At 45.2% G+C, this 71,873-nt stretch overlaps 2 protein-coding genes across 3 annotated transcripts in view; both read left to right on the top strand.

The window, feature by feature from the left end:
• The first annotated feature begins 17,039 nt into the window (after nt 1–17,039).
• LOC144274648 (uncharacterized) lies at nt 17,040–37,537 on the top strand. 2 transcript variants are annotated; one of them, XM_077833633.1, is made up of 7 exons: nt 17,040–17,298; nt 27,647–27,788; nt 28,637–28,960; nt 30,813–31,127; nt 31,917–32,027; nt 34,418–34,477; nt 35,912–37,537. In XM_077833633.1, the coding sequence occupies exons 2-7, from the start codon at nt 27,719–27,721 to the stop codon at nt 35,950–35,952; spliced, it is 921 nt and encodes a 306-aa protein (XP_077689759.1). In that variant the 5' UTR covers nt 17,040–17,298; nt 27,647–27,718; the 3' UTR covers nt 35,953–37,537. The 2 variants fall into 2 exon arrangements, with proteins under 2 accessions (XP_077689759.1, XP_077689760.1); XM_077833634.1 differs by lacking the exon at nt 34,418–34,477.
• Nucleotides 37,538–61,676: 24,139 nt separating this feature from the next.
• CD7 (CD7 molecule) overlaps nt 61,677–71,873 on the top strand; it is a 14,132-nt gene continuing 3,935 nt past the window's right edge. Inside the window, exons 1-2 of the mRNA XM_077833619.1 lie at nt 61,677–61,799; nt 69,270–69,608. Of these exons, the coding sequence (XP_077689745.1) occupies nt 61,727–61,799; nt 69,270–69,608 (412 nt within the window). The 5' untranslated portion in view covers nt 61,677–61,726. The remainder of the gene's footprint in view (nt 61,800–69,269; nt 69,609–71,873) is intronic.

Genomic DNA, 71,873 nt, shown 5'->3' with positions numbered 1-71,873 from the left:
AGATCATTTATGAAGATATTGAACAAAACCGGCCCCAGGACCGACCCCTGGTGCACTCCACTTGACACCGGCTGCCAACTAGACATGGAGCCATTGATCACTACCCGTTGAGCCCGACAATCTAGCCAACTTTCTACCCACCTTATAGTGCGTTCATCCAGCCCATACTTCTTTAACTTGCTGACAAGAATACTGTGGGAGACCATGTCAAAAGCTTTGCTAAAGTCAAGAAACAATACATCCACTGCTTTCCCTTCATCCACAGAACCAGTAATCTCATCATAGAAGGCGATTAGATTAGTCAGGCATGACCTTCCCTTGGTGAATCCATGCTTCCAGCCAGCAACCCTTTCCTCTCCTGGTTCGTTGCTCAGGGTATCTCCCAGCTGGGACTGTGAAGCCTTTGCTGGGGATGAACTCATAAAGGGCCATGGCACCTTCTAGCATTGCCAGGGCCTCCCTTGGGGAATCTCTGAAAAATTAGTAACTTAGAAGACTGTCTAACTTTTCCTTAACAGAAGAGATGATTGTGGGCAGCGGGGGAAGGGAGCACATGGTTTCCATTTACTTGAAATCACAGGATTTAAGTTAAGAAAGTGAAACATTAGGCTGAATGTTAGGAATGTTTTATGATAATATTGTGGACCAAACACCACCACCAAACTCCTTCTCCTGCTGGTCCACTTGTGTTCACCAGTTGCAGCCTAATAGCCATGCATCTCACAGGGGTAGGTCACCTTTGTCCATGGAACAGCTGCAATAGCTAGGCCATATGAGCTGGGGCACACATCCAGGGGAAGAAGAATGGACTCCAAAGCTTGGAGGAGAGGTGCAGCAGGCGAGGGGAAGGGTAGAAGGAAGGGCTCCACAGCAGAGACAGAGCTGTGGAGGAGGGGTATGTACATCCTGGGGGTGTGTGAGGACTCTGGGAACTAGAAGAGGTGGCTGGGGCGAGGAGAAAGATGCACTGATCATTCAGTTCCTGACCCTGTCACAAGCTCACTGCACGATCTTGATCTTGAGAGAGTCACTTAATCCCTCCGTAGTTCATTTTCCTGTCTGTGAAATGGGGATAATTGATATTCCCTTTCTCCCCACCTTGGTCTCTCCAGTCTATTTTAAGTGTAAGCTCTTGGGAGCAGGTGCTGTCTCCCATGCTCATGAGTTTGATCTACATATTGAATAATATGGCCTACCATGACTAAGGAATTGGTTGGCACCATTGCTAATGTGGTGACATGGAAGACCCTGGCAATTATAGACCAGTGTGTCTAAGCTCAATGCAGGGAAAGTACAGAAGACCCCAACTAAAGTTCGAATAACATGGGGCTTGGGTAAGCAGAACTGTATTAAGTCAAAGCAGTCTGGGGGCTGCTGTGGGAAGAATATGCCTCGCTAACCTGGGATAGCCTCTTTTATCAGTGTTACCCGTAGGCATGACGTGCTTGGATTTTCCAAAGGCTGACAAGATAGCAGAATTTTGCACAAAATGGAAATTCCAGTTCCTGCACAGCTCTAGGTTATATAGCTTAACAACATTTTCCTAGTTAATGTAACTCTGGATTTTATCATTATCCATATAAATGTCTTTTTTTTTTGTATCCCACTAAGATCGTGGCCTCAATTATATACTTGAGTCAATGAGTTCCACAGGTTAATAATTCTTTTTGCATAAAAAAAGTTACAACCGCACTGTGTTGCTTTTCAAGTACATTGAATGTTACTTTGTTCTTGTAATATGAGAAAGTAAATCAAAGTGTACATGCATGACTTAGTAACCCTGATTGTTTCCCATGTGTATGAACAGTCCAAATTTTTCCATCCATTGAAGCCAGTGGACTTTCACTAGGGAGGACTCTTTTAGTTTAATTAAAACTTTGAAAGAAGATTTAAAATTCTCAGTATGCAAAATGACAACTGAAATTCTTAGATACCCGGAGTGCTGACTTATAAAATTTCTAGTCTGCCCAGCAATATCTTGGGTTAGTTAGTTATTTTTTCTAATTGGTTCCTGTGTGCATTACTAAACCCTAGAGCGCCAGTCTCTGCTGAAACTTGTAAACACAGACAGAGTGACTTTGACCTTTGGAAGCTTGTGTTTACTACTGCCGCTTTATGGGTTTTAAAAAAAATCACATGGACTGACTTACTGGAAACACTTTTTATATCCCTTTGTTTATTAGTCACAGATAGCTTGTTATAATAAGCCAGGCTAATACGAATGATCACGTTCCAGATAAATGTGCTTTCGCTTTTAGGATGGCAAACAGATTAGATCTTCCTTTTTTGCAGTTTTAAAGCTCCTTTCACTCAGAAAGATACCAAAGGGCTTCATGAACTAGGTGTACACTGGTTTCAGAGTAGCAGCCGTGTTAGTCTGTATTCGCAAAAAGAAAAGGGGTACTTGTGGCACCTTAGAGACTAACAAATTTATTTGAGCATAAGCTTTCGTGAGCTACAGCTCACTTCATCGGATGCCAATGAAGTGAGCTGTAGCTCACGAAAGCTTATGCTCAAATAAATTTGTTAGCCTCTAAGGTGCCACAAGTCCTACTCCTTTTCTTTTTAGGTGTACACACAATACCAATGAAGTGCAGCCATCTTGGGGGAGGAAGAGGGTAGCAGCTAGGTAGCTAACTGACATGCAGCACATTGTACAGTATCAGAAGAAGGCCAAGGGCACTAGGGGAAACAGTGTGATAGGGCAGTGAATGTCCATTCAGACGAGATGGGATGTTGGTTAGTTGGGTTTCATCTAAACATCCCCCATCGCCACCACCCCATACAAAGAGTAAATCACATGAAATTTAATTTATCTATTTCTGAAGGCTGAAAACCCGAAAACCCAGAACATGACCAAGGCAAATGGCATTCAAGCATCTTCAGAAGGAAGGGCTCTCCACTTCCTGTACAGCAGTGATGTCCAACCAAGAAAACTGTCCAGCATTTTCCTGGTGGCTCCCATTCTGTGTTTCCAGTCTTGCTCTGAAGCACTTTTGCTTACCCACTTTCTGAGGAGTCCTCCTCAAATGCTCCCCATAAGCTATTCCACTAATTTCTGTGATGCCTCCTTTGAAGCAAAAAGGAGGCATGTGAAGAGGACCAATAGCAGATGGCTGAGTGAAGGCCTGATACAAAAAGTTGGGCTGAACCTCTTACTAGACGGTATAACAACTATTACAGACAGTAAGTAACCTCTCTACTGCCACCACCACTAAAATAAGTCCATTTAATGGATATTCACTGTCTAAAATGATTGTGAGTTCTCCAGTATGATCCTTCTGTCACTTTCTTTACCGTTCTTAAAATGAATTAAGCACGGCTGTCCTTAGGCATACGCAGCATACGCTGCTGCGTAGGGCACCAGAAAATTTGAGGCAGGACCAGGGATGGCGTTTTTTGGGTGGGCAGCCAGGGCGGGTGCCCAGGGTGGCATGGCAAAGAGGGTGCTATGTGCTGGCCTGGCCCAATGCTCCATGCGTGCCGCAGCCAAGCAGCCGCTGCAGTGCTGGTTCCTCTCCAGCCCAGCCCCTCCCTCTGGCTGCTCTCGGCCGGCGGGCCCAGGGCTGCCTTCTCCCTACCCATGACCCCTGCCCACTTGCTCCTCTTGGCCAGCTGGCTGCCGGCTCCTGACAGTGACGGGGGTGGAGAGGAGCTCTCAGCCTCTGCAGCTCCACTCTGGCCCCATCTCCTCCCGCAGAGGCTAGTACCACTTGGTGGTGCGAGGGGGTGGGGGGAAGGCTCGGTGGCAGGCCCGGGGGTTTCTGGTTGCCGTGCTGCGGACAGCTGGGCTCCCCCGTGACACAGCCCCCGCCTCCTCCCTGTGCTCTTAGGTTCCTACCGGGCCTGGGGCAGTGCTGGTGGGAGGGTGCTGAGCATGCAGCTCCCTCTCTCGCCCCGTGCACCCATCCCGGCCCCGCCATTATTCAAATGCGGAGGCCAGGGAGCATGGGGTTCCCGGACCATGCGGGGCAGGAGGCAGCACCATCATCCAGTGGATGGACACCCCGACCAGTGGGTGCTCCTTGTTCCAGATAAAACACCTTGACCTGGGCCCCAGGGAGTAACTGGAGACCAGTTCCCCCTGCCCCATCCCCCCCACCAGCACCCCTGGGGGAGACCAGTTCCCCCTACCCTATCCCCCTACACCAGCACCCCTGGGGAGACCCATCACCAGCAGGGCAGCTCGGTATCCTTTGCTACCTCGTCCACGCCCCCCGGGCTGTGAGCCCAGGCTGCAGCAGCATCTGCCCTGTACGAAGCTCAGTACGTGTCAGCAATGGGGCGGTGGAGACATAGTCCATCAGCATTATAGCGTCCTTAATTTGTTTAAACTGGTTTTAATAAAGTGCATGTGACAAGTTTTCCATTACTATAAGCTTATGTTTGTGTTGCTAAGAGCAAGTTGGGCATAGGGGTACCAGCATAGGCAGGGCCGTCCCTAGCCATTTGGGTGCTGGGGGGCGGGGGGGGCTGCATAGGGCCCCAGGCCTCTGGGGGGGAGCACCTGCTTCCCTTCCTCCTCCCCCTCCCTCCCCCCGCCAGGGTCTGGGCTGCACTCAAGGCCTGCGGGGCCCGGGAGGCAGGAGCTGTGGGGAGCCACTTTGGGGGGCCCCACAGGCCCAGAATGACCCGGGGGATTAGCGGAGATTATCAGATTCTTAAAAAAAGAGAACTTTATTATAAAGAAAAAAAAATAAAAGAAGCATCTTTGTAAAATCAGGATGGAAGGTAAATTTACAGGGTAATCAGATTCAAAACACAGAGGGTTCTCCTCTAGGCAAAACTTTAAAATTACAAAAATGAGGGATAAACGTCCCTCTTAGCACAGGGAAAATTCACAAGCTAAAACAAAAGATAAACTAACGCATTCTCTTGCTATACTTACAATTTGTAATTTTAGAGGCTTATTTCAGGTATGGTTTAGGAGAGGTTTTTCTTTTCTGCCTGGTCCCTCTCTTTGTCCCTAGAGAACACAAAGAAAAACCTTCCCCCACAGGTTTGAAAGTATCTTTTTCCCTTATTGGTCCTTTTGGTCAGGTGCCAACCAGGTTATCTGAGCTTCTTAACCCTTTAGCTGTATGTTTATAACACCTACACAGCTGCGTATTCTGCGTATGCCTAGGGACGGCCCTGAGCATAAGGCCCAATAAATCCTAAAGACGGCCCTGGAATTAAGTTGTAATAAGCAAGGCAAATATAAACCGCAAACATCATGTTAAGTAGAAATGGACAATGAGGAACAAAGATAGAGTCCAGATGCAGAACTGAATTTCTCCAAATTTGGTAAAGTTTGGATCTGCCCTTTTGCTTTTGACTCATCTCTAATATTAAGGATGCGTTATCCAAGCTAGTAATCTCTACATTAAGGAAATGTCTTTTGCAACTGCAGAGGGAATTGTGCAAAGGAGTCCTGTCTGCTCGGATCCAGATGGGCAGACCACTTTGCTAGTTAAAGTTGGTTGGAGTCCAGCCACACCGAACTTGGGGCCCTGATCAAAGACGAGAGGCTCTTAGAAACTACTGCAATATAAACAAATAATAATAATTAGACCTCCAACCTTGTTGACACCACTGCCGCTGAACCTAAACCAATGCCCTAGTTTAGTCAAGGCCACACAGAACTGTCTTGCAAACTGCTAAATCTGTGGAGGGAAGATTGGATCCAAAACTTGAAGCCTTTGCCCCTGGGTTCCTCAAGAGGTTGAATGACTGAAAGAGGTGTTTAAGGTGCAACTGATAATGGCATGTTGTAAAAGCTGAACTTGATAGCTCTAAAAATCCCCTGCCATGATGGTTCAAGAAAACATTGCTCTATGCAGAGAACTAGAAATCATTCCAAGAGTAAAGATCTCAGGATTCTTGGCACGGAAGAACCTGAGCCAGGGAATAGGACACAGAACTTTAAGGTAGCTCTTGGAAATCAAATTTGAGTCCCTTTGGGATGGCATACACTTCCTGTGTTCCAAGCGGAGCATCCAAAGCCTTTCACGGGTGCAAAGTTCCTCATTACAGACATTTTTATAGCGTCTGGTTTTATAAGTTGCACAGAAGAAAGGGAAAGAGAGGTTTTACACACAATTAAAGGACACAGTAGAAGTACTGGCTGAAAGTAGCTAAGAATAAGACTTATTTTATTCTATTCTACACACTGCGCTCTGTTCTTATACCACACTCATCCCCCTAGTATCTGAGCACTTTTTAGTAGTGCATTAAGCCACATGGCTATACATCTGTGCACGTGTTGTTGTCTCTCATCCTCTCCCTGCGGAGGTGTGTGCAGTGGAATGTCTTGTTTTGGAAGGAGTTTTTTGTTTGTTGTTTGACTGATTGTTTTTAATGTACACTATTGCATAGGATCATGATGCAGAAGGCATGTCGTTGACCTCACCCCTTCCAGAAGGTGGTGAGGTTTGGGATGATCCTTATTTCCTGGGGGAGTTCCTGGGGGAGTTCATTCCACAGTTTTGGACTGGTCCCTGAGAAACGTCTATCTCCGGCACATACAAACTTTTTCCCCTTATTGTTGAGAATTATACCGTGCTTGAGAAGCAAAGCTGTTGACCATGGTCTTTATCCTGCAGCTCTAGGCAGTCTTTTAGATATCCTGGGTGCGGGCTGCGGAGCTCCTCATAGATAAGGACTGAGACCTTGAACCTGATTGGATAGTCTATGGGAAGCTGGTGTAGGGAGCGGAGGACATATTTCATGTGCTCATGGTAGCCTATGTTGCTGAGGAGACAGGTTGCAGTGTTGTATACTAGATGGAGTTTCCTAAGTGCTGAAGGCTTCATGCCCAGGTATATCCCATTGTTGTAATCCAGACAAGTGGTGACAAAGGCATGAATAATTGAAGCCAAGACTCTGTCTGCCAGGAGGGGATGATAGAAAGCGCTACCCATGGCTCCAGCTGCGTGAGAGCTTAGTGTCACCAAGGAACCCAAGAGTACTGCTAAACTATGGACTGATTTGACCAATCATGTGTGTACTTTCCATCAAAGAAGACTGTGGCTGTGAACTCTTCTGAGTACTTTCCTTTGCCCACAAGCATTGTGCCCTGGAGAATGGACAGGGTTCAAACCGACACATCTCTATGGTACCAAAGATGACAAGCTATAGTGCTCACTCAAGCACTCCATTTGTTCCCAGAGTAAGTGCAGCCTAGGCAGCAGCAGTGCAGCCTTTCCCCACAGTCAAACCCCGTGTGGACGGACCATACCTTGGGGTGAGAGTGTAGCTCAGGCAATGTCTCTTCAGTCCTTGACTGCTCTGCTGAGACTGCCAACAATGGGGCCAATTCCAGCCAATAGGGGTAGGTTTGTGGCTGTGGACAGCTGCCCTCTGGGAACTGGCCTGACACCTCCAAATTCATTCTCAACAGGCAACAGAACAGCTTTCCGAAGGGAACAGTTTCCAGTTAATAATCTTCTGGGCTGGATTTGACCCTGAGATCCAGGATCTCCGTCTGTCACCGGCCGCTGGACCATTTAGACCCCTGTAGATGGCTAATTGTTGTTTTTCTTTCTCTCCTACATATGTGGGATAGAAACAGAGCTTGGGGAGAGGATGAGAGCTCAAATACTCAGGGCTAGTTCTCCTGGTGCAGTGTGGCTCCATTGAGCTGGACCAGCAGCAGGATTCTGGCTGCAGAGCTGGTTTATCCAGCCCTAAGAGATTCATCCTGGCAAAGAGATTCCTAAAACTCCCCCTTCATGCTGGGGCAATAAGGAACACAGCCAGCAGAAAGGGGGCATGGCAGGGATGTCTTTACATGTCTGTAATCCCTGCAGTTTTGGCCACTTATTGCTCTTTGCCTTTGCATACACTGGAATTGCCCTTACATTACTCTAGGCTGGTGCAGAGGTCTGGCTTAGGAGCAAGAATATAAAGATTACCCTTATGACCTCTTTGTCTGTGCAGGAGAAAGAACTTTCTTGGGGGCCGGTCTGAGTCTGTGGAATGAATGTTCCCAGGAACTAAGGACCATTACGAACCTCCCCACCATCCACTCCAAGTGCAAATGCAGGTGCATTTCTTTGACCTTGTTGTCTCTAACATAAACATATAGCAACCTGTATAATAAAAACACTCCATTGCACACACCTCTCTCGCTGAGGAGAACAAATAACACATGACAAATGTGTAGTCAAATTGCTCAATGCACTATTGGCAGGTTGTTCAGATACCATGGTGCCGAGCGCAATACAGGAACTTGAATAGAATAGCATATACCTTCCCCTCCCAAGCTGCTTTCTCATCTATATTACCCAGAAAGGAAGTAGAGTAATTTGGAATAGAAATTTTTATTAAATGCTGTGACCCTGATGCCTGGAGGAACCATGCTGAGATAGCTCAATTCTAATAATTAGATTGACCAAGCCAGCAACAAAGCAGCTTCTACAATACCTTCCTGAAAAGAGAAAAGAAGTACTTGTGGCACCTTAGAGACTAACCAATTTATTTGAGCATAAACTTTCGTGAGCTACAGCTCACTTCATCGAATGTAGCTCACGAAAGCTTATGCTCAAATAAATTGGTTAGTCTCTAAGGTGCCACAAGTACTCCTTTTCTTTTTGCGAATACAGACTAACACGGCTGTTACTCTAATACCTTACTGGTAACCCAGAAGCCCAAAAGTACATTTTCCCTTCAGCAATCCAGCCCTGGGCTCCCACCCAGACAGCCAAGTCAAATATGGTGAGGATTACTTGAAATCTTGTTCACCATATGTAAAGTTCTACCAATCCCAAGACACCGGACACATTACCCACCAGGTCAGTGAATATTTCAGACTTTACCAAATACACACTTACAGCCAATTCTTATTAAAAAGGTCTGAACTACAGTCCTCTTGATTTTCAACTACCAATTTCTTCATCCACATGGGATCAGATGCCCTGGAGCTCACTACATAATTACACAACGATGCATCCGATGAAGTGAGCTGTAGCTCACGAAAGCTTGTGCTCAAATAAATTGGTTAGTCTCTAAGGTGCCACAAGTACTCCCTTTCTTCTTACAACGTATCCAAAGTGTCTAGGGATGAGAATTTGTCTGCCACCCCCCTTCAGAGATCAACAGCACAGCTGTTCTGCCTGGGAGATTCAGCTACCCAGTCTTCTCTCTGAACCTGAGACACAAACCGTTCACTTACAATGTCAGTATGAAGACATTCCTGTTTTGACAACATTGTCACCCCAAACTGCTGGCCAAGCACAGCCTCTTGGTTGTGGGACAGTTCAAACTCCCTAACAATTTGCAGTCCATCTGAAACTCCTTTGAGCTATCCACACTGGATCTTTCTAAAGCAAGTTCAGTATGTCCATGTCCATCTGAAAGTCTTTGGCCACTAGGAATCAATACACTTCTCTCCCTAGTGAAATTGCTCTCAGTAGAGAAACTAGTTTCAGAGTAACAGCCATGTTAGTCTGTATTCGCAAAAAGAAAAGGAGTACTTGTGGCACCTTAGAGACTAACCAATTTATCTGAGCATAAGCTTTCGTGAGCTACAGCTCACTTCATCAGATGCATACTGTGGAAAGTGTAGAAGATCTTTTTATACACACAAAGCATGAAAAAATACCTCCTCCCACCCCACTGTCCTGCTGGTAATAGCTTATCTAAAGTGATCACTCTCCTTACAATGTGTATGATAATCAAGTTGGACCATCTCCAGCACAAATCCAGGTGTTCTCACCCCCCCGCCCCCCCCCCCCCCACAAACCCATTTTGATCACTTTAGATAAGCTATTACCAGCAGGAGAGTGGGGTGGGAGGAGGTATTTTTTCATGCTTTGTGTGTACAAAAAGATCTTCTACACTTTCCACAGTATGCATCCGATGAAGTGAGCTGTAGCTCACGAAAGCTTATGCTCAAATAAATTGGTTAGTCGCTAAGGTGCCACAAGTACTCCTTTTCTTTTTACTAGAGAAACTGTTTACTATAGATAATGGCCTATCAAGAGCTAGTGGGTGCAATTCCCTGCTGCACTTGTTCGGGACAACAATTGACTGACGCACTTCAAAGACTTCACTAAGAAATTCCTTCCTCTCTGAATGATCCTGAACACCAACAGGTTCTTTCTGAGCACCAGTTGCTGTTCAGGACTCTTCAGTGAGGAAGGAATTTCTTTGAAGTGTGTCAGTCAGTTGTTGTGCCTAATGAGTGCAGAGGGGGATTGAACCCATTAGCAGGCCCTTATCTATAGTAAAAACAGTTTCTCTACTGAGAGCAAAAAAGAAAAGGAGTACTTGTGGCACCTTAGAGACTAACAAATTTATAAGCTTATGCTCAAATAAATTTGTTAGTCTCTAAGGTGCCACAAGTACTCCTGTTCTTTTTGCGGATACAGATTAACACAGCTGCTACTCTGAAACCTATCTACTGAGAGCATGGCTACACTTGCAGATGTAGAGCGCTTTGAGTTAAACCAGCCTTTGTAGAGCGCAGTAGGGAAAGTGCTGCAGTCTGTCCACACTGACAGCTTCAAGCGCACTGGCATGGCCACATTTGCGGCACTTGCAGCGGCATTGGGTGCGGTGCATTATGGGCAGCTATCCCAGCATGCAAGTGACTGCAACGTGCTTTTCAAATGGGGGTGGGGGGGTGGAGTGTGACAGGGAGAGTGCTGTGTGTATGTGCAGGGAGAGAGAGTGGGTTTTCGGGGGGCTGAGAGCATGTCAGCATGCTGTCTTGTAAATTCAGACAGCAGCAGACCCCCCTCGCCCACCCCGCCTCTCTCTCACACACACAGCATTCCACACTAAGGGTTGCTTTGTCTCGGAGCAGATAAGCAGCCGAATGTCAGAATCGGAGCTTTCAAAGGGCATATCCACATTCCTACAGTGATTCAAAAACAATGACAAGAGTGGCCACTTGACTTAAGGGGATTATGGGACATTTCCGGAGGCCGATCAGGGCACAGTAATGCAACACCTCATTCACACTGGCACCGCAGCGCTCCAGTGGGGGCGCAGCAAACGTTATTCCACTCGCCAAGGTGGAGTACCAGCAGCGCTGTAGCTGCGGAGTCAGAGCGCTCTACATGCCTTGCCAGTGTGGACGGGTACTGAGCTAGTGCGCCCGGGGCTCCTTTATTGCGCTGTGACTCACAAATGTAGCCAAGCCCTGAGAGATTTCAGTGGTAGCTGTGTTAATCTGTATCAGCAAAAAAACAAGGAGTCCTTGTGGCACCTTAGAGAGTAACAAATTTATTTGGGCACAAGATTTCATCAGATGTATGAAGTAAAAGATACAGGAGCAGGTATAAATACATGAAAGGATGTGGGTTGCTTTACCAAGTGTTAGGTCAGTCTAATGAGATAAATCAATTAACAGCAGGATACCAAGGGAGGAGAAATAACTTTTGAAGTGGTAAGAGAGTGGCCCATTACAGAGAGTTGACAAGAAGGTGTGTGTAACAGTAGGGAGAAATTAGTATAACAGACCTAAGTGGCAGTTCTTCAATAAAAAAACTTCAAAACCAGACTCCAACGTGAAGCTGCAGAACTGGAATTAATTTGCAAACTAGATACCATCAGATTAGGCCTGAATAAAGACTTGGAGTGGTTGGGTCATTAGAAAACCTAAACTTAATTTCCCCAATACTAATTTCTCCCTATTGTTACTCACACCTTTTTGTCAACTGTCTGTAATGGGCCATTCTCTTACCACTTCAAAAGTTATTTCTCCGTTTATGTTTTAGGGCTTATTGGGCTGTGTTAGTAGGAGCATTGCTAGTAGATTGAGGGAAGTGTTTATTCCCCTCTATTTGGCACTGGTGAGGCCACACCTGGAGTATTGCGTCCAGTTTTGGGCCCCCCACTACAGAAGGGATGTGGACAAATTGGAGAGGGTCCAGCGGAGGGCAACGAAAATGATTATGGGGCTGGGGCACATGATTTACGAGGAGAGGCTGAGGGAACTGGGGTTGTTTAGACTGCAGAAGAGAAGAGATTGGGGATTTGATAGCAGCCTTCAACTACCTGAAGTGGGGTTCCAAAGAGGATGGAGCTAGGCCGTTCTCAGTGGTGGCAGATGACAGAACAAGGAGCAATGGTCTCAAGTTGCAGTGTGGGAGGTCTAGGTTGGATATTAGGAAACACTATTTGACTAGGAGGGTGGTGAAGCACTGGAATGGGTTACCGAGGGAGGTGGTGGAATCTCCATCCTTAGAGGTTTTTAAGGCCCAGCTTGACAAAGCCTTGGCTGGGATGATTTAGTTGTTGTTGATCCTGCTTTCAGCAGGGGATTGGACTAGATGACCTCCTGAGGTCTCTTCCAACCCTAATATTCTAACATATCAGAGAGCCAGAGGGTTGTTAGAGAGGAAGACGTAACAGGGCTTTTCCTTCTTTGATGTCTATGGTTCTGTGAGTTAAGGAGCAAAACTTTGGATACCCTGCTCTTTAATGTCCCTCTTCTACTCATTGGGTTTGGTTGTGTTGCTTTTCTTAACCGGCCAAATTAAGGGCTGTTTTAGGAGACATGAAACCTGCTTGTTCTACATGATGCTAGATTATATGTAATCAGCATTTCCAAGAGAGCTCGGCATACTGGGTATTAAGCATTCTGCACTCTCTGGCCCATGATTAGGTGCATAAATGGGAGCTGAACTCTGCTGAAAAATCTGCCTCTGAGCGTTAGAGTCTGGTTGGCCCTTAGGTAGGTGCACTATGTGGTGGGGTGGGGAGAGGAAGGGGACAAGAAGCCTCCCTTCACTATGGCTCTACATCCTCTGTACTCAGGGGACCTCAGGGTGGGTACTGATAGGCTCCCCCAGGGAACATGGGGCTTCAGGCGGGGGAGTCATAGTTCTACTGTCTCTGGGAATCGGAGAGTGAAGCTGGCTGTTCACACCAGAGAATGTGAGGTGTGCTGGTTGCTCACAAAGGAAAGGGAACTTCCAAAAACCCAAACAAAGCTACACTTCTGTGTCAACTTCCTCACACTTTTCTAAAGTGTGTCTTTGTGTTTCTGAGAAACCTGGCATTGTAGAAACAGCAATGAATTTCTAGTGCTCCCTTTTCCTGTTGCTTTCATGACTAATTCAGCCAGTGCTGCTGTGTCTGCAGCCTCAAGTTCCTCACATGGCAGAACAGAATGGGCCCAGAGAAAGGAGGAACATTGAACCTTGAGTTTTACAGGGGCTCAGATTTGCTTGTCCCATCTCTAGTTTTCAGATGATTAATCCGTTTATGGAATTACTCCCCTGAATAGAAATCTCTTAGGGGATGGGAAACTCCTTGAAATTCTAATGTGATTGCGACAAAGCCTTTGGAAAAGTCTTTACATTTCACTGGTTGGCTTTACTTTATTGATTGGATTGCAGGATTTGATAGATGCTGGACGAGTGTGCTTTATACACATGCTGTGTACTTCTGCTTCCTCTTCCCCGACCCATTACATGTCTCCATAAAGGACTGATGCCTGGCACTTAGCTTAGGAAGCGGCCTGAACTGAGGATTTGGCAAGAAAATTCTCAGCAATTGAGGCCCTTAGTATGCCTTAGGGTTTAAAATCTGAATTACAATAATTAGTAAATCTGAATGGGGTTCAACCCAATTCTCCATTTGGGGGGTAACCAATGCATGAAGAATATCTAGAGAGAAACATGGAAATAAGGCATAAGATTGCATCATCAGCAGGATATAGGTCATTCCAGAAGCCAAGTTCTTCCATCAGTTCTGCAGTAGGGTGAATGTTTATTTCTTTAAATCTGTAGAAATGCTAGCAAAGACACCTATCTATCTGGTCTAAGCTTTCTTCACATACCTAGGAAATATATCCTACAGGCAGCAGTATAATTTTAAGAGAACCACCAACCACTAATGAGCACTGTAAATAGTGAAATCCCCCACCTTTGTGATTAGCACCTCGAAATACCGGGGGGTGGGGCGGAAAAGGAGTCTCACTGGGGGAGATGATCAGATGGAAAGGAAGTGATTAAGGAAGCAAAGACTAGTAACCAGTCCCGTGTTTCATTTCATGTGCTTCATGGAAGCTCTTGCCATACAAGAGCAGGAAGGGATGGGGAGAAAGACACAACTCAAGCTGTAGAAGCACAAGGTGTTGGATGAAAATGTTTATACCAGAAGGGATCCTACTTCAGGAGACAAAAATGGCAAACAAGCCAGGTTTAAATGAGGGGTGGGAGGAAGCCTGGGAGAGCTCCCAGCCCTAAAACTTGAGAGAAGATAGTCAAAGAGAAATGCACCCCTCTGATCTTAGGAGTGCAATCCCCTCTGTCCTTGAGCCTGAGTTTGCAAGTTGCATTTGCAGTCCTTACTCACACACATAATTCCATTGACATCACTGGGAGGGCTCATGTGGATGTGTTCCAGGAAAAGGCAACCCGCTGGATGACCTGATAGTGCTGCTTGAGTGTCTGTTCACTTCCATATTAAATATCCAGTTGCTTTAAAATGTGCCAGCCGGTATTCATCCCCCATGCTGGTGCAGAGCATGGTTTTCATCTCTGTCAAGAAACAGGGTGAAGTCTCCCTCCACCCACAGAGCACTGTGTCATGCGTGCTTTCTCTGTGGCAAGGGACACGGGAGTGGGAGCGGCAGTGGGCCTGGGTCATGGCCAGGGGTGAAAGTAACTTAAAGGACTTACGGGTACTCCAGAGTCCTGAGCAGGGGGCATGGCCTCAACCAGAAGAGTTGTGACCTCAACTGGAAGAGGCGGGGCCTTTAAATACCCAGGCCCTTTAAATCAAGATTTAAAGGCCCCAGGGCTCCGGCTGCAGCTGGGAGACCCCGGGCCTTTAAATCACCCCCGGAGCTACCAGCTGCAGAGGCAGCTGGGAGCTGTGGGGCTCAGGGGCGATTTAAAGGGCCCTGGGCGCCGCTACCACAGTGGAGCTCCAGGCCCTTTAAATCACCGCCAGAGCCCTGCTGCTGCTACCCCGGGGCTCCAGCAGTGGGGCTCAGGTGGTGCTTTAAAGGGCCCAGGGGTTCCGGCCACTCCGTGCAGCCCCGGGGGTGCTTTAAAGGGCCCGGGGCTCCCCGCAGTGGCCAGAGCCCCAGGCCCTTTAAATCACCGCGTCAGCCCTGCCTCCGCTACCCCAGGGGCTCTGGCAGTGGGGTTCGGGTGGCGCTTTAAAAGGCCCAGGGCTCCAGCTACTGTGGGGAGCCCAGGGCCCTTTAAAGCACAATCCTGGGGAAGCCGGTCCAGTCCGGCGTACTGGCTCTTGCCGGGATGCCGTGCCATACCAGACCAGACTGGCTTACTTTCACCTCTGGCCATGGCAGATAGACTTGGGAAAACCCCTGCAGTGGCTACCTGGCTGCTCCATATACCTTGGATACAGGGTGAGGTGGGGAGGATTCCATCCTCTCAACCCCATGCATAGGCCCCTGGACAAAACCTATTTATCTGGGCATTGTGTAGGAGGATAAGAACTTGCTCCTGTGTGGCCAAAGATTCACAGAGTCAGGAGTGGAACCCAGGACTCCCACATCTCCTGTTCTAGACCAAACTCGCCAGCCTCCCTGTTCCATGCAAGGTTTATTCATCCCCAAACTTCCCAAGCAGCGACTCCCATGTATTGGAGTCTGAGCTTGGGATTTCTTTTTCAATCCTCTGCCTTCTGCTGGTGGATACACAACCATGTTGAGTCAGTGTCTGTCTCAGGGGCCCACTTGGGAATCCTAGTACTATGTGCTAGGAATTAGCAACCTTGGGCCAGATCCTCCAATGTATTTAGGCTCCTAAATCAATGAAATCAGTGCAGGTTATGCAACTAAATACCTTTGAGGCTCTGGGCCCATTTGCCTGAGAACATGACAGTACAATAACGGACTTTGAAACATGGCAGAATCTTTCTAATGGAATCCACCATTATTACTTAAATCTACCACTCGCTGCCACTCTTCCGTCTCCACGGCACATTGATTAGAGTTCAGAAATGGCTTTCCGGGATTTCTTGTTCTCTCGGTCTCTTGCTGTACATAAACGTGGCAGTGCAAACAGCAGGCACGAGAGCAGGGTAACATGTGTTTTGAGTCTACGCTTTGCACGAATCCCTCATCGCATTCCCATTCCCTGCATGCTGCCTCGGAAGGTGTCTTTGGTCTGGGACGCAGCAGAGGTCCACAGGAAACATTTGGCTTCACACCATGTGCTGGCAGCCTAAAGCACTGCCGGAGAGACTGCTGTGCCTGAGCCTACACTGGTTTGTTGTTTGTCTTTCTAGAACCTGATACATGCCCCTCTCGCTCACTGATGTCAGTAGTAGTTAATGCTTAGCTTTTCCTCCAGGGATCTCAAAGCACTTTACAAACACTGGGGATGATTCTGCTTGGGTCCCTGAGCATTCCACCTGAGTAAGGAACGCAGTCTCCCAATGCCTTTGTGAACCATTTTAGAGATGGGTAAACCGAGGCATGCAAAGGCCACATGACAGAGTGTGAGGCAATAAGGAATAGAACCCAGGAGTCCTTGCTCAAACTCATTGAGCTGCACTTCCCCCCTCAAGAGGACATTGCAGAATAACGCTACATACACTGTTTCCAAAGAAACAATAACAATACTTGTATAGATAGTGCTGCTGATCAGTAGATCTCAAATCGTCCTGCCGTGGCTGGTGAGCATCATTTTACAAACAGAGAACCTGAGACTCAGGGAAGTTCACTAGACTTACCCAGAGTCACACAGCCAATCAGTGGCAGAGCTAGAAAGAAGCCCCAAGGAATAGGGGTCCTAGTCTGAGGTCCAGTCCACCCTATTGTTATTCCCCCACTGCATAAAGTTATGGCATTAGCCGAGCACCCATTTAAGAACCAGCTCTACAAATACAGATAATGTGCTTAATTAAGACACAGTCATTTCTTCCTTTTTGCCGCAGTTGTGTCCTTTCCACAACTCGATAGCCACTGGCATAGCCTCACCTTTTCTTGACCTGTAGAATGATTTCTAATTCCTCTACCTGTCTCCAGCACTGAAAGATAGTAACACTTCATATTTAACAAGGTAAAAGTGCTGGCTACAAGAATGAAAATGAAAGTGAAAGTTCCTTGGTGTTATGATGGGAAATCCAGTGCTTTCATTTCATTTTGTACCATGAGCTCAGGGATAAACACGAAGCAGGAAAATTCCCACTTCTATTCACCTGCCAGGCTATGAAAACAACCCCATGGGCCGAAGCATCTGCAGAATAAATTGGAGTGGGAAAGCTTATAGTTTACAGCTGAAGTCCTTTTCTTGCAAGATTGCCAGCTGCTGGAAGTGACTTTACTAGGGAACAAAGCAGTCAGGGATCGAAAACTTATTCTGGATGCTTGTCAGCTTTCAGGTACTGTACTAGGTTATTCTTTTTCAGGCTCTGAACAGGTGACGGCCAGATTGTTTTTTTCCATTACAAAGCTTGCTGGTTTCCAGTTTAAACAGTCAGTTAGGAATTTGTATTGAAAATCTAAGTCATCAGCTGAGCAACTCATGCTTTTAGAACATATCCTGTAGAAGGAAGTTCCTCGTTGCTTCTGTTTTATGCATGTTGCTTAGGATATGCAAACAATTCTCTGCAATTTTGAATATTTCCCCAAATGTTTTAATCCCACAAAGATTGCTTTTGCTTGCCACGAGATGAGACTAAGGCTATGTATTCATTGCAAAATATTTGTACGTTGTTTTGTAGTTTCTCTTGCATGTCGAGTTAGATATCACAATGTAGTTTTACCTCTGTGTAATTAGTTGAGGTCAAACACCCCTGACCTGGGATTTACATCAACTAACTACGTGGAGGTAAAAATTATAGTCTGCAGTAGGAGTTTACATTCAGATTGCTAACCATGTAAAAACACACCACCTTGTTTTGCAGCAAAGACACAACCTGTGAAACAGGTGTGCTAGAAATGTTCTGCATTTGAGTGCTGCTCAGCAAAACTTTTGCATGATTCTCTCCTGTCTTCGCACCATTTATACCTGTGCAAAGTGGGTAAAAAAATGTTACCCTATCAAAATGGTCCCATCTGACAGCCACTTTGCACAGGTATGAATAACCATACAAGGGGCAAAACAGTGGACAGTCAGGTCCTGAATCACTGTAACACATGCAGAATTTTAATCCTCAGGTGACAGAGTAACAGCTGTGTTAGTCTGTATTCGCAAAAAGAAAAGGAGTACTTGTGGCACCTTAGAGACTAACCAATTTATTTGAGCATAAGCTTTCGTGAGCTACAGGTCACTTCATCGGATGCATACTGTGGAAAGTGTAGATCTTTTTATACACACAAAGGATGAAAAAGTATTTTCATGCTTTGTGTGTATTTTTTCATATTTTTTCATACTTTGTGTGTATAAAAAGATCTTCTACACTTTCCACAGTATGCATCCGATGAAGTGAGCTGTAGCTCACGAAAGCTTATGCTCAAATAAATTGGTTAGTCTCTAAGGTGCCACAAGTACTCCTTTTCTTTTTGTGAATCCTCAGGTGAGTGTCCCATCACACTGATGCTATTTGTCATATCCTGTTAGCGGGTTTTTTTGGGGAGGGGATGACCCCTTTCCCCAAAGTGGTTATTTTGTAGATGTTTTGCAAAGGAATGGTTTTTAATAGCTTGCCATAACTTTACAATTAAAATTCTTGCAACTCTTGATTTTGATAAGTAGAAGGCACTGAAAGTTACATTACAGCATGGATTTATACTGAGATTTGTTGTGACTGCAGCAGGGCTGGAAGCAAACCAGTAACAATTTAGTTTGCAGGGATGTATTGACTTGAAATTAACTTTCCACACAGCCTCATCTCTTTTCATTTAAAATCCCTTTAAAAGCTGTAAGCAGTAAACAACTCTTGAGTATTATCCAGCGGTTTGAGCAAATGTGCTTTAAAATATTCAGCTTATTTTGCATTCTTTTCCACGGAGTCTAATACAGCTTCCCCACAGAATCCCCATGCCCCAGTTAATTGCTGATTTCTCTTTTTTGTTTGCCTCAGAGCCGTGTTGTCCTTTCTCGTCATCTTGCATGTTTTCTTTTAGGGTGGTAGCGCTTATTTTGTAGTGTGACTGACAGGGAAAAGTGTTTTCCCCAGTTGAGTTAATGGGTCCCAATTCATTTCAGATGTAACTCAGCAGGAATGACCCTTAACGTGAATATAAATCCAGCTAGGATTGCCAGAACGAAACTGCAGACCCAGCATGGCAATTCAAGGAAGGCTTTTCTGGGGCTGTTTTTTTTTTGTTGGCTTGACTTCCTTGTTGTCGTCAATAGCTCACATTTTGTTTAGTTTCAGAGTAACAGCCGTGTTAGTCTGTATTTGCAAAAAGAAAAGGAGTACTTGTGGCACCTTAGAGACTAATCAATTTATTTGAGCATAAGCTTTCGTGAGCTACAGCTCACTTCATGAGCATAAGCTTTCGTGAGCTACAGCTCACTTCATCGGATGATGAAGTGAGCTGTAGCTCATGAAAGCTTATGCTCAAATAAATTGGTTAGTCTCTAAGGTGCCACAAGTACTCCTTTTCATTTTGTTTAGTGTTTTCCACTTGTCCTACGGTGTTTATGGATTGAGTCTCACAGCTAGCAGGTACTGAGGCTGGAGTGTGAGGAATTCAACAATCCCTGAATTCTTCAGCAAGTCTGATTCTGCCACTACTGAAGGGGGTCTGAAATTTGGAGCAAGTTACCTTTTAAAAGGCTGATAGCAGCCTTCATATTTAACTGGTGAACTGCTGGGGTCTCTGTCAACCCCCAGGAAAGCAGAGATCTCCAGGTCCACATCACCTATCCATTTGTTGTAGCAGACACCAAAAAGGTCATGGGATGAACACCTGGTGTGCATGTGCAGTGGGGGTTGTGAAATGCAGATGCATTTACCTAGTGTAGGGGGGGGGATCAGGAGCCTGTTAATTGTCTATCACCCTCCTAAACACCATCTCCCCTTTGTCATAAGGACATAAGAACGGCCATACTGGGTCAGAGCAAAGATCCATCTAGCCTAGTATCCTGTCTTCTGACAGTGATCAATGCCAGGTTCCCCAGAGGAAATGAACAGAACAGGAAATCATCAAGTGATCCATCCCCTGTCGCCCGTTCCCAGCTTCTGGCAAACAGAGGCTAGGGACACTATCCCTGCCTAATAGCCATTGATGGACTTATCCTCCATTAACTTTTTCTAGTTCTTTTTTGAACCCTGTTAGTGCCTTGGCCTTCACAACATCCTCTGGCAAGGAGTTCCACAGGTTGACTGTGCTCTTCCTTTTGTTTGTTTTAAACCTGCTGCCTACTAATTTCATTTGGTGACCCTTAGTTCTTGTGTTATGAGAAGGCGTAATTAACACTTCCTTATTTACTTTCTCCACACCTGTCATGATTTATAGACCTCTATCATATCTCCCCTTAGTCATCTCTTTTCCAACCTGAAAAGTCCCAGTCTTATTAATCTCTCTTCATATGGAAGCTGTTCCATATCCCTAATCATTTTTGTTGCCCCTTTCTGTACCTTTTCTAAATCCAGTATATCTTTTTTGGGATGGGGCAACCATATCTGCACGCAGTATTCAAGATGTGGGCATACCATGGATTTATATAGAGGCAATAGGATATTTTCTGACTTATCATCTATCCCTTTATTAATGATTCCCAACATTCTGTTTGCTTTTTAGCCTGCCGCTGCACATTGAATGGACATCTTGTCCTCCATGCCCCTTTGTACAGATGGACACAAATGAGTCACTGATGTAACTCTACTGACATAAGAGGGTTACACCAGGAATGAATTTAGCCCTCTGCTTGTCACTCACAGTACTTAGAACTGGTTCCCCGGCCTTGTTCGAGCAAGCCTCCATGATTTAAGGTGGGAGGAAGTGAGGTTTAGTCATCAGAGTAGCAGTGTAAGATTGGGGACTCCTGAGCTGAAATCCTGGTTCCATGGATGCTAATGGGAATTTTGCTATTAATTTCAATAGGAACCATTATTTCACCTCTGCTTTATATTCTTCCCTTTGCCATAGAATCACCTTATGATCCTGAGCAATGCCCATGGCCTCTTTGTGCCTCAGTTTATCTGTCTGTAGAACAACTGGGCTGTGAGAATTATCTGCATAATATTTGGCAAGCACTTTCGAATCCTTAGTTTTATTTTTACTGAGCCAAACTGTGCAGTCCTAAGTGTTCACTCAAGAAAAATCCCCCTGCCTTCACTGGGTGCTTTGCCAGAGTAAGGGTTGACCCTTGATTAACGTTGTATCAACATTGTATATTCCCAGTATTAAAAGACTGATCTCTGGGCCACTAGGTTAATCTATTTATTTCTGTCTTAATAAACACAGGGCTTGTGTATAGCAAATGAAATGCAAAACACAAAAGCAAAATCAGGGAAAAACGAGAGACACAAAAAGGTTGCAGCTGATGAACAAAATTCATGCACTCATAACCCTTTCCTATCTGAGCTCTGAGCTTTCTAGTTAGGGCCAGAGAGTCTGATTCATTATCTGCCAAACTCCCTTCCTTCTTTGGTTAATTCCCCCCCTTTCCCACCCCTCATTTTCGATATTTGCTCTTGTTCTTCTGCGAAAGGCAGTTCACAGGGGGCCAAACCCATCACATTAATTTCAGCGGAGCTACCCAAGGGCTGAATTTAGCCCAGGGTATAGGTAGCCTTGCCAGAAGTGAGGCTTATCAGAAAAAGCCTCCCTAGTTTTCCAGCCCAAATCTGGAAACACAAGAAATGTGTGTGTGGTTCAGCGAAGGACATCATACAGAATATGAGATATCTCACTTATCTGTCCTATTACACTGCAAGGTTTTAGTCAATTAAAAACCCAAAACAGGATAGGCTTTGGCTAAGCAAAACATGCTGTGGCAAAGAACAAGGGTTCATGGGATTTAGGAATTCAGTTCATGCAGGAGGAAACCTTACTAATAGACTTTAAGGTCAGAAGGGACCATCATGATCTTCTAGTCTGACCTGCACATCGCAGCCCACAGAACCTCACCCCACCCACCCACACACTCCTGTAATAGACCCTTAACCTCTGGTTGAGTTACTGAATTCCTCAAATCATGGTTTAAAGACTTTAAGTTACAAAGAAGCCACCATTTATATTAGTTTAAACCTGCAAGTGACCTGTGCCCCATGCTGCAGAGGATGGTGAAAACTCCCCAGTGTTTTTGCCAATCTAACCTGGGTGAAAATTCCTTCATGACCCCAAATATGGAGATCAGTTAGATCCTGAGTATGTCCGGCAGCTACCTGGGAAAGAATTCTCTGTAGTAACTCAGAGCCCTCTCCATCCCTCATCATACCATCCCCTCCATTCACTTCTCAAGCTCAGTCTTGAAGCCAGTTAGGATTTTTGCACTCTCCCTCCGCCCACTGCTCTCCTTGGGAGGGTGCTCCAGAACTTCACTCCTCTGATGGTTCGAAACCTTCATCTAATTTCAAGTCTAAACTTGTTGATGGCCAGTTTACATCCATTTGTTTTTGTGTCCCCATCGGTGCTTAACTTAAATAAGTCCTCTCCCTCCCTGGTATTTATCCCTCTGATAAATTTACAGAGAGCAATCCTCTCTCCCCTCAGCCTTCTTTTGGTTAAGCTAAACAAGCCAAGCTCTTTGAGTATCTTCTCATAAGGCAGGTTCTCCATTTCTCAGATCATCCTAGTAGCCCCTCTTGGCACCTGTTCCCATCTGAATTCATCTTTCTTAAATATGGGAGACCAGAATTGCACACGGTATTCTAGGTGAGGTCTCAAAGTGCCTTGTATAACGGTACTAACACTTCGATGTCTCTATTGGAAATACCTCTCTGGATGTGCCAAGGTCGGTGATAAAAATGTTAAATAAGACTGGTACTAAGGAACTCCCTGAGGAACTCCACTAGTAACCTCCCTCCAGCCTGACAGTTCACCTTTCAGTATGACCCACTGTAGTCTCTCCTTTTATCAGTCCCTTATCCACCTTTCAGTTCTCATATTAATCCCCATCTTCTCCAATTTAACTAATAACTTCCCAAGTGGAATGGTGTCAAATGCCTTCCTAAAATCCAGGTAGATTAGATCTACTGCATTTCTTTTGTCTAAAAAATCAGTTACCTTCTGAGAGAAGGAGATCAGATTCGTCTGGCATGATCCACCTTTTGTAAAACTATGTTGTTTTTTATTCCAATTACTGTTTACCTTTATGTCCTTAACTACTTTCTCTTTCAAAATTTGTTCCAAGACCAGGCATACTATTGAGGTCAAACGAATAGGCCTGTAGTTTCCTGGATCACGTTTTTTTCCCTTTCACTACACTGCATGCCTGAACCATGTTGCTAACTGTGTCAGGCAGTAACCGTAGTGGAACCACCAACCAGTGACTTTTTACAGTGTAGCTGGGGTCTTACATGTGTCTTTATTCAAGTTACAACACTTTGCATTCAATACTAACCACCCTTAATATCGATGCTCTTTAATGATATGCACCTACCTCTGTGTTAACATCTTTCAGCCATAGGCAGGTAGAAGCTGTTCTCCAGCCCCCTGCATGGTAGTTTTTAATTCTCTACCATACATTAAAAGGTCCCATGTTAGTGACTCTGGCTTATCTTTTTTTTTAAAATCCATTTTTATTGACAAATGGACACGAAAGTACAGAGCATCTTGTTAATGTCCTGCTGACTGGAATAGCTTCACCTCTAGAGCCTCCTGAGATACGATTAAACATCTAGGATCAGTTCCTCATCAGGTGTCAATTGACATCGTGCCATTGAAGTCAGAGCTACACTGATTTACACGTGACACTACTGACTTCAGCGTTGGCTTGTAGCCCTAAATTCATCCTGGCATAAGCAGGTGCCGCGCCCCCTGAAGTTGATGTAAGTTGCACCCACTTACAACAGGGGCAAATTCCGCCCATGGATTCCGCCAAACCTCCTTGTGACCTTGGTGAAGAATTCAAAGGTGACTTATGGTTCCATCTCTCTCTCTCGGCTTCCCACCCCCAACTGCCATTGGTGTCCCTGTCAGCCGGCAATGCTCAGCCCTGATCTCACAGAATCAGGCCAGTTGAGTAGAGATGTGCAAACTGCTTCTTAGACAGTGAAAAACAGCTGGAAGCTCAGCCTTGTTCCCAAACCTCTGCCAGTGGTCAGAGGAGTCTGGAGTGCAGCTCAGAGCTGTGGGGCCTGGGCTGGCGAATGATAAATTTTCAGTTTCCCTTGGAGAGTAAAGTGCCATGAAATAAATTATGGGGCCCTAATCTTCCCTTCCCCTTCATCAGTTAGACACAGGTGTTACCTCCATTGACTTTACAGAGTTCCTCCAAGCTTGCACCGGGGTAAAGCTGGGAAATGAGGCCCTAGCTATGAAGGGCCTAGTCCTGAGCAGCCCCAACTCTCATTGACGTCAACGGGAGTTAAGGACCCTGCGGAAGGTGCTCATCCCAGGACAGAGTTGTAAGAGTGGCTAAGTTCTGCAGCTGGGAACAGAAACAACTTGAAGAACACAGGCACAGCTGATAAGGCTAAAGGCAAAGTTAAACATCACACTTCACTGATACTGATGAAGCAGAAAGTTCAGTCTAGTGAAATGATCTCCCCAAACAGCTATTGGCAATTCTAGCTGACTGCTCTGATTTATATCACAGTCTGATTGTTTTATTTGTAGGTATCTGGTATTTCACAACATGTTACCATAAGGGCTGGTCGGAAAATGAGGGCCACTACAGGTAGCCATCACTTCAAGGCATAGGTGCAAACACTGGGGGCTGAGTGTGACATGTCACTCCCCCATTGTGCTGTTCTGGTGATGGCCCCTTTAGTGCTGCTACAGGACTCATTAATTCATATTCCTGGTTCCCTCCTCCTCATTTTTATCGAGCTATCTATTTCAAGGACAAGTAGATCTGGGCATTAATGAAAAGTTTAGTTAAGTGCGTGCCTGATTCTACTGGTCTGCATAAAACGCCCCACGTGAAACCCTTGTAGAACTGTCCAAATATTTCATACACATTTTGTGAAATCCACACAAAATATACAGAACAGGCCACAATGTCCGTACAGGGTGGTATACGGCTCACAGATCAACGTCAGAGCTGGGAAAAATTGGTAAACGTTGGTCTCTGAAAATCCATGTACAATTTTTCATTAGTTCATTTTTGCAGGATGCCCTTTGCCTCTGGTTTCAGCCAGAATGAAGGTACATTGGTACATTGAAGGTCTGTAGGCAAAAAAGCTGGTGCTGCAGATCAGTGTTGAGATGCTTTGGCAGAGCTGCGTGTGGGCCTAGGAATGGAACAACAGCCTTGCTGCAAGCCAGGGCTGAGGTGCGCTGGCAAAGCTGTGTGCAGGTTTAGCGGCAGAATAAGTTGATGTTGCAAGATGGGATTGAGGTGCATTAATTAAGCCTGTGGGAGAAGTTTGCCCAGCATCAGCTTCATATGCTAAGTCGGACTTAGTCTTTCCTGAGCACTACATTCAAATCCGTGATTTTCATCAATGTGATAGGGAGGACACTGAAAGTGTTCCCAGAGATAAGAATCTATCCCGAAGGGTTTGAGCCATGCAGGAAAGAATGGACAATGTACAGACCTATGCAGAATTAGAAATAAGAGCAAGAAGTAGCCAAGGGTAAGAAAGAGGCAGATCCAAGGTACAAATTCTCCAGTACAGTGCTGGAGAGTAGCAGAAAAAACACAGCCTGCAATGAGGGTAGTTGTACAGTGACAGAATGAAAACAAAGATAAAGATTACACAAGGGCCCAAGATAAACAACAAGAAGTACGTACATAGGTCATGAAGGAGACAACTCATCTCAAGGCCCAGTATCCTGCAAAAACACTTAAGCACATAAGCAACCTCACTTATGGGAGTAGTCCTATTGAAGTCAATGAGTAAAGTTGCAAGTCCTGTGTTTAAGGGTTTGCAGGAACAGGTCCTAGGATCACACCTCTTTACTCCTCTCTCCTGGCTCTAGGCTGGATTCTCTGATTAATTATTAGTTGGTGTTTTTGCTGTAAGCTTCCCTGTTCAGGGTGTTTCTATCAGAGCGGTGATAATTTCCTTGCAACAAAACTTGACATAGACAGTCTCTGCGATTTTTTTCATTCTTGTAAATCTGGTACATGTAAACTGAAATGGACCATAATTTCCAGACACCTTTGAATGCCTCAAAAATTATGGCTTTTTTTCAGGCCAAACTAAGAGGCCACTCCAGACATGTAGGCTAATCATTCTGGCAAACCTGTGAGTAAGAAAAAGACAGATGGGTAGTGTAGAATTGAAAAAGAAAAAGTGGACTGTGCCCAGGCGGTAAGATTTCACACACAAAGAATTGTTGATTTCCATTGGATTTAATGGCACTGTTCATTGGGGTGTGACATCAGCCAACTTGATTTTTTTTAAATTTGACTCGAATTAGACTAGCTTCTGTTAGCCCACCTTTGAAATAGTACGTCCAGAAAAGTTTGCTTAAATTCCTTTAAAGACGTTATAAGGACATTTCTGTTCCCTGGTTGATTCTTGTAAGGATCTTTATGAATAATTCCTTAACTGAGCTCAGTGAAGTTCAGCATCTGCTTAATTTTTTACACGATCATGGCCAATTGACTGTTTAGGGGAAACGGTGAAATTGAGTATGTACAAAATAAATACACTGAAATTAGAGAGAAAAATATTTTTTTAACTTTGTTCAGTGATAATAACCTTGTAAGAATAGGTTTCAGAGTAGCAGCCGTGTTAGTCTGTATTCACAAAAAGAAAAGGAGGACTTGTGGCATCTTAGAGACTAACCAATTTATTTGAGCATAAGCTTTCGTGAGCTACAGCTCACTTCATCGGATGCCACAAGTACTACTCCTTTTCTTTTTAGGTGTACACACAATACCAATGAAGTGCAGCCATCTTGGGGGCGGAAGAGGGTAGCAGCTAGGTAGCTAACTGACATGCAGCACATTGTACAGTATCAGAAGAAGGCCAAGGGCACTAGGGGAAACAGTGTGATAGGGCAGTGAATGTCCATTCAGAAGGGATGGGATGTTGGTTCGTTGGGTTTCATCTAAACATCCCCCATCACCACCACCCCATACAAAGAGTAAATCACATAGCACGATAGGGTTGGTAGCAATCCCTACATTTAGGATGCCTAACGCTTTCTGATATAAATGACTCTTGCGACTGTTTTTTTGAGATGCTCCCATGCCTCCCTTGTTTGCAGTAGGCCTTTGATATGTGGGGAGAGGGAAACCCCTCAGACTGGAGACGGCCTTCCCTACCCCACACCATGAAATTCCATTCAAGTTTTGCTGAGATGTACACTTTTGAAAATCACCATGTTCATACTCTTGCTTGCATTCTTCTGTGCCCAAGCCATTAGGCTAGGGTGGGCTCTGGGAGTGGTCACAAGGGTCAGGGACAGTCTAAGCCAGGGTCACACAGTGTCAGAATCAGCAACAGAACCTAAGTGTCCCCACAGCCAACCACTTCCTTGACTAGATCGTGCTGCCTCCCTATACTGCACAGGCATCATCCAAAGGCATTTGCTTTACAATGTACATTTGATGTACAATGGGTTCTTCTTTCGGCAAAAGGCCTGTGATGAGGGGTCGTTTTGTTGCTGGTGGAAAGGAGATTAAACAGGATGAGAAGGGGATGGGAATTCTCAAGGCTGTAAATTAAGTTTATACCCAGGAAATTGATGTCACCTCTTCTGCTCTGATAGAATAATACCAAAACGCTGGACGTCTACAGCATCTTTCACCTCAGGATCTCAGACATCTGAGACACACGCCTGATGGGCTCCCTCCAGAAAACAGCTGCATGCCTCCTGTTCCTGTCCGTTTTCTCAAGTGCCTCCCACGGCCGTAAGTCACCTCATTTTACTGTGTTTGCCTCTCATCACACAATAATATTTTATTTATGCTCCAAGGAGAAAGCTGAACTGTTAACAATTAAAACCAGCAACCCAATGAGCTGGGGCGAGGGCAAGGAGGAAACCAAGTTAGGCTACGAAAGAACTGACGTTAGAGCCTTCCGTGGAGAGGAACTAGCAGCTTGGCAAGAAGAGACATTACAGTACTGATAGTCTAAGGGGATACTGCAAACCACAGAATCACCTCTTCCCTCCAGCTCCACTCCCACCACAACCAGCATGGTTTGGAATCAGTCAGCAGATCCGTTTTAGGGCAATCGTTATATCCCGTTTGTCTCCTGTAAACTCAGACAGGCTGGTCACTGCTCCCACTGGCTCAGCCAATAAGGAACCTCCACTTTGGCTCTCCTGGGAGAACCCCTGTCTACCGAGCCCCCACATTCCAGACTAAGACTGAGATTAAGATGTTCTAATATGCTAACAGTGCTACTCCATCCACTGGAACTGCTCTTTGGATAAAGTAGATTTAAATGCTGGCCATCAGTTGTCTGTCATGTTAGGGCACATTCACCCCAGGGGTAATTCCGCAGACATCAGTGGAATTACACTAGAGATTAGTTAAACCCAAATTAAAATTCTGTGCTCAGTTGCGCATATTTGCTTATGTAAGTAGAACAGGTGTAACTTGGGACAGAATATGGCCAAATGGTCTCGAACAGATACAAGTTTTCTCCACTTAAACCTATTCTATATTTTAGCAATCAAACACTTGTTTTACACTTAATGATTTCTGTTTGAGTAATAATTTATTTGTGTTCTTTTTTCCCCCGCCTCCCTCAGAACTTGCAACCTTCATCTGCAGTGATGTCAAGACAGAATATAACAAAACGGCAACAATTTCATGCATTAGCAACAAGAAGATTACACATGTGGTCGTTAAGCACTGTGAAAATTGTAATAAACAGAACTCATGCTTAGAAAGCGTTATAAACACGTGGGCAGGAAAGGATTCCAGTGAAGAGGGAAGAATTCGGTTGGTGCTACAACACAATGTTTCTGAAGTGCACATACAGGAAGTAAAAGCAACTGATGAAGGAGGTTATAAATGGCATCTTTATTCTGACGCTGGGGAACGCGATGGATGTGCAACCCTTGAGATTACAGGTAAACTCACAGCACAGAGGGGATCATGGACACTATAATAAAGCTACTGCAGATTTCAGTTACTTTTTTGAGCATTTTAATAAATAAATTCAGTTCCACCATGGATTAGTTTTCAGAGGACGATTACCAGCACTAGAGGTTTTGGAGATAAAATAAAGAGGTTTTCAGAATAAATAAAACATTTCAAACACTGAGTTAGGCCCTGCACAGCCCCATTGTCTTAAATGGTTGAAATACCATAAAAGAATGGAGACTGTTTGGTGACCTGTGATGGACAGGTGAAAGCTCAGCGTTTATTGTTCTTGTACTCAGCAATCCATGAGTGAGCTCACCGAGTGTCAAGGTTCTAGCTCAGTAGAGACACGGAATTGGACTGTGTTCTTCTCCCTGTTCCAGTCATTTGTATTATATTAGCTTGTTTAGGGCCAGATTGTGGCCTTTACTGTATAGCCACCCAGGGTTAAGGGACACCGTTCCCTTGTGCCTGTTGCCCATGTCATGGGTACCAGTGCAGGGTGGGAGAGCAGCCACAACAGTTGCAGGGAAGCTTGGTTCTGCCCTTCCCCCAAACATATCACCCCATGCAGCTGCCTCCTGTGTGCAAGCGGAAGTATCCTTTGCCAGGTAGAGGCCTGGCATAGATTATGCACCCTCTCTTCCCTCTCCCTTGAGCCCTTAGGAAATGGGGGACCAGATTGTGAGTCTGGTTTTGTTTCTCTTGGTGTGCACATCATACAGCAAAGTACAGCAATACTCTGAGGCAGCTAAGTTGGGTTTCTCATGGAAAGTGCTGGTAAGGCTGGTTAAGACACCTTCTGCTTCCTCAGATACCAGGCTTGCACTGCCCGTCAGGTTAGTCCCGTGGCCATCAGGAATAGATAAATGTTGCCAGAGAGGGTTGTGATGCATTGGTAGAGCTGTGGAGGAAGTCTGACCTGGGATCTGTAATGAGACTTTCTGGTAAGTGAGAGGGGAAAGAGGGCACCTTTAGATCCACACTAAATGAGTTAATTCCTGGGTTTACCTGCAGTCAATAAAGTAAGAGTTTGTTAACCAAGACTAGCATGGAGCTAGGGTTGACTGAGGTTTCCTGCAATGGCCTTCAAAGGGCACCTACCGTATTGATCAGCAAGCCCCTCGCACCTGAGGATGGGGCCCGTGGAATAAGGGAGCAGAATGAGGTGGGCCAGGATCTAAAATTTCCCAAGTGGCAGCAATTGTCTGTGCTGTAGGAAAGTTGGGGTTGTGACAGCCATGGTTAGAATAGCAGGAGTCACACAGGTCAGCACTGGACCAGACACAGGGGGCTGAGAAAAGGACCGCGGGCAGTTGAATTGCTGGGTGAGGGAAGCCTGTAGAGCACATGGCTGCACTGTGTGTGACTGAAGTCACGGCTGTCAAGCCCTCCGCATTAGAGGTTCACCCGCAATATAAAACGTTTAGAGAAATCAATCAGGTGTAAACGGACACACAAACCACCCTGGCAGAAACCATATTTGTTTATAAACTCCCTGCCGTCTCCAGAATCTTTAGTGACACCTCAATCCACTTTTCTTTTATTGTCACTTTCCCTTTTTTCCCCAGCTGTACTCACACGTATGGTATAAGGTGCAGTTGTGACCCACCCTAGCACCAGATCCTTTAGCTCCATCCCCACAGAAATCCAGCCAGAACTGTCGTTACACAGTTCTAGGGCCAATTCATCCTCAACTGAACTTCAGTGGAGTTACCCACACATGCCAAGGCTGAATTTGACCCATAGGTTAGCTGTTAATTCGGACCGCTAGCCACCTATTGTGGAAAAAAGCAATGGATATTGTACAAGCCATAATCAACACTGTGTTTCTTTCAGCTCCAGAAACTGAGCCTAATCTCACTAGGAACGGAACAAAGCTCACCTGCCTGTCACCTATAGGGCATCGACAAAGGGAGATCCATTGGTTCGATGGCCATGGGACTAACCTGACGGGCAGTGCAAGCCTGGTATCTGAGGAAGCAGAAGGTGGCTTAACCAGCCTTAGCAGCACTCTCCATGAGAAACCCATCTTAACTGCCTCAGAGTATTGCTGTACTGTGCTGTATGATGTGGACACCAAGAGAAACAAAACCAAGTGCCTTAGTGCCCACAAAGCAGTCGCTGATTACCTTCATTTTACTTCAACCGCAGGTATAAGATATAGCAGAAGTACTTTGAGTTTCAGCCACAAATCAATCATCCCCTGATGATGAAATGTTAGCAGTTGTCTTGTGCAGAATTCTTGCTCCCCAGCTGGAAAGGGGTGACTGGAAGTTCTCAGAGTATTAGTTCTAATGCCATTATTATTGAGCACCACCAACATACTGTTCCTGGAATAGCTGTCTGCAGGTAAAGCAGAGATTTTTGAATAATATGTCACATGCATCTGCTTCACATGCTAGATTATTCTAGATTTTTTTACAATACAAAGCAGTGTGGGCAGTGCATTTTGTACAAGAAAGGGCTTAGGCACCTGATGCCAGGAGAGGGTTCATGGCTGTGAATCGCACATGGAGATTGGTGCCAAAGTATTTCCCACTGGCTAGTTTAGGCAGCTCCTTGCTCTGTGTGCTGGCTTTTGCAGATCCCTTTCTTAGGCTCCTAAATCTCCTCAAGCAGTGCATACAGAGTTGGGTGCCTAACTCAGGGCTGTGGATTGCACTGGGTAACAAGGTGCCTAAGTCTCTTTGTGGATCTAGCCTGTAGCTGCCTAAGTTTTATGGGAAGTCAACTGCAGCTCCTAAACCACTTAGGCACCTTTGAAAATTTTACTCCACGTAAGCTGAAAACAGGATCACAAAAGTTACCTTCAACATCTGCCAAATGTACCGTATGACACACAGATCATCCCGCTATGAATTACTGCTTTAAACACTCTACGGCTTTGGTTGTCACCGTAATGTTTTTGAGTCCTTAGTAACACACCTGGTTTTTTTCCAGATCCGGAAATTCCGAAGACCATGAAAGAGCATGTTGCCACCATTCTAGTGCTCCTCTTTCTGGTTCTCTGCTCTTTTGCAGCTGTTCTATACTACAAGTACCGCCAGCGAGGTACAGTCTGACAACACACATTAAGGGCGAAGCCTGTCCGATCTGCGCTTGCTGAGTTTCAAAAAGTCATTTGCTAGGAGCTAGTACCCAGGGCCGGCTCTAGGCACCAGCAAAACAAGCAGGTGCTTGGGGCGGCATTCCGGCGCCGGCCATGCCGCCCCTAGAAATGTGCCCCCGCCACCTCAGCTTGCCTCTGCTCCGCCTCTGCCTGCTCTCCTGAGCGCGCCCCCACCGCTTTGCTTCTCCCCCCTTCCTCCCTCCCTCCCAGGCTTGCCGCGTGCGAAACAGCTGTTTCACGTTGCAAGCCTGGGAGGGAGGAGAAGTGGAGCGGCGGTGCGCTCGGGGGAGGCGGCGGTGGTGGAGCGGAGGCGAGCTGGGGCAGGGAGCGGTTCCTTTACCCCACTCCTTTACTTCCGGTTCTCCCCCCCCCACACCCGCACTTACCTCCGCTCCGCCTGCTCCCCTGAACCCGCTGCCGCTCCCTCGCCTGAGAGGGAGGGGGGAGAAGCGGAGCGGCGGCATGTTCAGGGGAGCAGGCGGAGCGGAGGTGAGCTAGGGCAGAGGGTTGCGGGTGGGGGAGCCGCAGGAAGTAATGAGGGGGGGAAATGCGGCAAGCCCGGGGGAGGAGGCGGGGCCGGGGATTTGGGGAAGGGGTTGGGAAGGGGCGGAGCTGAGGGAGCAGGAAGGGGGGCATGAAAAAAAAGCGGGGGCAGCCAAAGATTTTTTTGCTTAGGGTGGCAAAAATTCTAGTGCCAGCCCTGCTAATACCACAAACTCAGCTAATCCACTCTTAAAGGTGGCAGCCTGGAACAAACATGGGTAGTGTCCATGCCAGCCTTTGTAAATGTGTTAGCTACCACAAGTTAATTGGTAACAAAATTATTTGAGATTAAAATGTCTAGTGCAAACCAATGCCATGAATTTAGAAGAGGCAGGAATGCTGCTGCTTAAGGATATGTCTACACTGCGAAAGAAAAGCTCTTTGTTCAGGTTAAAATACCAGTGAAAACATGGCAACTTGGATGAGCAGCTCAAATTCAACTCCTGGGGTATGTCTACATGGCTGCTGGATGTGAGCCTTCCAGCCTGGGTAGACAGACTCACACTAGGTGGGCTCAAGCTATCATGCTGAAAATAGTGATGTGGAGGTTGTAGCTCCAGCAAGAATCAGGCTAACCACCCGAGCTCAAACCCAGGTGTCAGGTGGGCTTGAGAGTCTGAGCCACAATGTCCACACTGCTATTACGAGCACAAGTCTGCCTACCCAGGTTAGGAGGCTTGCGCCCAGCTGCGGTGTAGACATATCCCTTTCGGCCTGCACTCTAGCTGCTATCCCAAATTAAAAGTAGAGTTGCTACATCTTCACTGCTATTTTAATCTGAGTTAGGAACACAACTCTTTTTGCAGTGTAGACACATCCTTACTCTCCTCTTGAACTTACTGGCTTGATTTAGCCAGTATTTGTGGGCACTTGAACCCCTCCATGCTACAAACCAGGTAGAGTCCATTCCAGCCCATACTTCTTCATGACTGAAACCTAACACTTAACGCTACACCCAAGAACGAAATGGGAAGTTTGCATGATCCTTGGTGGAGACTGATTCCATACAAATGAACAAATGCAAACCTGTAACACGCAACGGACCTTACCTTGCACCCCCTAAAGAGCATGAGAAATTATATTGGAGACAGTAGGAGAGTAGAGTGTCCCTGCTTGTCCTCCAGGCAATCAAGGGTATCTTTTTCCTGCACTAAAGTACCCTGTACTTTTCAGTCATATCCATAGATTGTGTCCTACCATGCAAAATAATGATGTTGGAGAGGTGTAACTCCCAGCCCCAATGGTCCAATTCTACCCCCAGTAAAGACCAGCCCCTATATTAACCGAGAAATATTGTTTAAAAGTGTCCCCAGGACATGTTTTTTGAGTTCCACTTAAGTCAGTGGGACCAGGGCTCCTAAGTAACATAGGCATATTTGAAAATTTTTCGCTTTGCCATTAGTCTCAAGCCAGGCAAAGGATTAATCTCTTGCTAAATTTCAGATGGCATTTAAAATAAAGCTTTGGGTAGCACTGCCAAATCCAGCCCAGAGAAAGAACTTCAAATACACGCAAGACAGCACTGCCCCTGGTATACAAGAGATCAGGGAACCATGCAGAGGGCTGCACGGAAACACGTGACTGACCCCAGTCAAAATCAAAATGTAGTCCTTTCCTGTGTCTGCATTCATAATGGGGTGTTGCCTCTCATTCATTGTCTTGGTCAACACAGTGAAAGCAGCACTGCTAAAATCTGTTTTCAATGATGCAGTATAGTTCCTGAAATTAAATCATGTAATGGTTTCATACATTTTCTAATGCAAATCCCTTTTCCCCTTCATTTTCCTAGCAATGGCCAGAGGGAATTTTGCAGACATATTAAGGAACCTCCTTCCAGTTTTGAGACAATGTAAGCCTTTCCATTGTTCATATTGTATCCAATCATGGGTCAAGTTCATCTGGTGTGTAGTTCAGCTGAAATTACTGGCGTTGTGTCAGGGTTGAATTTAGCCCAATATCTCTGTGATTTGATTGCTTTGTTACATTTTAGTGCCCTTCATAATGAAAAGCTGATAAGAACACAATGTCTTGCGTTGCATGGACTGGCTATATGTGCTTCTCTCCTGCAGCTCTGCCAAAACACACCTCAGTTCTGACCTGCAGCAATCCAAGCAAATATGTTCCGGGAGTACACACACCTATGAAAAGTATCTAACTCCTGATCTAAAGTACCCCCTGCCAGTCCTGGGACACCATACAGCTCAGCTGATGGACCCCGAACCTCCTATTTCAGTGCTGCCACCCTCAACTGAACCACTCCTTCGAACCACCACACAGCTCTACCCACGCATATTAAACCTACCAAAACTCAGCCTCTGACCCTCTATATTTATCTGCAATGTCCTGTTCGCTTCCCGTTCTGGCAACCCACCCAGCTCTCCCATTGCACCTCATCACTGGCAGTGTGAACAGACAGGCTACAGACAGGGGCCAGGTCTGCCCTGTAAAGTTTGGTCAGCATAGCTATGTTGGTTGGGTGTGAAAAAAAATAATCATACCTATTCAGGAAAAATGGCTATGTAGCTGCAGTTTATTGTGGTAAAGGGGCATTTTTGCCTGGTTGGTTTGTGTTGTTAGGAGAGATGGTTGAACTATTCAGACTGAAATACGATGTAAGTTTTTAACAGTGAAGGTAACTAACCATTGCAAGAAGGACCATGGTGGATTCTCCATCAATGGCTGTTTTCAAATCACTGTTGGATTTTTTTTTAAAGATATGCTGTAGTTCAAAAGGAATTATTCTGGGCAGGTTTAATGGCCCTGTGTCACACAGGAGGTCAAAATGGTCCCTTCTGGCCCTGGAATGTAGGAATCTATGAACTATAGCGGTAGAGAATGCCTCTTGTCGGAACATGCTGTGTCTCCTTCGGGGGCTTTGCCAGTGCAGCTATTGGCAAATTGGCAAAGCCTTTGTACCATACACCAGCCCCTATGGAACCACGGTGACAGGATCCCCTCGGCCCTAGAGGCAGTTCCACTAGGTCAGAGCTGAGGTACCTTGGCAGGGCCATTCAGGGGAAGCTGGCACCACCACAGTCTGTGCTTTGCCTGTACTGAATCCAAACAGATACACACTGGGCCGGGTTCTGATCTAATTGACACCCATTGTACACTGGTGTAATGTCACTGACTGTCATAGATTCTTTTTTACACTAATGTGAGAAAGAGCAGGAGCAAGCTCGCCGTCACCCAGCTGCCGCTAACCTGGCTTCAGGCATTTCTTTTGTAAAGAGGAAATTGAGTCTAGGGTGTTCTCACAAGAGTTTTCCCCTGATTTCTACAGATGAAAGAGCAGAAGAAAATGTATCTAACCAAGAAGTCTGACGTATGAAACAAGATGGCTCCTGATAGGAAACAATGATGATCCAGCCTGCATCAATGCAACTGAATTTAAGCAAAGCAGTAGATACAGAAACTAAGACATTCAGTACATACACACTCAGCAATCAAACAATGTTAAGAAACTAGCATTTTAAAGACTTTTTTTGTCTGACATCCCCTGCTTTGCAGACTGGGAGCTACATTCTCCTCTCAGTTTCACTGGTCTGATAATTTGAGCAAAGTTCTTTCCCTCCCTGAAACACTGATGCTTTAAGGCCATATTTTCCCCACTTTTGATGGAATCAAAGCTTTGTTTCCTACCTTAATAGCCAGCCCTTTAGGATGGGCTAATATGGCAGCTAGATGTATGTAGCATTGTATCCCCCAATTAACCTGCAGCCATCAGGACAGAAGTGCAGTGCACGATCACAAAGACTTTGTGGGTGCAAGTGCCAATCTAATTCACCAACCAAATGGTGTGTTGTGAAGGGGCTGCAGAACTGGGAACCATCCCCCGAATCAGAACCGACTTCAATTACTTGCAAGAGTTGTATGATGAATGGACACACTGAAGAGAAAATGAATGTAAATGGGGCCCTAACTTCACAAGTAGATTGCAGAAATTAATTGCACTGATTTACTTTCTACATATGATAAAAAATATGGAAAGAATGTAAGGAATCTTGTTTTGTGGGGTGAGAGTTACCTGGATTATTTCACCCTAAAGAATGAAAGTGTGCTGTTTGTTATGATTTGTCTCAAGCTTATGCAAGACTTGGCCACTCTGCTCATTGAAAGCTTCCAAAGGGCTTAGGTGCTTCTGAAAATGTTGCCCCTAGCCTCCACTAGAAATGTCTTAAAATTTCCCACCATTGCTCTCCTGTTGGTGCAGCTCCAATGTGGTACCAACAGTGGAATGCTAGTTAAGACAGGCCACTGGCAGTTTAAATATGTACGTATTTATATTACTGTAGAGACTGGCACTCCCAGTCATGGCTCAGGATCCTATTTTGTTAGGTGCCGTACAAAAACCAAACAAAGACTGTCCCTGCCCCACGTGCCATGTAGACCTGTTCTGGCACTTTAGATAGTAGGGTGATTAAATGACATGCAGTTAATTTACACTAGAACTGAGGAGCTAAATTGTTGGTATTGCAATGATGGGAAATTTCTGTTGACTGAATAGTGTAGCCTCAGCCATATACTGTCAGTAGTGCTGCTGGGGTCTTGGCACTTTTGAAAATCAGGGCTTTTAATCAGGTAATTAAAACATGGATTTAGGACACTAACTTTAGGCATCCATTGAAAAAAATCTTGGCCATTGATTTTATCCAAATGTCTTGCTATGTTGAAAGACACAGAGATACCTGCCTTCCTCCCTCCGGCTGAAAACCAATGGGAGATTCCCATAGGGCCAGATTTTAGTAATTTTTTCCAAACACTCTTTGGGGACAGGACAGACCTTTTGAAACCCCTGTTTAAATAAACTTAATTGACAGTTGCACCAGTGGTTGCTGGGAATTGTAGTACCCACCAGGCTTAAACAACTCCTCCTCGAGCAGACATAGAGCTGCCTAGGATGCCAGGGAACCTTGTCCTAGATAACTAGTGTGTGTTTGGGAGATGCTGTTTTGTCTTCCTCAGAAATGTTCACTATTTGTTGCCATTTGAGGTAAAACACTATCCTTGATGGGCCACTGGGCTGAGCTATATATCTGTGACACTCCAGTTACCCACCAGCGACACAAGGGCCTGTACATGGGAATGTCAGAACCTGGAGGTGGGAGGATTTGTGAGACTATTCATCCTCCTGTCAATGGGCGCCTCCGTCGCTGCCCAGTGTACCGTACCTCCAGGCCAGTTTGTGTCGACTCAGTCGCAAATACATGCCCGGCCCTTACCCTTTCACCAGGGGTGTATTTATTCTTTCCTTACACGCTGTGAGGATTTCAGTGCGGGGTTATAGCAAGAGGAGGCTTCCATGCCACCTTCACTCCTCAGCCCAGGCTCACCCTTTCAGCTCCCCATGCTTCCTGTTCCTCCCATTTACAGCCTCCCAGTTACCTCATTAGGCCAGTGAATAGCACCCAGGGGCTCATAATCCCCCAACAGAAAGTGTCTTAATTGGCATCAATTAATCCTGCGCTCTTGCCAGTGCTGCAGCAAACTCAGTGACCAGGGTGCTATTAATAGCACCCTGTCACACCTCCTCTGGCTGAGTTTTAAACCAGTAATTAGGCCCAGGACCTAGCTTCTTCAGGGCAGGAAGCTGCAGATACAAAATTCCATCCAAACAGCCAGCCATCGCATGACCAGGTATCCATTGGTTTTGTCTCAGGAATCTGTTAGTCAAAGAGGTAGATCTTATTGTCATTGCTATGCTGATTCAGTCTTTCTGTTAATTAAGGCCAAAGGCATATCTGCAATTATAGTGTATTTTATGTACATAATGACAGGTTTCAGAGTAGCAGCCGTGTTAGTCCATATTCGCAAAAAGAAAAGGAGTACTTGTGGCTCAAATAAACTGGTTAGTCTCTAAGGTGCCACAAGTACTCCTTTTCTTTTTACGTACATAGCAAGTCATGCGTATAGAGCCAAAGGTAATGCAAAGCAAAGTCTGACACTGTCCTTTCAGATTCTGGAGCATCAAACCCGTAATGGCAATTCCAGTTGGCTCTTTTTGAATCTTTCAGTTGGTCTGTGTTGGTTTCTAGTGCTGGGCCAGACATCAGTAGCCCAATAATGAAACTATGGCTCCGTGCCAATAATACGAGTATCGTTCTGTACCAAAACTTTTTTTGCCAGCAGAATCAGTAGAAACCAGATACAAATTTTCAAATAGAATTTCCATTAGTGACATTTTAAAAATGTGAACCAAAGTTATTCTTTTTCCACTCAAGTTGCCACAGGAGCTTGTGTTCCAGAATTAGCTCTAGCATTGTCTCTGGCTGTGGATAGCATTTTCTTTCTTGACATTTTTTTACTTCATGGCAACACTAATTACTTGTGGTTTATTTCTGTAAGAAATCATTTTGAATTAATTTTGCAGTATCAGTGATAAGAATATTATATATTTTTTCCATAAGGTTTTGAACTTTCATATGGCTAGAAAGAGCACATTGACCAGTGAGTTAGGTCTCAAATGTTCCCATCCTGACACTTACGTATTTGCTAAAGCCATGCCAGTGTTTTCTTTATTTCCAACACAGAGGTTAACACTGTGTGAGATCAGGGCTTGGATTCTGCATGGGTGTTGGCTTGTTGCCTCTGATGGGTGCTTATACACCTGCATAACTTTATTAGTTTTTCCCGAGGTGCGGGGGAGCTGCACCAAATGAAGCCTCAGTCCTGCACTGTGACCCATGTAGACAGCCTGCAGCACCTGTGCAAAGCCCAGCTGATGTCAAAATGGGCTCCATGTGGGCACAATGAGATAACAGTGCAGGATTGGGGCCTGAGAGATGACCATGTTGAATCTGATGTGCTCTGAGCCAGAAATGACCCATAACTCTTGATGGTGGGGGGGCAATTTAAAGGTTGGGGTGGGCACGTGACCACCCCACGTGTTGCCTCTGGCCCCTTTCCTGCTCCCCCTGTGCCTTCCACACCCGCTCAAAGCCGGCACCAACTTGCCCCCCTCACAGCTCCTTCCCGCTTACTTCTCCCATTGCCTCTCCATTGCGGGCACGGCCCAGGCCGGAGAGTGCTGCGGACACCTACTGCCAAGCAGGTACCTGCGGCTGTGGGAGAGGAAGGGACAGGCTGCTAGTTTATGGTTGTTCATGGAGGAGTCTTGATTTCCCTTCACCTCTATCTCACATAGCAGAGAGCTGAGGGGGGGGTCACATGGGGACACGTGCCTCCCCACAGATTTCTGCCCGGGTGGGAGTGGGGCTGAGTGCGGAAGAGGGGGCGTGCCTGGGAAAGACACTTATCAGTCCCGCTGAGCCCTGCTAGGAGGCACCCATAGCAGGGAAGAGAGACGGGGCTGGCAGTGCACCCATAGGGAATATTTTTTAGTTCCTTAGAGCTTGCTATTCATAGCAGAAACAAGGGCAATAATCAAAGGACATCTACTAATAGGTCTCCCCTGTATAATGTCCAACACCCTCAACTCCCCTGGTGATGATCAGAAGCTTGTAGGACCAAAGCCATAATGTGCAACTTCCAAAGTATAGAAACTTCTGACCCTCAACTATTCGGCTCTGTGCCCCTTTAACCAATCCTGTAAATAACTGTAATCAAAACACAAATACACGTTGCTTTGTTTTATTATGCAATGGATCAATGTCTCCTGCTAAAATGAGAATTCATGGCTGCAGTGTCATTTTAGCACCCAATCTACTTAATGATATGAAAGATTTTCACATAAAAATCAAAGAGCCATTAAATCAACTCACTGGCAAGTGGGAAATTATTTCTCTGTGTTTTTCGTCTCTGGATTCTTTCTGTCTGCTGACTGAACAGAAGGTTTTAACCAGACGGATTTTGAAGTCACCGTTTTGATTTCTATCTTAATTATTATAGTTGCAAAGAAGACTAAAAATTGTTTTAAAATGGTTTAAAAATTGTATATACACAAGGTTTCAGGAGTCTTTTGTGACAATTGAGGCCCTTCGTACGAAGGACGGTTGTGCTTTATCCTTCCATCCCATAGGGTTTAAAATCTGAATTACAAGAATTAGCAACTCTGAATGGGTTTCAACCGAATTCTCCATTTTGGGAGTAACCAATGCATGGGGAATATCTAGAGAGAAACATGGAAATAAAGCGTAAGATTGCATCATCAGCAGGACATAGGTCATTCCAGAAATCAAGTTCTTCCATCAGTTCTGCAGTAGGGTGAATGTTTATTTCTTTAAATCTTATAAAAATGCTAGCAAAGGCACCTATCTATCTGGTGTAAGCTTTCTTCACTCCAAAACATATCCTACATACAGCAGTATAATTTTAAGAGAACCACCAACCACCCATGAGCACTGTAAATAGTGAAATCCCCCACCTTTGTGAATACCACCTTTAAACACTGGGAGGTGGAGGGGGGGAGGAAGAGGAGTTTCGCAACATCCACTGAAGATGTTCAGATGCAAAGGAAGTGATTAAACAAGCAAAGACTAGCACCCAGTCCCGTGTTTCATTTCATGTGCTTGGTAGAAGCTCTTGCCACACAAGAGCCGAAAGGGATGGGCAGAAAGACACAACCCAAGCTGTAGAAGCACAAGGTGTTGGATGAAAATGTGTATACCAGAAGGGCTCCTACTTCAGGAGACAAAAATGGCAAACAAGCCGGGTTTAAATGCGGGGTAGGAGGAAGCCTGGGAGAGCTCCTGGCCCTAAAACTTGACAGCAGATAATCAAAGGGAAATGCACCCCTCTGATCTTAGGCGGGCAATCCCCTCTGTCCTGGAGCCTGAGTCTGCAAATTGCATTGCAGTCCTTACTCATGTAACCCTTCTGCCAGGTGAAGCCAGCAGCAACAAGGGCCGGGTTCAGTATCTAGGGGTTTCTTTTCAACAATACAACACTGAAGCGGCTCAAGCCCCCACCCAGTAACCTGTGACAATTACACATCACCCCCTGGGTGCCTCTGAGAGGCAATACTTGCCCACTCGCAAGCACAGAGTCTGAGTGTAGCAAAAACTTTTAATAAAAGGAGGGAATTAACTCAGCATTAATTTGGGAAAACACCACAGCTATGGTTCATAAACACAAACCATGAGCAAAAGACCCACCCCGAAGTAAGTTGGGCAGTGTCCTTTTCCCCTCAGGGTCTTAAGTCCAGCAACCCAAAAGTCCCTTTAGCGTGCCCATCCCTTCTCTGTACCCCCACTCACAGTTGCTCTCCTTGGCCAGTGCAGTCACAGAGTTCAGAGGTTCATCCGCAGAGTTCACCTCCCACCCTGTGTGGAAGACAGGGGTGGGGGGTAAGGAGGCACTAACACACTGCACTGCTCGGGCACTCGCTCGTCGCCCCAACGGCCGATTGCCACGCCTCTACAGGGCTTTTCTCTGGCCCTCTCCACCAGCTTCTCTGCTGGCCACTTGCCATGCCTCTCCACCAGCCGCCCTGCTGATCGCGCCTCTTGTAAGGGGCAAAATCCTAAAGTTTGTGTTTGTATTATCATTGTTTATTGTATTTGGGTGGCATCCATGTTATAATCCAAAATGGAGTATTGGTCATGTGACCCGAGGGTTAGCTAGAATGCTTCCCGCCCTTTTCAACGGTCATATAATCATATAATATCAGAGTTGGAAGGGACCTCAGGAGGTCATCTAGTCCAACCCCCTGCTCAAAGCAGGACCAATCCCCAATTTTTGCCCCAGATCCCTAAATGGCCCCCTCAAGGATTGAACTCACAACCCTAGGTTTAGCAGGCCAATGCTCAAACCACTGAGCTATCCCTCCCCCCAGTAGTGGTACAGTGGTAAACAAGTACCAGCTCAAACTGGTTTTGTGCAGGGATTCTACGGGGTTTCCCGCCTTAGAATCTTTATAAGGCTGGCAGTTATCTCAGTTAGGGGCTGCCCATCCTAGAGGCAGGTACACTCATCTTGCTCCAACGGGCCGTCTAGACTCCGGATCAATTACCCGTCACAGTCACAGCCATTATTATCTGCCTTCAGACGCCCTGCTGTCATCGCGAAAAACTGTCTTGGTGTCATCATGGAAGAACAGACTAACGAGGGATCACTTCAGTGTTCCTCTCTCGGGGGTCTATATGAGCTAAGAGATAAAGGGCCTGAGCAACCAACGGAAAGGTGATATATGTATGTCATACTTACCTTGTACCCGATCTGGTATTGATTTGGGTCCTGGCTTCACACCATGCATTCACTAGGTTACTGTACCTGTAAAAGAATAAGTTTCAGTTAATGTTTACTCACTTCCCTGTCCCCACTTTGCTTACATCTCCCCAAATAAACATTTTCTGTTTGTTTTACATATGCCTATCTTCACTTGTATCGTTATCCATCATAGGAAGGGGGAGGGAAATTACATGGTAGAGGGTGATAGCCAACCAAATCAGAGATACTGGTCTCACAGTAAAGGAATGAGAGCTCATTTATAGTTGGGGGGCTCCCTGCTGCCTTATCCATTCTAGGTCTTGTAGCTAACACTCTCTGCAGGCCACCCTGCTAGCCACTTGCCACACCTCTCCACCAGCTGCCCACTCACCAAGATGTCTCCAGGGCCCCCCCAACACTTAACACAGCTCTCAGTGATTTCAGCTGTTAGTGAGAGAAGCCTCACCACTGGTGCACACTGGGTAGTCTCTTGTAATTGAGATACTGTCCCAAAGTAGGTCTAATATTACACCTAGATATCAGTGATTTCAGCTCTGCAGCATATAATAAGACTCTCAATTGAATCTAAATTAGCTTTTTTATTATACCATAAAGACAACAAGGATCAAGTGGTGTCCCACACCACCACACACAAATACCTGTCCACACCTTCTCTCAATTCCTTGGGCTTTGGAACCCATGTCCCCTGCCTAGCGAGTGCTGTTCAGTTGAGGGGGAGTCCCTCCATTGGGGTATGCCAGGTACAGTTCTGTTGCCCTTGGTTCACACAAAAAGGATAGCAACCCTTTATTACTCCTGCCCCAATAACAAGGAGACTGGAGATCCAACACCAGCCACAAATGATCATTTGGACAAGCAGTCCCATCATGCTGAGCACCTAGGTAGGATGTGTGTGTTCATGCAGATGAGATCAGCTTTTGAAGTTTTTTTCCACAGCTCAACACTAGATGTCAGGGGAGAGCTCATCGAGACTTTGCTTACACTCTCACTGATAATTCCATTGACATCACTGGGATGGCTCATGTGGATGTGTTACAGGAATAAGGCAACCCATTTGCTGATTCTAGTGTCTGTTCACTTCAGTATAAAATGTCCACTTGCTTTAAAACGTGCCAGCCGGGATTCATCCCCCATGCTGGTGCAGAGCATGGTTTTCATCTCTGTCAAGAAACAGGGTGAAGTCTCCCTCCACCCACAGAGCACTGTGCCATGCAGGCTTTCTCTGTGGCAAGAGACATCGGAGTGGGAGAGGCAGTGTGCCTGGGCCATGGCAGATAGGCTTGGGAAAACCCCTGCATAAGAGGTGCATAGGGGGTCACTATCACTAGCACAGCTCACTCGCTATCTGGCTGCTCCATACACCATCCTCTCAACCCCATGCATAGGCCCCTGGACAAAGCCTATTTATCTGGGCGTTGTGTAGGAGGACAAGAACCTGCTCCTGTGTGGCCAAAGATTCACAGAGTCAGGAGTGGAACCCAGGACTCCAACTTCTCCTGTTCTAGACCAAACTCGCCAGCCTCCCTGTTCCACTCAAGGTTTATTCATCCCCAAACTTCCCAAGCAGCGACTCCCATATATTGGAGTCTGAGCTTGGGATTTCTTTTTCAATCCTCTGCCTTCTGCTGGTGGATACACAACCATGTTGAGTCAGTGTCTGTCTCAGGGGCCCACTTGGGAATCCTAGTACTACGTGCTAGGAATTAGCAACCTTGGGCCAGATCCTCCAATGTATTTAGGCTCCTAAATCAATGAAATCAGTGCAGGTTATGCAACTAAATACCTTTGAGGCTCTGGGCCCATTTGCCTGAGAACATGACAGTACAATAACGGACTTTGAAACATGGCAGAATCTTTCTAATGGAATCCACCATTATTACTTAAATCTACCACTCGCTGCCACTCTTCCGTCTCCACGGCACATTGATTAGAGTTCAGAAATGGCTTTCCGGGATTTCTTGTTCTCTCAGTCTCTTGCTGTACATAAACGTGGCAGTGCAAACAGCAGGCACGAGAGCAGGGTAACATGTGTTTTGAGTCTACGCTTTGCACGAATCCCTCATCGCATTCCCATTCCCTGCATGCTGCCTCGGAAGGTGTCTTTGGTCTGGGACGCAGCAGAGGTCCACAGGAAACATTTGGCTTCACACCATGTGCTGGCAGCCTAAAGCACTGCCGGAGAGACTGCTGTGCCTGAGCCTACACTGGTTTGTTGTTTGTCTTTCTAGAACCTGATACATGCCCCTCTCGCTCACTGATGTCAGTAGTAGTTAATGCTTAGCTTTTCCTCCAGGGATCTCAAAGCACTTTACAAACACTGGGGATGATTCTGCTTGGGTCCCTGAGCATTCCACCTGAGTAAGGAACGCAGTCTCCCAATGCCTTTGTGAACCATTTTAGAGATGGGTAAACCGAGGCATGCAAAGGCCACATGACAGAGTGTGAGGCAATAAGGAATAGAACCCAGGAGTCCTTGCTCAAACTCATTGAGCTGCACTTCCCCCCTCAAGAGGACATTGCAGAATAACGCTACATACACTGTTCCCAAAGAAACAATAACAATACTTGTATAGATAGTGCTGCTGATCAGTAGATCTCAAATCGTCCTCCCATGGCTGGTGAGCATCATTTTACAAACAGAGAACCTGAGACTCAGGGAAGTTCACTAGACTTACCCAGAGTCACACAGCCAATCAGTGGCAGAGCTAGAAAGAAGCCCCAAGGAACAGGGGTTCTAGTCTGATGTCCAGTCCGGGTCCAGTCCACCCTATTGTTATTCCCCCACTGCATACAGTTATGGCATTAGCCGAGCACCCATTTGAGAACCAGCTCTACAAATACAGATAATGTGCTTAATTAAGACACAGTCATTTCTTCCTTTTTGCTGCGGTTGTGTCCTTTCCACAACTCGATAGCCACTGGCATAGCCTCACCTTTTCTTGAGTTGTACAATGATTTCTAATTCCTCTACCTGTCTTCAGCACTGAAAGATAGTAACACTTCATATTTAATGAGGAATAGTGCTGGCTATAAGAATGAAAATGAAAGTGAAAGTTCCTTGGTGTTATGATGGGAAATCCAGTCCTTTCATTTCATTTTGTACCATGAGCTCAGCGATAAACACGAAGCAGGAAAATTCCCGCTTCGACTCACCATTTGTTAGTCTCAACGGTGCCACAAGTACTCCTTCTCTTTTTGCCAGGCTATGAAAACAACCCCATGGGCCAAAGCATCTGCAGAATAAACTGGAGTGGGAAAGCTTATAGCTTACAGCTGAAGTCCTTTTCTTGCAAGATTGCCAACTGCTGGAAGTGACTTTACTAGGGAATGAAGCAGTCAGGGATCGAAAACTTATTCTGGATGCTTGTCAGCTTTCAGGTACCGTACTAGGTTATTCTTTTCCAGGCTCTGAACAGGTGACAGCCAGATTGTTTTTTTTTCCATTGCAAAGCTTGCTGGTTTCCAGTTTAAACAGTCAGTTAGGAATTTGTATTGAAAATCTAAGTCATCAGCTGAGCAACCCATGCTTTTAGAACATATCCTGTAGAAGGAAGTTCCTTGTTGCTTTTGTTTTATGCATGTTGCTTAGGATATGCAAACCATTCTCTGCAATTTTGAATATTTTCCCAAATGTTTTAATCCCACAAAGATTGCTTTTGCCTGCCACGAGATGAGACTAAGGCTACGTATTGATTGCAAAATATTTGTACATTGTTTTGTACTTTGTGTCTCCTCTCATAAGGCAGGTTCTCCATTTCTCGGATCATCCTAGTAGCCCCTCTCGGCACATGTCTCAGTTTGAATTAATCTTTCTTAAACATGGGAGACCAGAATTGCACACAGTATTCCAGATGAGGTCTCAAAGGTGCTTTGTATAACGGTACTAACACTTCCCTGTCTCTATTTGAAATACCTCTCTTGATGTGCCAAGGTCAGTAATAAAAATGTTAAATAAGATTGGTACTAAGACCGATCCCTGAGGAACTCCACTAGTAACCTCCCTCCAGCCTGACAGTTCACCTTTCAGTATGACCCACTGTAGTCTCTCCTTTTATCAGTCCCTTATCTACCTTTCAGTTCTCATATTAATCCCCATCTTCTCCAATTTAACTAATAATTTCCCAAGTGGACTGTGTCAAATGCCTTCCTAAAATCCAGGTAGATTAGTTTTACTGCATTTCCTTTGTCTAAAAAATCAGTTACCTTCTCAGAGAAGGAGATCAGGTTGGTCTGGCACGATCTACCTTTTGTAAAACCATGATGTATTTTATCCCAATTACTTTTACCTCCTTAACTACTTTCTCTTTCAAAATTTGTTCCAAGACCAGGCATACTATTGAGGTCAAACGAATAGGCCTGTAGTTTCCTGGATCACGTTTTTTTTCCCTTTCACTACACTGCATGCCTGAACCATGTTGCTAACTGTGTCAGGCAGTAACCGTAGTGGAACCACCAACCAGTGGCTTTTCACAGTATAGGTGGGGTCTTACATGTGTCTTTATTCAAGTTACAACACTTTGCATTCAATACTAACCACCCTTAATGTAAGTGCTCCTTAATGATATGCACCTACCTCTGTGTTAACATCTTTCAGCCATAGACAGGTAGGAGCTGTTCTCCAGCCCCCTGCATGACAGTTTTTAATGCTCTACCATACCTGTTAGTGACTCTGGCTTATCTTTTTTTTTTTAATCCATTTTTATTGACAAATGGACACGAAAAGTACAGAGCCTCTTGTTAATGTCCCGCTGACTTTTGCTGGTACCTGGTATTGCACAATATGTTACCTTAAGGGCTGGATGGAAAATGAGGTCACTTCAAGGCATAGGTGCAAACACTGGGGACTGAGTGTGACATGTCACTCCCCCATTGTGCTGTTCTGGTGATGGCCCCTTTAGTGCTGCTACAGGACTCATTAATTCATATTCCTGGTTCCCTCCTCATCATTTTTATCAAGCTATCTATTTCTAGGACACGTAGATCTTGGCATTAATGAAAAATTTAGTTAAGTGCGTGCCTGATTCTACTGGTCTGCATAAAACGCTCCACATGAAAACCCTGTAGAATTGTCCAAATATTTCATACACATTTTGAAATCCACACAAAATATACAGAACAGGCCACAATCTATGTACAGAGTGGTATACGGCTTACAGATCAACGTCAGAGCTGGGAAAATTTGGTAAATGTTGGTCTCTGAAAATCCATGTACAATTTTTCATTAGTTCATTTTTGCAGGATGCCCTTTGCCTCTGGTTTCAGCCAGAATGAAGGTACATTGGTACATTGAAGGTCTGTAGGCAAAAAAGCTGGTGCTGCAGATCAGTGTTGAGATGCTTTGGCACAGCTGCGTGTGGGCCTAGGAATGGAACAACAGCCATGCTGCAGGCCAGGGCTGAGGTGCGCTGGCAAAGCTGTGTGCAGATTTAGCAGCAGAATAAGTTGATGTCGCAGGATGGGATTGAGGTGCGTTAATTAAGCCTGTGGGAGAAGGTTGCCCAGCATCAGCTTCATATGCTAAGTCGGACTCAGTCTTAAGGGAACCCTTTCCTGAGCACTACATTCAAATCCATGATTTTCATCAATGTGATAGGGAGGACACTGAAAGCGTTCCCAGAGATTTCCAGATACCTTTGAAAGCCTCAAAAATTATGGCTTTTTTTCAGGCCAAACTAAGAGGCCACTCCAGTCATGTAGGCTAATCATTCCAGCAAACCTGTGAGTAAGAAAAAGACAGATGGACAGTCTAGAATTGGGTGGGGAAAAAAATGGACTGTGCCTAGGCGGTAAGATTTCACACACAAAGAATTGTTGATTTCCATTGGATTTAATGGCACTGTTCATTGGGGTATGACATCAGCCAACTTGATTTTTTTTAAATTTGACTCTAATTTGACTAGCTTCTGTTAGCCCACCTTTGAAATAGTATGTCCAGAAATGTTTGCTTAAATTCCTTTAAAGATGTTATAAGGACGTTTCTGTTCCCTGGTTGATGCTTATAAGGATCTTTATGAGTAATTCCTTAACTGAGCTCAGTGAAGTTCAGCATCTGCTTAATTTTTTACACGATCATGGCCAATTGACTGTTTAGGGGAAACGGTGAAATTGACTATGTACAAAATACACTTTTTAAAACTTTGTTCACTGACAATAACCTTGTAAGAATAGAAGGTGCAAAATTTTCAAAGAAAAGTAAGATTGTTTTCAAGTTAACAGCATCCCTCTAAATAATGACAGGTCTAAATAATGATGTTTATTTCTGTACAGCATTCTCCATATACTTAAGCACTGTGAAAGAGAGAGGAATGTCCTTAGGAGTTGCTAGTAGCCTGAGGCGGGAGGATAGGGCCTGAAACTTGCAAAGATTAGAAGTGCAAGAGTGAGTTTTTGTGTGTGTGTTTTTTTGAAAAAAAGGGGGTGGGGGGTGAGAAAACCTGTATTTGTGCTGGAAATGGCCCACCTTGATTTTCATACACATTGTGAGGAGAGTGGTCACTTCGGATAAGCTATTACCAGCAGGAGAGTGAGTTTGTGTGTGGGGGGCGGAGGGTGAGAAAACCTGGATTTGTGCTGGGAATGGCCCAACTTGATGATCACTTTAGATAAGCTATTACCAGCAGGAGAGTGGGGTGGGAGGAGGTATTGTTTCATGGTCTCTGTGTATATAATGTCTTCTGCAGTTTCCACAGTATGCATCCGATGAAGTGAGCTGTAGCTCACGAAAGCTCATGCTCAAATAAATTGGTTAGTCTCTAAGGTGCCACAAGTACTCCTTTTCTTTTAACATAAATTTTGTGCATTGTCACTTGTTAACAGAGTGCATTGCGCCCTCTGGTGGTTTAAAAGGAAACATACAGGAATTTCATTATTTAGCATAAAGAAAAGGAGTCCTTGTGGCTCCTTAGAGACTAACCAATTTATTTGAGCATGAGCTTTCGTGAGCTACAGCTCACTTCATCAGATGCATACCGTGGAAACTGCAGCAGACTTTATATATACACAGAGAATATGAAACAATACCTCCTCCCACCCCACTGTCCTGCTGGTAATAGCTTATCTAAAGTGAGCATCAGGTTAGGCCATTTCCAGCACAAATCCAGGTTTTCTCACCCTCCACCCCCCCACACAAATTCACTCTCCTGCTGGTGATAGCCCATCCAAAGTGACAACTCTTTACACAATGTGCATGATAATGAAGTTAGGCCATTTCCTGCACAAATCCAGGTTCTCTCACTCCCTCACCCCCCTCCAAAAACCCACCCCCATACACACACAGACTCACTCTCCTGCTGGTAATAGCTCATCCAAACTGACCACTCTCCAAGTTTAAAACCAAGTTAAACCAGAACATCTGGGGGGGGGGGGTAGGAAAAAACAAGAGGAAATAGGCTACCTTGCATAATGACTTAGCCACTCCCAGTCTCTATTTAAGCCTAAATTAATAGTATCCAATTTGCAAATGAATTCCAATTCAGCAGTTTCTCGCTGGAGTCTGGATTTGAAGTTTCTTTGTTTTAAGATAGCGACCTTCATGTCTGTGATTGCGTGACCAGAGAGATTGAAGTGTTCTCCGACTGGTTTATGAATGTTATAATTCTTGACATCTGATTTGTGTCCATTTATTCTTTTACGTAGAGACTGTCCAGTTTGACCAATGTACATGGCAGAGGGGCATTGCTGGCACATGATGGCATAAATCACATTGGTGGATGTGCAGGTGAACGAGCCTCTGATAGTGCCACACTATCAGAGGCTCGTTCACCTGCACATCCACCAATGTGATTTATGCCATCATGTGCCAGCAATGACCCTCTGCCATGTACATTGGTCAAACTGGACAGTCTCTACGTAAAAGAATAAATGGACACAAATCAGATGTCAAGAATTATAACATTCATAAACCAGTCGGAGAACACTTCAATCTCTCTGGTCACGCAATCACAGACATGAAGGTCGCTATCTTAAAACAAAGAAACTTCAAATCCAGACTCCAGCGAGAAACTGCTGAATTGGAATTCATTTGCAAATTGGATACTATTAATTTAGGCTTAAATAGAGACTGGGAGTGGCTAAGTCATTATGCAAGGTAGCCTATTTCCTCTTGTTTTTTCCTACCCCCCCCCCCCCAGATGTTCTGATTTAACTTGGTTTTAAACTTGGAGAGTGGTCAGTTTGGATGAGCTATTGCCAGCAGGAGAGTGAGTCTGTGTGTGTATGGGGGTGGGTTTTTGGAGGGGGGTGAGGGAGTGAGAGAACCTGGATTTGTGCAGGAAATGGCCTAACTTCATTATCATGCACATTGTGTAAAGAGTTGTCACTTTGGATGGGCTATCACCAGCAGGAGAGTGAATTTGTGTGGGGGGGTGGAGGGTGAGAAAACCTGGATTTGTGCTGGAAATGGCCTAACCTGATGCTCACTTTAGATAAGCTATTACCAGCAGGACAGTGGGGTGGGAGGAGGTATTGTTTCATATTCTCTGTGTATATATAAAGTCTGCTGCAGTTTCCACGGTATGCATCTGATGAAGTGAGCTGTAGCTCACGAAAGCTCATGCTCAAATAAATTGGTTAGTCTCTAAGGTGCCACAAGGACTCCTTTTCTTTTTGCGAATACAGACTAACACGGCTGTTACTCTGAAACCTGTCATTATTTAGCATCACCAAGTTCAGATGAAGAATAAATACGTCTGATGTTTTTTATTTTCTGAGAGCTCGATGGGTCTCAGGATAGTGATGGAAGATCCAGCAGCTTAGCACCTGAGTCACTGATTTAAATCTCAGCCATGTTAGCAACGCAGGGAAGTTATTAAAGTCTGAAAACTGCTCAGCGGTTTAGTAATGATTCTCAGGCCAAATTCCTGCAGGACAGATGTCCACATGGCAGACACCTGCACCATGACTGCACTGCACCCTTGCCACCACTCCAGCACAGACACCAAAGGTTGCCTGGGCCATGGAGACAATTACCTGCTCATCCTTAGAAGTGGTTAATCCACAGCAGATTTGAAGCTACATTCCTCTTGGTTTTAGCACGATAGGGTTGGTAGCAATCTCTACATTTAGGATACCTAACGCTTTCTGATATAAATGACTCTTGCGACTGTTGTTTTGAGAAGCTCCCATGCCTCCCTTGTTTGCAATAGGCCTTTGATATGTGGGGAGAGGGAAACCCCTCAGGCTGGAGACGGGCCTTCCCTACCCCGCACCATGAAATTCCATTCAAGTTTTGCTGAGATGTACACTTTTTAAAATCACCATTTTCATACTCTTGCTTGCATTCTTCTGTGCCCAAGCCATTAGGCTAGGGTGGGCTCTGGGAGTGGTCACAAGGGTCAGAGACAGTCTAAGCCAGGGTCACACGGTGTCAGAATCAGCAACAGAACCCAAGTGTCCCCACAGCCAACCACTTCCTTGACTAGATCGTGCTGCCTCCCTATACTGCACAGGCATCATCCAAAGGCATTTGCTGTGTTGTACAATGGGTTCTTCTTTCAGCAAAAGTCCTATGATGAGGGGTCATTTTGTTGCTGGTGGAAAGGAGATTGAACAGGATGAGAAGGGGATGGGAATTCTCAAGGCTGTAAATTAAGTTTATACCCAGGAAATTGATGTCACCTCTTCTGCTCTGATAGAATAATACCAAAACGCTGGACGTCTACAGCATCTTTCACCTCAGGATCTCAGAAATCTGAGACACACGCCTGATGGGCTCCCTCCAGAAAACAGCTGCATGCCTCCTGTTCCTGTCCGTTTTCTCAAGTGTCTCCCACGGCCGTAAGTCACCTCATTTTACTGTGTTGGTCTCTCATCACACAATAATATATATTTTATGCACCAAGGAGAAAGCTTAACTGTTATAAATTAAAACCAGCAACCCAATGAGCTGGGGCGAGGGCAAGGAGGAAACTGAGTTAGGCTACTTAGAAAGAACTGAAGCTAGAGCCTTCTGAGGAGAGGGACTAGCAGCTTGGCAAGAAGAGACATTACAGTACTGATAGTCTAAGGGGATACTGCAAACCACAGCATCACCTCTTCCCTCCAGCTCCGCTCCCACCACAACCAGCGTGGTTTGGAATCAGCCAGCAGATCCGTTTTAGAGCAATCGTTATATCCCATTTGTCTCCTGTAAGCTCTGGCAGTGAAACACAGCTCAGACAGGTGGTCACTGCTCCCACTGGCTCAGCCAATAAGGAACCTCCACTTTGGCTCTCCTGGGAGAACCCCTGTCTACCGAGCCCCCACATTCCAGACTAAGACTGAGACTAAGATGTGCTAATATGCTAACAGTGCTACTCCATCCACTGGAAATGCTCTTTGGATAAAGTAGATTTAAATGCTGGCCATCAGTTGTCTGTCATCTTAGGGCACATTCACCCCAGGGGTAATTCCACAGACATCAGTGGAATTACACTAGAGATTAGTTAAACCCAAATTAAAATTTTGTGCGCAGTTGCGCATATTTGCTTATGTAAGTAGAACAGGTGTAACTTGGGACAAAATATGGCCAAATGGTCTCGAACGGATACAAGTTTTCTCCACTTAAACCTATTCTATATTTTAGCAATCAAACACTTGTTTTACACTTAATGATTTCTGTTTGAGTAATAATTTATTTGTGTTCTTTTTCCCCGCACCTCCCTCAGAATTTCTCACCTTCAAGTGCAGTGATGTCAAGACAGAATATAACAAAACGGCAACAATTTCATGCATTAGCAACAAGAAGATTACACATGTGGTCGTTAAGCACTGTGAAAATTGTAATAAACAGAACTCATGCTTAGAAAGCGTTATAAACACGTGGGCAGGAAAGGATTCCAGTGAAGAGGGAAGAATTCGGTTGGTGCTACAACACAATGTTTCTGAAGTGCACATACAGGAAGTAAAAGCAACTGATGAAGGAGGTTATAAATGGCATCTTTATTCTGACGCTGGGGAACGCGATGGATGTGCAACCCTTGAGATTACAGGTAAACTCACAGCACAGAGGGGATCATGGACACTATAATAAAGCTACTGCAGATTTCAGTTACTTTTTTGAGCATTTTAATAAATAAATTCAGTTCCACCATGGATTAGTTTTCAGAGGACGATTACCAGCACTAGAGGTTTTGGAGATAAAATAAAGAGGTTTTCAGAATAAATAAAACATTTCAAACACTGAGTTAGGCCCTGCACAGCCCCATTGTCTTAAATGGTTGAAATACCATAAAAGAATGGAGACTGTTTGGTGACCTGTGATGGACAGGTGAAAGCTCAGCGTTTATTGTTCTTGTACTCAGCAATCCATGAGTGAGCTCACCGAGTGTCAAGGTTCTAGCTCAGTAGAGACACGGAATTGGACTGTGTTCTTCTCCCTGTTCCAGTCATTTGTATTATATTAGCTAGTTTAGGGCCAGATTGTGGCCTTTACTGTATAGCCACCCAGGGTTAAGGGACACCGTTCCCTTGTGCCTGTTGCCCATGTCATGGGTACCAGTGCAGGGTGGGAGAGCAGCCACAACAGTTGCAGGGAAGCTTGGTTCTGCCCTTCCCCCAAACATATCACCCCATGCAGCTGCCTCCTGTGTGCAAGCGGAAGTATCCTTTGCCAGGTAGAGGCCTGGCATAGATTATGTACCCTCTCTTCCCTCTCCCTTGAGCCCTTAGGAAATGGGGGACCAGATTGTGAGTCTGGTTTTGTTTCTCTTGGTGTGCACATCATACAGCAAAGTACAGCAATACTCTGAGGCAGCTAAGTTGGGTTTCTCATGGAAAGTGCTGGTAAGGCTGGTTAAGACACCTTCTGCTTCCTCAGATACCAGGCTTGCACTGCCCGTCAGGTTAGTCCCGTGGCCATCAGGAATAGATAAATGTTGCCAGAGAGGGTTGTGATGCATTGGTAGAGCTGTGGAGGAAGTCTGACCTGGGATCTGTAATGAGACTTTCTGGTAAGCGAGAGGAGAAAGAGGGCACCTTTAGATCCACACTAAATGAGTTAATTCCTGGGTTTACCTGCAGTCAATAAAGTAAGAGTTTGTTAACCAAGACTAGTGTGGAGCTAGGGTTGACTGAGGTTTCCTGCAATGGCCTTCAAAGGGCACCTACCGTATAGATCAGCAAGCCCCTTGCTCCTGAGGATGGGGCCCGTGGAATAAGGGAGCAGAATGAGGTGGGCCAGGATCTAAAATTTCCCAAGTGGCAGCAATTGTCTGTGCTGTAGGAAAGCTGGGGTTGCGACAGCCATGGCTAGAATAGCAGGAGTCACACAGGTCAGCACTGGACCAGACACAGGGGGCTGAGAAAAGAACCAAGGGCAGTTGAATTGCTGGGTGAGGGAAACCTGTAGAGCACATGGCTGCACTGTGTGTGACTGAAGTCACGGCTGTCAAGCCCTCCGTATTAGAGGTTCACCTGCAATATAAAATGTTTAGAGAAATCAATCAGGTATAAACGGACACCCAAACCACCCTGGCAGAAACCATTTTTGTTTATAAACTCCCTGCCATCTCCAGAATCTTTAGTGACACCTCAATCCACTTTTCTTTTATTGTCACTTTCCCTTTTTTCCCCAGCTGTACTCACACGTATGGTATAAGGTGCAGTTGTGACCCACCCTAGCACCAGATCCTTTAGCTCCAACCCCACAGAAATCCAGCCAGGACTGTCGTTACACAGTTCTAGGGCCAATTCATCCTCAACTGAACTTCAGTGGAGTTACCCACACACGCCAAGGCTGAATTTGACCATAGGTTAGCTGTTAATTCGGACCCCTAGTCACCTATTGTGGAAAAAAGCAATGGATATTGTACAAGCCATAATCAACACTGTGTTTCTTTCAGATCCAGAAACTGAGCCTAATCTCACTAGGAACGGAACAAAGCTCACCTGCCTGTCACCTATAGGGCATCGACAAAGGGAGATCCATTGGTTCGATGGCCACGGGACTAACCTGACGGGCAGTGCAAGCCTGGTAACTGAGGAAGCAGAAGGTGGCTTAACCAGCCTTACCAGCACTCTCCATGAGAAACCCAGCTTAACTGCCTCAGAGTATTGCTGTACTGTGCTGTATGATGTGCACACCAAGAGAAACAAAACCAAGTGCCTTAGTGCCCACAAAGCAGTCACTGATTACCCTCATTTTACTTCAACCCCAGGTATAAGATATAGCAGAAGTACTTTGAGTTTCAGCCACAAATCAATCATCCCCTGATGATGAAACGTTAGCAGGTGTCTTGTGCAGAATTCTTGCTCCCCAGCTGGAAAGGGGTGACTGGAAGTTCTCAGAGTACTAGTGCTAATGCCATTATTATTGAGCACCACCAACATACTGTTCCAGGAATAGCTGACTGCAGGTAAAGCAGAGATTTTTGAATAATATGTCACATGCATCTGCTTCACATGCTAGATTAGTCTAGATTTTTTTACAATACAAAGCTGTGTGGGCAGTGCATTTTGTACAAGAAAGTGCTTAGGCACCTGACGCCAGGAGAGGGTTCATGGCTGTGAATTGCACATGGAGATTGGTGCCAAAGTATTTCCCATTGGCTAGCTTAGGCAGCTCCTCGCTCAGTGTGCTGGCTTTTGCAGATCCCTTTCTTCGGCTCCTAAATCTCCTCAAGCAGTGCATACAGAGTTGGGTGCCTAACTCCGGGCTGTGGATTGCACTGGGTAACAAGGTGCCTAAGTCTCTTTGTGGATCTAGCCTGTAGCTGCTCAAGTTTTATTGGAAGTCATCATTGGCTCCTAAACCACTTAGGCACTTTTGAAAATTTTACTCGAAGTAAGCTGAAAACAAGATCACAAAAGTTACCATCAATATCTGCCGAATGTACCTTATGACACACAAATCATCTCACTAAGAATTACTGTTTTAAACAAGCTACAGCTTTAGTTGGCACCGTAATGTTTTTGAGTCCTTATTAACACACCTGGTTTTTCTTCCAGATCCAGAAATTCCGAAGACCATGAAAGAGCATGTTGCCACCGTTCTAGTGCTCCTCTTTCTGGTTCTCTGCTCTTTTGCAGCTGTTCTGTACTACAAGTACCGCCAGCAGGTACAGTCTGACAACACACATTAAGGGCGAAGCCTGTCCGATCTGCACCTGCTGAATTCCAAAAAGTCACTTCCTAGGAGCTAGTGCCACAAACTCAGGTAATCCACGCTTAATGGTGATAGCCTGGAACAAACATGTGGGGAGTGTCCATGCCAGCCTTTGTAAATGTGTTAGCTACCACAGGTTAATTGGTAACAAAATTATTTGAGATTAAAATGCCTAGTGCAGACCAATCCTATGAGTTTAGAAGAGGGAGGAATGCTGCTGCTTAAGGATATGTCTACACTGTGAAAGAAAAGCTCTTTGTTCAGGTTAAAATAGCAGTGAAAATATGGTAACTTGGATTAGCAGCTCAAATTCAACCCCAGTCTCCCCTGGGGTATGTCTACACAACAGCTGGATGTGAGCCTCCCAGCCTGGGTAGACAGACTCACACTAGCTGGGCTCAAGCTATCATGCTGAAAATAGCTCCGTGGCAATTGTACCTCCAGCAAGAATTGGGCTAGCCACCCGAGCTCACACCCGTGGGTCAGGTGGGCTGGAGAGCCCGAGCCACAATGTCCACACTGCTATTACGAGTACAACTCTGCCTACCCAGGTTGGGAGGCTTGCGCCCTGCTGCGGTGTAGACATATCCCTTTCGGCCTGCACTCTAGCTGCTATCCCAAATTAAAAGTAGAGTTGCTACATCTTCACTGCTATTTTAATCTGAGTTAGGAACACAACTCTTTTTGCAGTGTAGACATATCCTTACTCTCCTCTTGAGCTACTGGCTTGATTTAGCCAGTATTTGTGGGCACTTGAACCCCTCCATGCTACAAACCAGGTAGAGTTCGTTCCAGCCCATACTTCTTCATGACTGAAACCTAACACATAATGCTACACCCAAGAACGTAATGGGAAGTTTGCATGATCCTTGGTGGAGACTGATTCCATACAAATGAACAAATGCAAACCTGTAACACCCAACAGACCTTACCTTGCACCCCCTAAAGAGGATGAGAAATTGTAATGGAGACAGCAGGAGAGTAGAGTGACCCTTGATTGCCTGAAGGAGAAGCAGGGAATCTTTTTCCTGCACTAAAGTACCCTGTGCTTTTCAGTCATATCCATAGAATGTGTCCTACCATGCTCAGCTGATGGACCTCAAACCTCCTATTCAGTGCTTCCACCTTCCCCCAACCACTCCTTAAAACCACCACACAACTCTACCCACGCCTGTTAAACCTACCGAAACTCAGCCTCTGCCCCTCTATACTCATCTGCAATGTTATGTTCGCTTCCAGTCCTGGCAACCCACCCAGCTCTCCCACTGCACCTCATCACTGGCAGTGTGAGCCAACAGGCTATAGACAGAGGCCAGGTCTGCCCTGTAAAGTCTGGCCAGCATAGCTATGTTGGTTGGGGTGTGAAAAAAATTAATCATACCTATTCTGGAAAAATGGCTATGTAGCTGCAGTTTATTGAGGTGAAGGGGCACTTTTGCCTGGATGGTTTGTGTTGTTAGGAGAGATGGTTGAACTATTCAGATGTAAGTTTTTAACAGGGACAGTAACCAACCACTGGAACAAGGGCCATGGTGGATTCTCCATCAATAGCTGTTTTCAAATCACTATTGGATTTTTTTTTAAAGATATGCTGTAGTTCAAAAGGAATTATTTTGGGCAAGTTTAATGGCCTGTGTCACACAGGAGGTCAGACTAGATGGTCACAATGGTCCCTTCTGGCCCTGGAATGTAGAAATCTATGAACTATAGCGGCAGAGAATGCCTCTTGTCGGAACATGCTGTGTTTCCATCGGGGGCTTTGCCAGTGCAGTTATATGGTATTGACAAAGCTTTTGTAGCCCTTCAGAACACTACCCTCTATGGAACAACAGTGACAGGATCCCCTCGGCCTAGAGGCAGTTCCACTAGGTCAGAGCTGAGGTACCTTGGCAAGGCCATGCAAGGGAAGCTGGCACCACCACAGTCTGTGCTTTGCTTGTTCTGTATCCAAACAGATACACACTGGGCCTTGTTCTGATCTAATTGACACCCATTTTACACTAGTGCAATGTCTCTGACGGTCAAGGATTCTTATTTACACTGGTGTGAGAAAGAGCAGGAGCAAGCTCGCCATTACCCAGCTACCACTAACCTGGCTTCAGGCATTTCTTTTGTAAGGTGGGAATTGAGTCGATGGTGTTCTCACAAGAGTTTCCCCCCGATTTTTGCAGATGAAAAAGCAGAAGAAAATGCACCTAACCAAGAAGTCTGACATGTGAAAACAAGATGGCTCCTGATAGGAAACAATGATCCAGCCTGTACCAATGCAGCTGAATTTAAGCAAAACAGTAGATACAGAAACTGAGACATTCAGTACATACACGCTAAGTAATCAAACAACCATCATAGAATATGAGGGTTGGAAGGGACCTCAGGAGGTCATCTAGTCCAACCCCCTGCTCAAAGCAGGACAATTCCCAACTAAATCATCCCAGCCATCATCAATGCAATTGTTGGGAACACTGGGGCATGGCCACTAGGTAACTCGAGGGGATGGAAGACCACGAGTGTCGATGAAGCCCCCTTGCACTAGGCCCCGGTGTCCTTGGCCCCCCCTCCTGCCTGGAGGCACTCGCAGCAGCTCTGCGTACTAGGCCCAAGTGTCCTTGGCCCCCCTGCCTGGAGGCACACACAGCAGTTATGCTGAGAATCTGCAACAGTATGTTGCAGAGTCAGACTGCCTGAAACTAAGCAAGGCCAAACAGGGGAGATATGGAAGAACAATGCTGAATAAAGCAGCTTTATGTAGAGTTTAACAAATGATACAGAGAATCAGGGAACTAGCTGGGAACTGGATTGGCTGGCTATATGGATACTTGGGGCAGCTTGCTATTGGATAAGTATGCTGGGAAAAAGGATGTATAAAAGCCTGTGTAACTTCCTGCTCTGTTGTGCAGGATTTGAGATTTTATTCTCCCTGTACCTTTTTGCAGCTGCAAATAAACTTTTCTGCTTCTCCACCCCGTTGTGATTATTGGGTGTAGCACACCGGGTAACGAACCACTCAAGCTGTTGTTCAGCCTCTCGGCACTGGGTGCCGGCAACACAATGGTCTCCATGCCATTCATCTTAACTGGCCGCATGTATCTATGTGGGGTCATCACAACCCCCACAAGGTTGATTAAGCCACATGGGCCTGCATGATCACCCAGATTGCACTGCATGGGCTCCTCAGTATTAGGACATTGGGCAGCTATATGCTCTAGTTCTCTACAAGCATAACACCTATATCCTGCTCGGGATATCCCCTATTCTTTGGGCTATCAGGTCTTACCCCACGACCCTCTCTCCTCAGTCCCCCAAATCCCTTTGCAGACTCCGGCTGCTCTTCAGCATCATCGTAGGCCTTCTGGGCTTCCCCACATAGGAAAGGGGCAAGGATGCTGGCCCACTGGTCTCAGGGCCGGGCCTCATGTAGGGCCATTCTCTCGAAGGTGAGAAGGTACGCCTCCACATCATCTTCCAACGTCATCTTTTGCAGGTAACTTCTGGCCCTTCGGGGTTTCATCTCATTAAGGCCATGTGTCAGAGTGGTCAGGGCCTTTAGCTGGCTTACAAACTCCTGCAGGGTGGCTTAATCCTGGGCTGGCTTATCAGCAGCTGATTCGTCTCCTGTTGTAGTCGTACCAACTCCTGTTGGGCAGTCATCGGGGTCCTGGTAGCCTCTTGTTATGCTGCCATGGCCTGCACCAGTGCCCTCAGTAGATCATCCATTTGCAGGGGCAAGGAGGTGATTTACCTTGCCCTGGGATGATTCTCAGCACCAATGCGATCCCCCTTCTGACACCATGTGCGGCAAGCACCCTTTCTGCCTCACCGGGTTTAGCACTCCCTTCTCTGGCAGGGACAGGGCCTGGAGTACATCAGCCCCCACTCTGGAGCGTGTCTGTCTTCCCTCTTCGGGATTTGTTTCTCAGAGCCTTCCCAGTAGGCTGAGGAGTCCTCCTCTGCCAAACAAAGGGGAACAAGCCTATAAAGCACCAAAACAAAAAGGGAATACCTTTCTCTGGCCCCCTCACTGGGGCAGGTGTTGTCCTGTCGCTGGCCCCAGGGTGTCAGTCCTTCCCCTAAACAGGCACTGGGTTTTGGGTGTCTCCCCTATGGGGAGGAGAGCAGTCTCTCACACTGGAGAAGCCTATCTCCCTGCTGCCTCCAGCTTGCAACAATTTGTCTCTCCCCCCCCCCACCCTCTCACCAGGAGAGAGATTTTAACAGGTTTTAGGCAGCCCTTAATTGGACTCAGGTGTCCCTAATTGACCTGAAGTAGCCCCTTCCCAGCTTGTAGGAAAAAGGACCTTAGCCATTCTAGGGCTAACATACCTGTTTTCCCAGATCCTCCTGCAGCCGTCTGGCCTGACTTTGTCACAACAGCAATAGACATTGAAAAGGATGCAGAAGTGGGAATGAAAGTGGAGTGAACCATCTGACCTTGTACATTAGATGATGTGGGAATAAACTGAACTGGATTCAGCCCTGGTACAAGTGGGTGCAAGACCCACTGAAGTCAGTGGTGCCTCACCTATTACAGCAAGGTGGAACGTGGCCTTCCAATGGCACAAACCTGCAAGGCTCTGAGCACTCCTGTGCGGTACAGGGGGACCTGTGCTCTAGCTAACTTCAGGGGGAGTCAAGAGAGCTCAGTGCATAGATGAACTGAGCCCTACAAACACCGATGGTTTGGGGTTTTTTCCCCCGCATCAGCACTTCTTCAAAACTAGCTCATGCAGTGGTGTTTGTGCTTCTCTGTTTGTTACTGATGTGGTTGACAGCTAGCAGATGCGGGTTCAGCGTCACAGGAGAAACAGCTCATCAAGCTCTGCCTTTCTTCACTTGACGTTGGGTGGGATTTTATGCAGTAGCACAGAAATCTAGCTCCAAAGGTTTGTGAAAATGCCCTGGACACCGGTTCTTCCAGCTGCGTTTCTGCTCTTCCTGCTTTTCCAGAGTACCCCAGCCCAGAAAGGTATGTAGTGAAGATTCAAGCTTTAACTTTGTTTTGGAATATTGTAGCTCCAATGGCTCAGTCTGTTAAATCCAAATTTGGCTTGGGGTCCTTCTAATCTGGGCAAGTGACCTGCTATTCACAATGGCTGGTGAGTAACAATGGGTCCCCTAGGATTCCTTTCAACTAGTATTGAAGATGATTTAGCTACGAGCGTAGATAGAGTCTCACCTTTTTCATCACTCTTACAGAAAACTTATTTTCCACCAAATTCCACCAGGTCTCCACCACGCGGTGTATATATAGGTGCTGAGAAACACTTGACTCCATCTACCCTAGCCTACCTTGTTATTTGTTTGCACACATACCTAGTTGCCAGCAATTATGCTATTTGCACATACAATTTTGCAAGGCCTTTATGTTATGGAAAGCAAGGTCATGAAGTTCTTTACCAAACTTGCTTGGAGAAGGATTTATAACATTGTTATTTCCTGCAAATGTACTCTCTGGGTGTTAATAGTTGTTATCAACCGCTGACTGGGGAGAGGTGGGTTGGTTTAAAAGGAAACAAAAGTTTCAGAAGTTTTCTGAAATTTTCTGAGATTGAATTTGGTATTTCCCAGGCATTTCAACTATGGTAGGATTGTTTTGTGTTTCATAGTATTTTTTAGTCAAAAGAAAATACGCTTCAGGTGATATATTTCAGCCAGCAACCACAATAATAAAACCCCAACAATGTTTAACAGAGATTTCTTGGAACCTTTTTAACTCTTCAGACCATTTGTTACAGTAGGACTCATACCACTGAAAATAATTTTTGTACAGATGATTTATTACTTTAAGTTCAGTTGCTTTTCTTCCCCCACAGTACCTCTGTCTGTGCATAAAGAGGGAATATGTAATAGTGTGGGGGGGCTGCGAAAAGAAGTATTTCTTACTGTGAGTTTGGGGTAACTCAGTCACTCTCATACATTGGAGCCAAACAATGAATTCTGCAAATCAGTCCAATCAAGTGGCTATAGTATAAGAGCTTTGTAGCACAAACATTTTGTCAGTGCCACTTATTTTGCTTCTATCTTTGTAGTTCCCCCTCTACTTTCGCCCTTTGAAACATTTTTGTATTATAGAAATAATGAAACCATTGGTATGGGTTGAAGAGTGTCATCTACAAGTGCAGAATATAGATTTCTACTGCTGTTGTTCTGATTAGAATTTGGGCCACTTTGCTTAATGATGAAATGCATCCTAGAATACTCAAGAAGCTGACTGAGGAGATATCTGAGCCATTAGCAATTATCTTTGAAAAGTCATGGAAGACGGGAGACATTCCAGCAGACTGGAAAAGGGCAAATATAGTGCCCATCTATAAAAAGGGAAATAAGGACAACCTGAAGAATTACAAAGCAGTCAGATTAACTTCTGTACCCAGAAAGATAATGGAGCAAATAATGAAGCAATCAATTTGCAAACACCTAAAAGACAGTGAGGTGATAAATAACAGTCAGCATGGATTTGTCAAGAACAAATCATGTCAAACCAACCTGCTAGCTTTCTTTGACAGAGTAACAAGCCTTGTGGATGGGGGGAAGCTGTAGATGTGGTATATCTTGACTTTAGTAAGGCTTTTGATACTGCCTCGCATGATCACCTCATAAACAAACTAGGGAAATACAACCTAGATGGAGCTACTATAAGGTGGGTGCAAAACTGGTTGGAAAACAATTCCCAGAGAGTAGTAATCAGTGGTTCACAGTCATGCTGGAAGGGTATAATGAGTGGGGTCCCGCAGGGATCGGTTCTGGGTCCGGTTCTGTTCAATATCTTCACCAGTGATTTAGATAATGGCATAGAGAGTACACTTGCAAAGTTTATGGACGATACCAAGCTGGGAAGGGTTGCAAGTGCTTTGGAGGATAGGATTAAAATTCAAAATGATCTGGACAAACTGGAGAAATGGTCTGAAGTAAATAGGATGAAATTCAATAAAGACAAATGCAAAGTACTCCACTTAGGAAGGAACAATCAATTGCACACATACAAAATGGGAAATGACCTCCTAGGAAGGAGTACTGCAGAAAGGGATCTGGGGGTCATTGTGGATCACAAGCTAAATATGAGTCAACAGTGTAACGCCGTTGCAAAAAAAGCAAACATCATTCTGGGATGTATTAGCAGGAGTATTGTAAGCAAGGCACAAGAAGTAATTCTTCTGCTCTACTCTGTGCTGATTAGGCCTCAACTAGAGTATTGTGTCCAGTTCTGGGCGCCACATTTCAGGAAAGATGTGAACAAATTGGAGAAAGTCCAGAGAAGAGCAACAAAAATGATTAAAGGTCTAGAAAACATTACCTATGAGGGAAGATTGAAAAAACTGGGTTTGTTTAGTCTGGAGAGGAGAAGACTGAGAGGGGACATGATAACAGTTTTCAAGTACATAAAAGGTTGTTACAAGGAGGAAGAAGAAAAATTGTTCTTCTAAACCTCTGAGGATAGGACAAGTAGCAATGCGCTTAAATTGCAGCAAGGGTGGTTTAGGTTGGACATTAGGAAAAACTTCCTGTCAGAGTGGATTAACAAAAATAAATCTGCAACTAGGGTTTTTGATTTCAAAAGGGCTGACTTTCAAAAATTAAGGAAATTAGTTAGGGAAGTGGATTGGACTGAAGAATTTATAGATCTAAAGGTAGAGGAGGCCTGGGATTATTTTAAATCAAAGCTGCAGAAGCTATCGGAAGCCTGCATCCCAAGAAAGGGGAAAAAATTCATAGGCAGGAGTTGTAGACGAAGCTGGATGAGCAAGCATCTCAGAGAGGTGATTAAGAAAAAGCAGAAAGCATACAGGGAGTGGAAGAAGGGAGGATCAGCAAGGAAAGCTACCTTATTGAGGTCAGAACATGTAGGGATAAAGTGAGACAGGCTAAAAGTCAAGTAGAGTTGGACCTTGCAAAGGGAATTAAAACCAATAGTAAAAGGTTCTATAGTCATATAAATAAGAAGAAAACAAAGAAAGAAGAAGTGGGACCGCTAAACACTGAGGATGGAGTGGAGGTCAAGGATAATCTAGGCATGGCCCAATATCTAAACAAATACTTTGCCTCAGTCTTTAATAAGACTAAAGAGGATCTTAGGGATAATGGTAGCATGACAAATGGGAATGAGGATATGGAGGTAGACATTACCATATTTGAGGTAGAAGCGAAACTCAAACAGCTTAATGGGACTAAATCGGGGGGCCCAGATAATCTTTATCCAAGAATATTAAAGGAATTGGCACATGAAATTGCAAGCCCATTAGCAAGAATATTTAATGAATCTGTAAACTCAGGGGTTGTACCGTATGATTGGAGAATTGCTAACATAGTTCCTATTTTTAAGAAAGGGAAAAAAAGTGATCCGGGTAATTATAGGCCTGTTAGTTTGACATCTGTAGTATGTAAGGTCTTGGAAAAAATTTTGAAGGAGAAGGTAGTTAAGGACATTGAAGTCAATGGCAAATGGGACAAAATACAATACAAAAGGTAGATCGTGCCAAACCAACCTGATCTCCTTCTCTGAGAAAGTAACAGATTTTTTAGACAAAGGAAATGCAGTGGATCTAATTTACCTAGATTTTAGTAAGGCATTTGATACTGTGCCACATGGGGAATTATTAGTTAAATTGGATAAGATGGGGATCAATAGGAAAATTGAAAGGTGGATAAGGAATTGGTTAAAGGGGAGACTACAACGGGTCCTACTGAAAGGTGAACTGTCAGGCTGGAGGGAGGTTACCAGTGGAGTTCCTCAAGGATCGGTTTTGGGACCAATCTTATTTAATCTTTTTATTACTGACCTTGGCACAAAAAGTGGGAGTGTGCTAATAAAGTTTGCGGATGATACAAAGCTGGGAGGCATTGCCAATTTAGAGAAGGACAGGGATATCCTACTGGAGGATCTGGATGACCTTGTAAACTGGAGTAATAGTAATAGGATGAAATTTAATAGTGAGAAGTGTAAGGTCATGCATTTAGGGATTAATAACAAGAATTTTAGTTATAAGCTAGGGACGCATCAATTAGAAGTAACGGAGGAGGAAAAGGACCTTGGAGTATTGGTTGATCATAGGATGACTATGAGCTGCCAATGTGATATGGCCATGAAAAAAGCTAATGCGGTCTTGGGATGCATCAGGAGAGGTATTTCCAGTAGAGATAAAGAGGTGTTAGTACCGTTATACAAGGCACCGGTGAGACCTCACCTGGAATACTGTGTGCAGTTCTGGTCTCCCATGTTTAAGAAGGATGAATTCAAACTGGAACAGGTACAGAGAAGGGCTACTAGGATGATCCGAGGAATTGAAAACTTGTCTTATGAAAGGAGACTCAAGGAGCTTGGCTTGTTTAGCCTAACTAAAAGAAGGTTGAGGGGAGATATGATTGCTCTCTATAAATATATCAGAGGGATAAATACAGGAGAGGGAGAGGAATTATATAAGCTCAGTACCAATGTGGACACAAGAAGAAACGGCTATAAACTGGCCACCAGGAAATTTAGACTAGAAATTAGACGAAGGTTTCTAACCATCAGAGGAGTGAAGTTTTGGAATAGACTTCCAAGCGAAGCACTGGGGGCAAAAGATCTATCTGGCTTTAAGATTAAACTCGATAAGTTTATGGAGGAGATGGTATGATGGGATAACACGGTTTTGGTAATTAAATATTCATGGTAAATAGGCCCAATGGCCTGTGATGGGATATTAGATGGGGTGGGATCCGAGTTATCCAGGAAAGAATTTTCTGTAGTATCTGGCTGATGAATCTTGCCCATATGTTCAGGGTTTAGCTGATCGCCATATTTGGGGTCGGGAAGGAATTTTCCTCCAGGGCAGATTGGAAGAGGCCCTGGAGGTTTTTCGCCTTCCTCTGTAGCATGGGGCACGGGTCACTTGCTGGAGGATTCTCTGCTCCTTGAAGTCTTTAAACTACGATTTGAGGACTTCAATAGCACAGATATAGGTGTGAGGTTTTTTGCAGGAGTGGTGGGTGAAATTCTGTGGCCTGCGTTGTGCAGGAGGTCAGACTAGATGATCATAATGATTCCTTCTGACCTAAATATCTATGAATCTATGAATCTATGGTTAAGCACTGGAATAAATTGCCTAGGGAGATTGTGGAATTTCCATCATTGGGGATTTTTAAGAACAGGTTGGACGAACACCTGTTAAGGATGGTCTAGATAATACTTAGTCCTGCCTTGGGTGCAGGGGACTGGACTAGATGACCTCTCGAGGTCCCTTCCAGTTCTATGATGCTATGGTTTGAAATATATTCCATGGTTTGTGACATGCAGGAATTTACATGACTATCATAACCACATATATGCTATTAGACAATACACTGCAAAGATACTTGAAATAAGAAGATTGGGCAACTTCAGAGGATTTAAGTTGTGAATATCAGCCCCAACCTGATCATATTTCATTTAAAAATTAATGAGAGAAAATTCCTTATTCAGTAGTGTGGTATTGTAGTTTGGGATCATTAAGTCTCAGAAGTTCCTGCTATCGGTAGATATTTGCCTGGTGCCATCAGTCACTAGATCCTATTTGTACATGGTTGCACCAGATCTGAAAGAAACCCATGAAATGTAGCTACTTTGAGACCTGAACTCACTTCTATACAACATAGCCTGGGAGAAAACTGGACAACAGGGGAATCACATGGGTTTTTTTGGTTTGTTTAGTTGGGTTTTTTGGGTGGGTGGGGAAAGTGTTATGCTACAGTGTATTGCCAGACTGGGTATCTTAAAAAAAAATTTTTTTAAATGCTCTCGCTCAGTCACAAGATATGGCCTTGAAGCGTATATCAATGGGTGCAAATCTATAGTCTGTGTTATTCAGAATGTCAGAACTAGAATATTGTAATTTTCCCTTCTGGCCTTCAAAATCTCGGAATCTGTAATATTATGATTATTGTTTGCTGAATGCCATCAGGGTACTCAGTACTGTTCAAATGCAGTGGAGCACACATTCTGTGTTCCCAAGTGTTTGTTTATAATCTGCATTACTGATCTGAAGCCTGCAGTACACAGTTCCTGTGGATTACTTTTGTATCTTTTATTATTATGGTGTGAAAGTCACTGGGAGCACATAAAACCCAAGCATTTAGCTGGCATACCTGGAGGTGAAATCTACACCCCAACAAAGGACCAAGGCCCTGGGCAGCTATCACAGCTCCTCCATTGCAGCTGCTACTTCAGTCCATTGCATGGAATAGTGGATCCTCTGGACCTATGTAAAGTCAGATCCGTGGCTCCTTACCTTGCCCAGTGGCAGCTCCCAACAAAACAGGAGGGGAAGCAGGCCAGTGAGCAACCTCCAAAGACACTGAATGGGAGACAGAAGGCCACTGGGTCTCCCCCTGGAAGACAACCAAAATAAGGATGGAAGCCTGGGCCTGCTGATGGAGAGGGGGGAAGTCTTGTGAGGAGAGTGAGCAGATTTGTAGGGGTAGGCAGGCTCCAATGTCTGGATACACATTCACACATTTGGATTCTGATTCCAAATGACCAGGTTCACCCCAGAGTGAGAGGTCTGAGCTGGCTTCAGGAACCCAGCAAAGGCAGTGGAGATAAGCTTCCAAGATGGTCAGCGGAAGGAAAATGGCTATTAAAAGAGACTTATTTGTTCACCTCTCACTTTTAGATAGGGTGTAAGGTGCACCTTACCCTTCTATCCTCCAGGTGAAGCCCTGCCTCAGTTTCCTCTCTGAGGGGAGGGATCTGTTTTAATTGCTCACAACATGACTCAAGTTCTAACTCAAAGCTTCCCCTCCTGGGCCTTGGTTTATCACCATACAAAATATATCCCAACAGGAGACCCCATCCACCCACACCTCCTCAGGATATCACAGCTCTCCTCTAGGGCCTGTAGATAATCCTTCACCCTTCCCAGACTACAGTTTCCTCCCTCGGAAGCCCCATAGCCCAATCAATTGGGTGTGCAGATAACCCTCTTCCTCTTGTGTTTGGGGTTCATAAGTCCCACCCCAGGCTGTACGGGTTCCAGACAGCTATTGCCCCTCCTCAGGCTACTGCTTGGAGAGGCCTAAAAATCACTGCTGTTCCCCTTCAGGTCTCCAAGTGGGCAGACTCCCTGTCCCTGCCAGGTCTCTTTTTAAACTAAGAAAGTGGTTTGGCCTTTTATATCCTGCTTCATCTCCCATCAAGCCTTGCCCTCAGGCCTGCGACTCTAATAGTGCCTGAACTACAAGTCCCAGAATTCCGTTGATATAGCTCTGGGAAGTGTGAACAGTGGTGGATGGGTGTCTGTCCTTGAAGGGCCAGCACACTCTGTTACAAAGAGTATGGCAAAGACACCTGGCTCTGGAGCAGAGGGGTGTTTTGTAATTGGAAGAGCTTGCTAGTGCAAGGCCATCCTCCCTCTAGCCTCCAACAGTTCCCAGTCAGCCGCATGGTAATAACATGTTTTCCTTTCCTCCTCTCTGCATGCAGGTGTGACACAGGAGCCAGCTATTCTCATAGTTAATGAAGGAGAGTCGGTCAACATAACCTGCTCCGTTACTAACAAGGGGATACTAGTAGGGATGTATTTGAAAAGAGAAGTTGTAAATGCCATGGAAGTGCTATACATCAAAAATAATAGTCATACCAGTACCGTAGACTTTCACTACAAAGACCGCATCGAGATCTCCTTACTCGGGACAGAAATGAGGATAACGCTGCACCAGTTGCAGAAAAATGACACTGCTGTATATGTCTGTAGTGGGAGCACGCTAGAAAATTTCGAGCCCCGTAATGTGTTGAGCCATGGCACCATATTGGTGGTGAAAGGTATTGCACGTTTTTCTATTTTTTTTAAAGTGTAAGACAAGTGGGTATTTATTTTCAGTTGAAAGGGCTGAGGAAGTGTAGAACATTAACTGAATGGTTATGTGTTTCAGTATATGAGTAGAGCCAAGGATGGGTTTATGGAAAGACGGGGTCTTCTTACAGTTTATGTTTTTTCCCATATACCAACCATAAATTTTTGATCTGAAGACAACAAGAAAGAACAAAAGTAAAGTCCCCATGCAAGAGGCCAGTGTGTGTCTCATCTGTAACAGGCTGCAGCAAGTCTGAAAGTGAAATGGTTGCTCTTTCTGCATTGAACAGATTTCTTTGACATGGAAACAGGCAATACACAGAAAACAAAGGCATCGTAGTTTTATAGCTACAGACACCACAGTTATTCCCTCCCGAATTTGCTGTTCAGCCATAAAATTTTAAATGTAACCCCCATTTCCTTCCCAGGTTACTTGGGAGTAGGCAACTCTCACCTGTGATCTGGGTACCTATGTCATTAAGGATAATGGAAATCCTGGGTGTCCCAGTTGAGTTGAAGAATTAGGTGGGAAGTCATAAGTACCTGCTCTGTTCCACAAAAGATGATAATTCCCACAACCATTTTTGAAATACCAGACAGTACAAAGTAGTTGTTGCATATTGCCTTGAAATAGCTGCCCTGTCCTTCTGCACTTTCCTCTCTTTCTCTTTAAAGTCAGAGGTGACTTCTGCTCAGATTTGGTCAATTTACAAGTCAGCAGGTAATCATGCTGCAAATTCAGGATGGGATCCAAAGATAAAGCTCCATTTTGGTTAGTTTTTTCCCCACCTACCTCTTGCATCATCAGCCCCAGTAATAAAGATTCTAAAGTCAAACCTTTTGGCAATAGTTTTGTTGAAATGTTGAGGCAGAGTAGAATCGAGGTCACTCTCTCCCTGCTCTATTGACTCTGCAGCATAATACAGAAAATTGGTTTTGTCTATAGAATATGTAGAGATGACTCAAAAATACATGAGGCTAGATTGGGCAGCTCTCACTTATGCTGGCAGGTACTTATGACTTCATTGGGTCTCCTTGTGTAAGAGACCACCAGGAGTAGGGGTTGCACAGTTTAGCCCACAGAAAACAGAGTTGCTAAATAGAAAGGGGCAATTCCTACCTAGTTTCTTTCCCAACGATTGTGTAACCACACTGCTATCACAGCCTTATCCCATGGGATTTACTGGAGCCAGGAGCATGGCAGGGATCCCAATTGTTGTCGCAGAGTTACAAAGCAGGGTGTAACTTTAAACAGAGAGGACTCAATAAATGTGGAGTACTGTACCCTGCCACAATAGAGTCTGTAATGCCCTTGGTTAAAGAGAAGATAAAGCAAGGGCCAGTTGTACCCTATTTCATCTAGTCCCCTATGTCTTTACTAGAGTCAGATATATAACTGGGCCGCCATGTGAAGATGACATTTTTCAAATCTATGCACTTGAAGCTTCATAAGAACACGTGGCTGTAGCCGTTATTAAACATGAAGTCATGGCTATTATACGGTGGTTTGTTTTCAATAATTGTGGCATTGGACAGTGGTACGCTGGTTGCACAATAATTCTTTGGAGAAGTGGTAGGGTAGTGGTTACATGTCATTCCTGGCACAGTTCTGTACCCCATGATACCAGAACAGTAAACCTTGATGCTTAGCTTCTTCTTACTCCAAGTGTTCCAGCACTGCACGCAATGGTAGCAACCATCCTAATGGGATTGGCACCTAAATCCTTTGTGTTCCAGGATGAAAGCCATACTGCCATCTCCACTGGTCGTCTTCTTCTTTCGTATGGCTGGGGTAGAGCAGCAACTATAATTTCACCTGAAGCTGATGGAGCCAAATGGCTACATCAGGAGTAGCAGAATTTATTGCAGTAATGCCCCCTTCATATTTATGAATTGGGCAATAGGTAGTGATATGTTCGATGGTCTGTTGTGGGGAACAACACTCGCACCACGCGGAGTTCTTGATTTTCCATTTTTGCATTCGATGCCCGCATCTACCATGGTTGGTTCGGATTTGGGTCAGAGTTGACCATGGAACACCAAACCCAGAAACTTTCTGCGTGGAATCCGGCACAGGGTACTTATTTTTTAAGTCTTGTTTAGCCCAGTCTGCTTTCCAAGCCTCCTCCTGATCGTAGCCTGATTGTATGAGACTAAACGAATGTTCCCAGAAAGGCTTGCAGGACTTAACACAGTGGGGGCAGGGCATTGTCAAGTCTTGGTGTATAGGAAGA

The sequence above is a fragment of the Eretmochelys imbricata genome, chromosome 14 (genome assembly GCF_965152235.1).
Source record: "Eretmochelys imbricata isolate rEreImb1 chromosome 14, rEreImb1.hap1, whole genome shotgun sequence".
Lineage (NCBI taxonomy): Eukaryota > Metazoa > Chordata > Testudines > Cheloniidae > Eretmochelys > Eretmochelys imbricata.
This window is presented reverse-complemented; position numbering and strand designations above follow the sequence as displayed.

Bases quoted from the DNA above. Each gene is read 5' to 3' on its own strand.
- LOC144274648 (XM_077833633.1), top strand. From the start codon at position 27,719: ATGGGCTCCCTCCAGAAAACAGCTGCATGCCTCCTGTTCCTGTCCGTT. The intron at 31,128-31,916 runs GTATAAGATATA...GTTTTTTTCCAG, and splicing joins TCATTTTACTTCAACCGCAG to ATCCGGAAATTCCGAAGACC. The intron at 34,478-35,911 runs GTAAGCCTTTCC...TGATTTCTACAG, and splicing joins CCTTCCAGTTTTGAGACAAT to ATGAAAGAGCAGAAGAAAAT.